This window comes from Sprattus sprattus (assembly GCF_963457725.1).
Source record: "Sprattus sprattus genome assembly, chromosome: 11".
Classification (NCBI taxonomy): domain Eukaryota; kingdom Metazoa; phylum Chordata; class Actinopteri; order Clupeiformes; family Clupeidae; genus Sprattus; species Sprattus sprattus.
Genome location: NC_137909.1, coordinates 14,217,091 through 14,289,179, shown reverse-complemented (window position 1 = coordinate 14,289,179; position 72,089 = coordinate 14,217,091). Strand labels below are relative to the sequence as shown.

General features: G+C 43.2%; 4 protein-coding genes across 4 annotated transcripts in view; all 4 read left to right on the top strand.

Annotated features, from left to right (window-relative positions):
• The window catches only part of map1b (microtubule-associated protein 1B), a gene marked incomplete at both ends in the record, with an annotated part of 32,793 nt that extends 30,941 nt beyond the window's left edge, over positions 1-1,852 (top strand). Inside the window, 3 exons of the mRNA XM_080847307.1 lie at positions 1-865; positions 1,022-1,254; positions 1,697-1,852. The exon at positions 1-865 is cut by the window's left edge and continues 4,374 nt beyond it. Of these exons, the coding sequence (XP_080703433.1) occupies positions 1-865; positions 1,022-1,254; positions 1,697-1,852 (1,254 nt within the window). The remainder of the gene's footprint in view (positions 866-1,021; positions 1,255-1,696) is intronic.
• A 12,246-nt stretch (positions 1,853-14,098) lies between these two features.
• Positions 14,099-21,406, top strand: ptcd2 (pentatricopeptide repeat domain 2). The gene is made up of 10 exons (XM_080847337.1): positions 14,099-14,205; positions 14,440-14,532; positions 14,851-14,980; positions 15,150-15,267; positions 18,328-18,406; positions 18,577-18,668; positions 18,863-18,976; positions 19,104-19,178; positions 19,315-19,428; positions 20,611-21,406. The coding sequence occupies exons 1-10, from the start codon at positions 14,133-14,135 to the stop codon at positions 20,830-20,832; spliced, it is 1,110 nt and encodes a 369-aa protein (XP_080703463.1). The 5' UTR covers positions 14,099-14,132; the 3' UTR covers positions 20,833-21,406.
• Positions 21,407-27,821: 6,415 nt separating this feature from the next.
• Positions 27,822-51,968, top strand: tnpo1 (transportin 1). The gene is made up of 25 exons (XM_080848059.1): positions 27,822-27,852; positions 27,985-28,112; positions 29,463-29,538; positions 30,861-31,010; positions 33,435-33,541; positions 41,545-41,678; positions 41,866-41,947; positions 42,398-42,520; positions 42,825-42,943; positions 43,657-43,717; positions 43,935-44,109; positions 44,353-44,505; positions 44,768-44,993; positions 45,243-45,414; positions 45,575-45,661; positions 45,823-45,930; positions 46,058-46,216; positions 46,565-46,652; positions 46,807-46,905; positions 47,148-47,243; positions 49,369-49,444; positions 50,601-50,700; positions 51,111-51,185; positions 51,347-51,486; positions 51,893-51,968. The coding sequence occupies exons 2-24, from the start codon at positions 28,008-28,010 to the stop codon at positions 51,452-51,454; spliced, it is 2,679 nt and encodes an 892-aa protein (XP_080704185.1). The 5' UTR covers positions 27,822-27,852; positions 27,985-28,007; the 3' UTR covers positions 51,455-51,486; positions 51,893-51,968.
• Positions 51,969-57,133: 5,165 nt separating this feature from the next.
• The window catches only part of fcho2 (FCH and mu domain containing endocytic adaptor 2), a 56,542-nt gene continuing 41,586 nt past the window's right edge, over positions 57,134-72,089 (top strand). The window contains exons 1-2 of the mRNA XM_080847412.1: positions 57,134-57,268; positions 68,161-68,252. Of these exons, the coding sequence (XP_080703538.1) occupies positions 57,236-57,268; positions 68,161-68,252 (125 nt within the window). The 5' untranslated portion in view covers positions 57,134-57,235. The remainder of the gene's footprint in view (positions 57,269-68,160; positions 68,253-72,089) is intronic.

The window sequence follows — 72,089 nt, the reverse complement described above, 5'->3', positions numbered from 1 at the left end:
TCCATATCTCCGGTCAGAACCAAACCCCCTTCACCATCTTACCTGCCTCTGTTCTCTAACTTGTCAGAGTCTCGGGAGTCACGCACCTCTCCAACTTCTGGTGCCTCAAACTTTGGTTCCAGAGATCCAGACTGCTTCAAGAAGAGCCCCTGTCCTCCATCCAGGACAGATGTCGATCTGTGTCTGGTGAAATCATGCGAGTACAAACACCCAAAGACAGAGCTGTCACCATCTTTCATTAACCCAAACCCACTTGAGTACTTCATGAATGAGGAGAACCCTCTGGAGGAGGAGGAGGAGAAGCCTTTGACTAAGTCCAGTGGTGGTCCCCCTCCACCTGGAGGGAAACACCATGGAAAACAGTGTGAGGAAACCCCTCCAACCTCGGTCAGTGAGTCCGCTCCCTCCCAGACAGATTCTGATGTCCCCCCCGGCACAGAGGAATGTCCTTCCATCACAGCAGATGCCAACATTGACTCAGAAGACGACTCAGAGACACTCCCATCTGACAGGACTCTCACATACCGCCATGTGGATCCACTGCCAGTGGCCGCCCGCGATGCGGCTCCATCCCCACCCCATCCTGACGTCTGCATGGCAGACCCAGATGCCTTGGCAACTGAGGAGAGTAACCAAGTCAAGGGCACAAAGAAAGAGGGAGAGGAGAAGCCCAAAAAGAAAAAAATTATGACAAAGAAGTCTGCATCACCAGCCCGCAAGAGTGGCCTTTCAAAGTCAAGTGCACTAAAGGAGACAAAAACCGCCTCTCCAAAAAAGACCCCCAGTGCTAAGGGGGGTGAGGGGAAAGATGCGAAAAATGCAACCAATACTTCTGCCTCACGAGGCGTAAAAAGTGCCACTTCAGGTATGTTCTGACATTTCTGCTGCCCACACTAAAACACTCAACATTGGCTCCAATCTATTACAGAATCTGCAATAAAACCATATAGTGTTCATCTCAGTCAGGTTTAATTTTCACATTTTCAGTGTAATGGATTGCATACCTATTTTTGTCTCACAGGAAGCAGTAAAACCTCCAGTGGATCAACAGTTCCCAACTGCCCCCCCATGTACATGGACCTGGTCTACATCCCAAACCATTGCAGTGCCAAGAATGTGGACTCTGAGTTCTTCAAGCGAGTGCGCTCCTCGTACTACGTCGTCAGCGGTAACGACCAGGCCGCCCAGGAGCCCAGCAGGGCAGTGCTGGACGGTCTACTGGAGGGGAAAGCACAGTGGGGAAATAACATGCAGGTCAGTCAACACCTAAAGGCTGTCTAGAGGAGATAAAACAAAAGTATGACTAAAGAAAGGAGTATTGTGATGAGCTGCTCAAATGATTAAGACATTAGTTTATCACTTAATGCTTCAGACCACAGGGAGTTTGACAGGAGATTTCTTGCTGTGTTAGAAGTGTTTTTGTAGCAACTGATTTCACACCCTGTGGCTTTCCCTCCCTTGAATTATGTAAGGTCCTTTGCTGTATCTACAAGGTGGCGTTTTCTGCAAGGTTGATAGCCTTACAAACCTTTCATCTTATGGTTCTAAGTTGAAACGCTTAGAAGTTCTACCTGAGAATACCTAAAAAAAGATAGAATAGAAAGTTCTATTTAGACAAAAGTACCACTCCCTTGCTGACTACTACCATCATCCTTGGTCCCTTTTTCCTTATTCATTCCTCCCTGCCTGCCCACAGGTCACCCTGATACCAACACATGACTCTGAGGTGATGAGGGAGTGGTACCAGGACACTCACGAGAAGCAGCAGAACCTGAACATCATGGTCCTGGCCAGCAGCAGCACTGTTGTGATGCAAGATGAGTCTTTCCCTGCATGCAAAATTGAGCTGTGAGCTGTGAGGCCAGGGATGCTTTCTGCTGGCCTGGTGTCGTCATAACCCCGCAGCTGGGTTTAACTGTCATAGAAACACAGAACAACAAAGTCTAATTGAGAGCCCCCCCCCCCCCCCCCCCAAAAAAAAGTGTGAAGCCAGAAAATATTCCACAACTTATCTGATTTAACTGATTGGTCACCGTTTGAAAATGGAATTATAAAACAGAAGGTGTGATGATTTAAAAATACATGTAAAGTAAACATAATGAGGAGGATGCAGGATGAATCTTGGTGAAATAGTTTCTGTGAGGATCTATAAAATGAGAGTGTTTTGTCTGTTGAGGAAGTTTGAGATAAATTGAAAATGCAAGGTGTGAGGAGTTAGCATCTCTTCAGTACATGGTAGCCCCATTGAACAACTTAAACTGCAGGGCAGTTGTACCAAAATACTAGAAATGTGTGATACCCATACAGAAAATGTAGAAACACTAGTCTTTCAATGACATTGCAGTGAATGTGGATTAAACTGGACTGGTACATTGTACTTGGAATGTTTTTAAATGTAGGTGTGAAAAAGGAACAAGGCTGTGAGGGAATCCAGTTTCGTCTGTAACGTAGCTTATGATAACTCAGAAACGCCTGAAGAAAAATCCATCACAAGTCAAAGAAAACTAATAAAACTGTGTTAGAACAGCTCATATCAAGCAACTGGTACAAAATCTTCACTACATTATTAATGAAATCTACGCACCAAAGGATGATGGATATTTTGTTCAAAATGCCTTAGAACGTGAATTGAATGTACACCATGATTGATGCACTTACTTTGAGAACAGATGTCAAGTATGTATAGAGATAGCAGTTGAACGTAATTCTAAAACAATTCCCCATTAGAAGAGATAACGCAATGAGCCAGTAGCATCTAGGCGAATCAAAGTGTTTATCCAGTGCGATGAGGAATGTGTCAGTTGTCATCTGAGGCGGTCAGTTCCTTATATGATGTAGAGTGCTTTTTGCTTGCAAAGGGCCTTTGTTGAGGTAACACTGTGAGAGGCAAAAAATACCCAATAGCATCAGAGTTAAAGCTCTTAAAGTTACGTACAGTAAAATGTTTTATTTGTTTTTTTATTCATAAGAATGGTAATGATAATGAGCTTCCTCAAGTTTAACTGATGTCATGCAAGCAATGCATAGCTATGTCTGTCGCAGGCGGAGAGAGAAAAACAATTTGGCTTACTGTCTGAGTTTATAGTTATTTTTTTCAGTTTTCCTGGTGTGCTCTCCTAAGTGGATATCATTTTCCATTTTATGTTTGTTTTTTGTCTGTATATCTGTGCTATTTCTAGAGTATGTTGATATTTGCACTACATGTTTTTTGCACTTTGGTTCACTTGATTTTTTTGTATTAGTTTGTTTCTTCCAAGTCAGTGTTATCCCTGTGGTTATTTATGATATGTTATTTATTTATGAGTGATTGTGAAGACACTCAGATCTTGAAAATCTTGACTGCCATGACAAATGTTCACCTAGACTTGAGGTAGTTGTTTGTTTTTAGGAGTCATATCTGAAAGTAGAACACGCCAGCTGCATCCAAGCAGAAAATGGTCACTTTAGGATTGATACCCTTTGTTTTAACTTTGGTTTGTTTGAAACTCTCAAGTATACTGTATATGTATCCCTGCTTGACTCTTCAACTGCTCCGTTTTCCTGAGTTGACGAATCAAACGTAACCAGAGCCTGTCAGAAAGTGGTACATCTATGCTTGAAAACTGAGCAAGTTTCCTGTCATTTGGACATTTTGTTTTCTAGAACAACACTGTTATATAATTATAGATAGTTCTGTGGCCATATGAATGGTTGGAAGACATGTGCACATGTAATGTAATATACTGAACATTTCTCTCTTTCGCGAGAGAGGTGGGAGTTCTGGAAGCCCTGAACTGCCAACACAACATTATCGCAAGTCCGTCATTAAGTGATTAAGTATGCTGTGCAAGGCATGTCCTCTGGGCTCCTGCCATATTCTAAGGGCGGAGAGGTATCCCTTTCCCGTTCAGTGGCCGCCATTTTTAAGATCTTGGACCTGTGTCACTGGTCTAAGCAAAACTGGTACCAGGTAGACAGAAACATGCAGTGCATTTTAAGCATTATGAGTGATCGCCATGATCTCAAAATGGCGACTCTGGTCTCCAGCACTTTGAATGCCTGGTTTTCTCCATACCTACTTTAAACAGAGTGTAGATAAACGTGAGAGAGAATGTTTCATGAGTAAGAGGCAAACTTCACACTTCATTTCTGTTTGATCTACATGACCCGGACCATTACCAAACACTAAAGACAAGAGAACACATCTCCTGGACAGACAAACCGTTCAGCACTCATAAACCAGTCGCTGACATGGCCTCAAGCATTTATATGATATTGCCTTTAAGCATTTCATAGAGATCTCTGGAGGAGCTGAGTTTTAAAGTTCAATACAATACTTACAGAGAACAAATACTGGATGTCAGGACTGAACGCAGTCAGTAGTTGTAAATAGTTGCAGTAGAAGTCTTTTAACCAAGCAAGGAAAAGCAAGAACATTTGAAGCATTTAGAAACCAGATGAACACTCAGCTTTTAACTTTTCTCTCAGCTTCTCTCTATATCCATCATTTCTTCTTTCCCTCTCTTTCTGTCGTGCCCCCTCTTTCCTCTCTATCTTCCTCTTTTGAGTGATTGTAAGAGTTGTTTGCAGCTGTGTAGGGTATATATGTCTTGTGAGCCTGCGTCTACCCTAGCCCTTTCCAAACTCATATCTAATGTAGAGGATAGTCTCATGATAAAGTATTAACTAGTGCTTTTCTGACATTTGTGTGCAATATCTCATTTTCCCAACTCTGGGGCATTTGATGTAAAGGGAAATACTATGAAACGCCAGGGGAAACGACACAATAATAAAAACTGTTGTGAAAAATCCATGTCATGTCCTGTTGAAGTCTTTTCTTCTTTTTATTGTGAGTAGGAATAAACAGCTTGAGAGACAAAACCACCTTCACGCTTACATCATACTCACAATTGAATGTAATTTAACATTTTCATTCCTGTTCATTCCTTTTTTTTTTTTTTTTATATTCTTTTTCCTTTTTGTTGAAATGTAAACCTTCGCTCCAGCCTGAGATCCTGAGCACTCTGAAAAAGCTTACCCTCTATCTTGACTAGTCTTCCAGTCCCTGCCACAGAAAGACATCCCCTATTGGCGGAGTGCTGTGCTGAGGGGTCTCCCATCTTTTGTAAGGTTATCCGACCCCCCCAAAGGAACTCTGGATCTCATGCTTTCACAGTGACCACTGAATCCATTTTAAGATGAGTCTGAAAGATAACTAAATGTGTTAATCTTAAAAGGGTCTGAAAACTTTCCGAATGCACTGTATGTAGAACATATATATGCTTTATATGCATATGTACATACAAGGACACAGAATAGGGAGTAACTGTGGTGTACAGAATATGAAAAGCTACAAAGCAGTAGATTTAGAGAGATAGAGAGAGAGAAAGAATAAGAGCTATAAGAATAATCTCCACAGTGTCCCTGCCGGTTGGCTATAAAAGACAACGAGGCTCCTGGGATGCAGCTTCTCCACCACCAGGGCTGGTGATGAGAGCTGTGGCCCTGAAGGGTTCACCGAGGATGGGTACGATTTATGCTAGGAGACAGCGTCTGGAACCTGGGGCAAGGCCGAACCAGTGAACATTTATTACATTGATTTTCACACACACACACAGTCTCCATGCACACACTTACACACACATACACACACACACACACACACACACACACACACTCACACACACACACAGACAGTCATACAAGTCATACGAATAGAACCTGCACATAGATGTAGACACATTCACACACAAGCCCACACTTTTTCTCTCTCCCCCCCTCTAACACATACACAAAAATATTTATACAAATACATACATGCACATTAACACATGCAGATATACTGTTAGAGCATCCATGCACAAACACCCAGACAAATAAATCACCCTCACATTCTGAACAAGTTTACAAACACTAATGCATGTATTATGCAATTATGAATTGTACACGGAAATACAACTTTTACATGGTAATATTAAATGTAGACAGAAATGTGTGTTTTTCCAAAGGACATGGCCAATAGACATGTGCCAGGCTGTGACTAAACTGTGTATTTATCTATGCGTCTGACTGATGCCCACCCATGCCATCTCTGCACAGTGCCAGCCAGTCGCCCGTGCCAACAAGGACATTAACTAACAGTGACGGGTCCTCCACAGGCATTTTCCTGGCCCAGACCAAAGGGTGGCAGAAAATCCAAGTGGAAAAACTCCATGTGGCCAATGATACCCGCTGTCACAAATTTAAAAAAGAAGCCTAAGTCAAAATGTGTATTTTAAAGAGAGAAAGAAAGAGAGCGAGAGAGAGCAAGAAAGAGACTGATAAAGAAAAAAAATTGAGAGCAGTGGAAGCTTGCAGAGTACCAGTATAATGTGAAATCAAGGCTGTACTTAAAGTGTTACTTCTTTGTACACTCACTCGCGGACACACACACACAAACACACACACAGGTGTGCTTATTCTTTCACATGTGAAATTCTGTTCTAGGGCATATCTCTGTTCGACAACCATACTCTGTTATCCATGCATCACTAATGTTTATGACTGCCTATGTGCCTGCAGTTGGTGGTTCAGATGATTCATCTGTGAGGGTGTGACTCTGTAGTTAAATGGCTTTTTAATTGTCAAGAAACAATTATAATGTTCTCATGTGGTTGTGTTCCTCTGTTCCTGTGCCAGAGCTCTTCAGGGACTGAATTGAAGTTGTTTGCATTTAAAACCTTCACATCTTCACTTCTAGCTTCGGACTTTTGCCTTGTGGGGACGGTACATAAGGTGACGTGGTGATGACATTATTTCCATAATCAAATTCTGAGTTTCTTTGCCGAGAAGAATGCCTGAAATGTTTGTTAGTGGGTGGAGGTTGTAAGGTATGCCTGCTATGACACGTCTCTGTTCACTCTCCCTGGCATTAATAGTGACTCAACTGGGTTCTCAAGACAAGCAATAAGTGACGGCAGCGAGTGGGACCCCATTACCGCTAATGGGATTGGGGATGACATGAGAGCGTCTTCTCACTGCTGATGACATGAGTTGATGAGTGAGGGGGTCGCACAGGAGGCCATCAATATCAGGAGCCAGAGAGGGTTAGTACTGACTCTGGCAGATTATATCCCACCTGTGATTGGATTAGCTCAGCTCGGCACAGCGCTGGCTATGGGGAGAATGCAAAGCGACCCTTTGCAGTGATTAAAACTGGGGCTTTGTGTAAATCAACCGTTTTATGGAGCCCTGCCAGCTAAAGAGGTTTACCGCTCTCTGCCAGTTTGATTGGACCAAAAAAAGCCTAGCAGGCCTACTGTATATGATCCGAAGATACACACGATTATTCGGTATTCAAGAGAAGTATTCAAGTAAATGCATTGCAGATAAAGGAAAAACACTAAAAATGGCTGTATGACGCATTTTAGCATCTTTGCCGTGTTTTTTTAATGTCAGTATCATATACAGGGCGAGAACATGTGACTCCTTGCTTCAGCTCACCTCATAGGTGCAATATTAGTAGTTGTCAGTCAAAATGAAAAACTTCTTTCCTTCCAGGACCCAGACAGCAGCTCACTCAGGGCCAAATCAGGTCCAGACCTGGTCTACATCAGGTCCAAATCTGGTCTGTATCAGGTCCTCGCCCTGTTTCTGGTCTTGTCTTGGTTTGTGACAAAACCAGAAGTCCACACCCAGAATATGGCTCCAGGTTTGATTCATATCGTCTGTGTAATTTTAACCTGCTCAGATGTTGGCCGAAAAGCCCATGTCACTGCATGATGGATGTGTCTCATTTCAAAGCTGCCTCATGAGCAAATTGGTATTGAACATAAATAATTTTGATGAGTAAGCAAATACAAGAAAAGCAAGATGGGCACCATAGAAGAAAAATCTGTTCAGCAGATCTATTTAATCCCTGGAGGAGAGCTAAGAACATTTTGTGTGAAAACTGAAAAAAGGGAGAAATGCAGGTGGAATGTGTCTGAAGATAATTGTTTCGCTTTATAGATTGTCAGAATTCACCAGTCGATGTTTGTCAGTGTTTAATTTCCTGCTGCCGCAGAGGGGTAAGTCAAATACAGATTTCATCGTTTTTTTCAGCATCAGTTCTGGGACACAACCATTGTTGTGCTATCGCTTGCTGCAATTCTGACTGCCACTCAGTCACACACAGATATACACATATAGGCCTACTGAGATGCACAGACACACCTAAGACCTCATCAATAATGTGGCATAAAGGGAACTGTCCCCTGATTGGTCAAGAAGAAATCTCAACAGCATGGGGTGAGACGAGTTGCTATAGCAACACTGAGCAAAGTCACCCTCCTCTGGCACACACCTTTTACCCTCCTCTGAGTCTCACAGAATACTGAGTCATTCATGACATCATTTTTGGTTCCACAGGTGATGGATGTTCCCTAGATCCGTATTGTGACATCGCTGCCTATGCTGTGATTAAGGCTTTGGAAAAAAGCAGGTTTATTATATCATCACAAAATATTGCTGAAGATTAATTAAGCAATAAGGTTCGAGAGGCAGTACGGTATCGTCAATAATGTACTTGTTCGAGGGAGTTGTTAGGCCCGACGCGCAGCGGAGGGCCGGCAAACCCTCGAACAAGTACATTATTGACGATACCGTACTGACTCGAGTACCTTATTGCTTTTATAACACGGTTGCCAGCGACTTTATAAATATTAAGTACAATTAAAGTAAACAGTAAGCTGCCTTTCAGCACAAAAAAAGTTGTAGACACCAAACTTGTGTATCGCATTTCAGTAGCCAAGAGAAAATAGTCCCCCTTTGTGTGGCTGTTGCTATGCAACAGACAAATAGCATTGTGAAATTCACGTCTGTTAGACCTAGCACAAAAGCTACGTGTGTTTCAATGGGTTTTTGGTCTAAGCGCTAAAAGTCATCTACAAATAATATTCGAGACTTTCAGTAAAGACTTTCAATACTCTGCAACATTCGCGTGGCACAGAAACAACTAACCGAGTCAATTTAGACATATAAAAAGTCGTGTAGATAGCTTAATTCACATGAAACATTCCCCACTACATTAGCCACAACACGCCGCCATCTTGGATAGATATTTCCTTTTGAGTGCGCACTGATATGGAACGCTCAGGTAGAGGAAAACAGGTCGTACAGTTACTATACCGTTGAATATAGCACACCCCGGAACTAACTCTCAGAATGGTGGATTCCATCTACCCGTGTTATAATTCCATCTACCCGTGTTATAATGAAGATTAATTCTAGAACAGAATAACATCAGTATGGCAATTAAAATTCTGCTCTCTCAAAGTGGCAGAGGCACAAGCAGGCTGAAAGAGATTTATGACTGCCACACCCTCCAGTCTCTGGTCATGTTCATTATTCTACAGGCTTGTTTTAAACTAAAGCCACTTGGATAAACTGCCTGTGACAATAGACCTTTGTTCTGGGGTCAAATTTATATTTAATGTTTAAAACTCTCTGAAAAGAAATATGTATGATCCATAACCTAAAGCGAGAGGCAATGTTTCAGAGTCTTCTTTTTTTTAGACAGTTTCTATAAAATGCCCAAAACCTTCCCCACAGTCCTCCTGAAATTCATTCCATAAATCTGAGGTTAGTAGCCCACTGTATAATTATGTAGAGGACGGGTTTGCATTTCCTTCCTCTGCTTGCTATTGCAGACAGAATCAGAATGAGAGAAATGGGAGTACCAACCATGGCAACAGTATTCCAATGCAATCCCTGTATGCAATCCCTGGATTCATGCTAGAATTCAATTTAAATCCCTCATTCTCGCCTACAGGACAGCCACTGGATCAGTACCAGCCTATTTAAATGCTATTATTCAGCGCTATTCCCCCTCCCGACCACTTCTCTCCTCTGATGAGCATCTGTTGTCTTTCCCTTCCCTCAGCAGCAATAGATCACAGTCAAGACTCTTTTCGTTCGTGGTACCTCGTGGTGGAATAACCTACTAGTGCTGTCCAGTGACAGTCTTGGTAAATTTTAAATGGTTTTATGGTAATATGTAATATGTTGTAGAAATATGTTATATGTTGTGTTTTCTAAAGTTTTATAAGTCGCCCGTGGACAAAAGCGTCTGCTAAATACCTTAATCATAACCATAACCAATCAATTGAACCACTCTCGAACATATACTTTTTTCTGGCACTGTCTCAATATTGCATGTGCATCCACTGTCAAAAACAGATGTGAGATACTGTGTAAAGGCTTTATATATTGCAGATGGAGAGATATTCAAAAATGAAGATGGAATGAGCGGGATATGGCCAAGAGAATAGGTTTCAACACCGGTAACTACTCTACTCTTTCTCTTCATGTTGACAGTGTGCCCGCCCGGTGGCCCATGATCTGACAGAAATGTGGCCCTCATATGACATCATCGGACATTATTAGGGGAGCCTGCAGTGAGAAGATGAACAGGTCTGATGGGGAAGTCTCTATTTACAGCTGCTCTCCAAAGGATCATTGAAGGGTGAGGTTTCCAGAACGCAAACTTGCTTATTTTCACGTCTGACTTGTTTTTCTTGGCCTTACTGCATACGTGACTTGTGTTTTAAGAAGGCAGAAGGCAATGAAGACATTACTTTCCTGTTGTGTGCATACTCAGCAGTTTTGTAATTCAGAATTCATGTCTGGTGGGACAATTACTCCCCCAGGCTTCTATACCCTCTTAACCAATCACTGTTCATATCTTCTCATCAGAGACCCAATCAGGCCATGGTATCAGGCACCAAAACAGCCACCCACTGGGACAAGTTTACATGGGTCTCCTGAATAATCCTGAATAGTCATCTTTTCCACTCTTCTTTTTTTTTTTAAACATACCCATTTCCTGTCTTGTAAAGTCTCGTCTCACATTGCACATGCCGAACAAAATCTGCAAGCCATGGGGGACATTGATCCTTGCAGGGAGGCTATCGTGTTTTGCGTCCGCAGTGGAAAGTAAAGGAAGGCAGCGCTGCAGTTTACCCGAGGAGCCGTCCTCAGTCCTGGCCACAGGATCAATCTCTGAACCCCTGTTGCCATAAATAACCTTCCTGGCTCTCAGCGTATAAGTCCAAGGAGAGCTTTTTACATAATACAAAGGGAATGTGAATGTTTTTCATGCAAAGTAAGGACAGGGTGGTGTAGGCAGGAAAAGATCTTACAGAGATCATTCTATGAGTGTTTTCTAACTGCAGAAAAGGCCTTGTTTATGTGGAGCATGACAGAACAAAGGGATGCAATCATGGTGAGCATTTACAGTAAATAGACTGTCAGGCCATTATTCAAGATAACATGACATTGCGCTTTGGAGGATGTACACTGGCAGTGTTTTCTGTGAGCATCATTTTCAAACAATTTCAGTTCAATAGAGCTTAGATACTCTCTGGAAATGAGAGTCATTTGGTTCAATGAAACTAGTTATGCCTAATGGAGGGTCGGAGGGAGGGTGAGGGTACTACTAGCAGAATTTAATGGACTACTTAACAGAAAAGCATTTTGTTAAAAGCCTTGTTTTAATTCAGTGATTCGTTCTAAGGTCATGGGGCTCCCCTAAATTATTGCTGCTCAATATCTCTTTCCAGCATGTTAAGTTGATTATTATGCATCTTATTTGTATCCGCTTCAGTATGTTATGCCTAGGGTTAGTTATGTTATGAACAGGTGGTCCATTAGGATGGTGTGTCACCATTCAGATAAATTGTAACATTTTGGGCATTTCTTCACTGTGAAATATTATCCGATGGCCACATTTACACCTAGTATAAACATGTGGATTTCTTCAGAAATAAAATTAAATCAGCAAATGGATATACATTTGGAATCCTTGTAACCATTTTCTCTTTTTATTTCAGATAAGGAGGCTGTCTCCTTCCCACTCCTCATAAATTACACACATGTAGAGACAGCCTCTCTCTCTGTCTCTGTCTCTGTCTCTCTCTCTCTTTCTCTCTCTCTCTCTCTCTCCCTTTGCATCTCTCAGATCTAATCCATTAGAGATTCCCTTTCAAGCTACAACTGAGGGGAGGAAATAAAACCAGGCAATTAGCGAGCAGCACATTGATTATCCCCTCCTGAGTGGTTTGGACAGAACTAAAATGGTTGTAAGGACAGGGAAAACATGGCTGTGCATGTCACCACGGGACAGATGGGAGAATTTGGTCAGAACAATTTTGGTTTTGAAGATAGAGGGAGAAAGAGAGAGAGATAGAGAGAGAAGTTAGACTTATAAACTCGCCACATTGCCAGAGGAGTGAGACAAGGGGCACTAGTGTAGGTCTTTCTAATCAGTTTCTCATTTTGCTGATTTGGAAGCAAATCTCTAATCCCGTGCTGGTGTCGCTTTGCCAAGACACCCCACACCGTCTGGGTTGTATTAGACTAAATACAAATCAGAGATGTGCAAAAGACGAGAGAGATGCCTGGCAAGGGGGCACTGTTCAGGTCATTGCAGCTCAGCACAGCTCACAGAGCACAGACAAACCACAAACTCTTTCAGAGGGCAAATCAATGAGATGTCCCTAATGTTTAAAAAGCGAGACAGAGAGAGGGGTGCGGGGCGGTGGGGGTGGGGGGGGACGTGTTTAAAAAAATTGAGTGTCTGCCTGGCCCAGCTGTCATTAGATCGCGGGGCAGTCTTTATTTGGAGAAGAATTTGTTCCCACACAGTTCAAAAAGTCAATAACAGGAAACATCATCACCGTAACACGAACAAACACAAACCTCGCACCACACCATACAACCATGGAGATAAGGAAACCGCATGGCAAAACATTGCAGACAGCACCAGTGGCAATAAAAAAACACGTCTTATATCTGTACATTATGATTCAGGCCTACTTGTTGCACATTCGTTAAAGTTCTAGGCTGTGAACTAAAGGGTTACCCTGAGAGTTTTGTTGTGTAAGTCTCTAATTATACAATAAGCTCAAAAAAGGTTAGGAGAGTTGGTCAGAGTTTTATTTCATCCAAGTCTAAGGGAAGTTTGGGTACAATACTACCCTCTGCTGTTCATAGAAGGAATCAGCGCAGTTCTCTGTCCAAATTCTCGGAATGCGTAAAGTTGCAAGGCACTCTACTGTACTCTTACATAAAATTGTGTCATACTCATATGTTAATAAATTGTATGTATACGCCATTACTGCGCAAGTACGCAAGTTTTGCATGAACTGTGGGGATACGTAACTTGCTGTTAAAGGCACCCAGTGCAACTTTATGTAAACATTCAATGAAAAATAAACATTCAATTTCTAGTCTTTTTTACACGTAGTAAGTTTCAATAACTCCATACCATTACATATCGTCATTCAAGGAGCAAAGATAAGACGTCATTGTGTGGTGAGAACTGATAGAAAATCGTAAACAACAACAATCGCCGGTGGGGAGAGGCCATTTTTCCATTGACTGGAATCCTGCTGTATTTATTGTAGGTTACAAAAAATAAAGAAGATGGCAGCGATTGTTGTTGTTATCGATTTTCTATCAGTTCTCACCACACAACGACGTCTCATCTTTGCTCCTTGAATGTCGATATGGAATGGTATGGAGTTATTGAAACTTACTACGTTTAAAAAAGACTAGAAATTGAATGTTTATTTTTAAGCCTCGAAAGTTGCACTGGGTGCCTTTAATTTGGTTGACGTTAGACATCTTAGGTTAAATGAATGGCACAGTACAATACTGCGACACTGAAAGAAGTTCCTGTCGGCATAATTAAGAGCCCTGACATTCGAAAAGATACAAATATGCTTTCTCAATTCGTTGGTATCTAATTTCTATGTAGGCTAACGATACAGGGGGGCATTTGAAATTAAGCCCGGAACTATCTAACCATAGCTAACTTGCCACCACCGGTCATTACTAGAAGCTGACATGTTGGGAAAAACCAAACCGTTGTGATACGTGGGGGGAGGCAATGAGAATACACATCAGAATGTTCGCGGCATGTAGCTTTTTGTTAATTTAATGACATGATTATGTTTTAAAAACAAATGGCGACATTCACTGTTACACTGGCTTGAAACAACACACAGAGAAAATTATAAGGAATGTATTATGATAATGTTTCACAAGTTTTACCCCTATGTTGTCATGTTATAGCATGTCCTACGGACCTCAACATGGCGCTGCGGGGACTGGACATTTGTGTACGATTCCTAATGCGTGATACTCTAAGGAAAGGAATACTACACAGTTCGCCTGGGACGGGGTGTTTGGGTTGTCAAGTTGGAGGTGAGTGCTGGATATGATCTGTAATATATGCTCGTTATGTTGCTGTAAGGGCAGTGTAACGTGTGCGACAGTCATTGTCAAGCCCAATGTCATGTCATGGACAGAGACCAGTCCAAAATCTAGAAATACGCTAACAATATAGCGTTAAGCCTCAGAGTTCTAGTAACCTGTATAGTATATGTGACTTTTAAGTGTGCCAAATCCTAACTTGGTTTTCTTCTGGTTTGTTTTTAGCAAAGCGACATCTCTTGTCTGACGATGTTGTGAAGCTGCAAAATTTTCAGCAGCGGAAACTTGCAGTGGCACACCAGGTGTCAGGAGCAAAAGGTATGCTTGACACGGCCATAGTCACTTTGCGTAGCGTGGTATGTGTGTTAACTTGCACTATGACATTCAAGTGCAAGTTCAAAGTACTTCATTGTCATTGTCATAAAAACAGACAAACGAGGCAGCATCAGACAGCTAAAACAAATGAAGGTGCTGTGCACACTAACTGCCACTGCTAAATAATAATAAATAACAATTAATAAATAGATAAATAAATATTGCTGAGTAAAAAAAAAAAGCAATAGATTATGAGTCAAACTAACACTTCCTGGAAAAAGGAAGAACACATCCTTAATAAAAGTTCTGTTTATGTTTTAGAGGTCTACTTTGAAAATGTAATTCAGAAACTTAAGAAGAATGAGTTGATTCCTGCGGATGAGCTGAAGCTGCTGCTGCATTTATGTCAGTCAGCAGATGACATGGTCACAGCCAAAAGTGCTATCTATAGGTAGGTGCTGGGGAAAGTAACACAAGTACAACATGATCAGGTTTCCATGTTGTCCAGACGTAGTTCTGTACAGTTGTAGTAATTGGAGTAATTGTGTGTGTGTGTGTGTGTGTGTGTGTGTGTGTGTGTGTGTGTGTGTGTGTGCATGTGTGTTTCTGTGTGCGTACAGGTATCATGAGGAGAACAGACATGTGTCATTTGGGGACTTTAAATTTGGTCCCCTGTTCATGAGGCTATGTTATGAACTTGGCTTGGAGGACATGGCAGCAACTACTGTGACTGACAAGGTAAGGCAAAAAGAATGGACACACACACACACATTTTATGTACTTTATTTGATTCCACATTACAAGTTAATATCATTTTTTTAGGAACCAAATGTGATGAATTATCCAACAACTATTTGACCAACAAACATCTTGTTATGGGAATGCATCATTAAGGGTACAGGAAACATCTCCTTTTCTAGATGAACATGCTCCCTATAACAGTTGATATTGAGCAGTACTTAGCTAGCTGTCTGGCCCTTCTTTTACTTAGTCCACTGATATTAAGTCCACTGACCACCAGCCTATGCACATGGCCTAGACTGCCAAAGACAAGAACAATGAGGACACATTTATAGCCACAGCTTTCAATGGCAGATGTTAGAGGATGGTATTTCAATTTTTTTGTACAATAGGATTCCTCCATGAACAGGTCAAAGGCACAGGCTACTTCAAAGAGTCTGACTATTTTTTCCTCTTGTGATATGCAAATGATGTCTGGTGTGTTGGGAATTCCTGAAAAGCAGTTTGTGGATGAGTTAAACCAGTGGGACTTGACAGAGGTATGTTTGTATAGTTGTTCCTGAGGAGCACAGGGGATCTGGGCAGCGATGAGGTCCACCAGTCTGTCATGTCTGGTAATATACAGTCCTTTGTAGGAAGGGCAACTGTTCATGATGTGGGCTACTGACTCCAGTTGTTGTGGTGGGTCATGTAGCATGCATAAGGGGGAATGAATAGATGGAAACCAGAGGGAAAGATTGTATTTTGTGGGGAGAACCTGTAGGCGTGCCTTCACACAGAAGATGAGTATCTCATCACTGATGGTGGCATTATTGTAAATGGCATGTGATGTGGAGTGATCTGCACAGGTGAGTTTGGCTAATTTTCCTTGAAGTTTAAGGCTGGACCAGTACTCCATATTGTGGCCCCTTTGGATGGTAAGAAGGGTTTGCCTGGATGTTGATGGTAACAGGAGATGGGTGATGTTATTGTTTTGCAGCCTGGCTTGCACTGTGATTGATGAGTCATCCACCACTGCATCGGTGACCTCTACTGGTTGGTGGTTGGAGGTCCATTTTAGCTCGGTGCCTGTCCTCCAGCACAAATCATTCAGGTCACGCCAGTCTGATGACACACCAAATCCCTGTGCCTGGGTATCCAGCTTGCCACTGCTCTATCTTCTGAAACCCAGGAAGTTATCCTCACCACTGCCTGCACAAGCCGCTTTGCGTTTCTTAAAGTCCAGCAGTAATGATGCTCTTGCCAGGTGTCTTACACTGTTGTCATCACAGTTTAGCATATTGACTAGATGTGACTGCCTTGCTGCTGTGTACTCCCACATACAGTTTGGAATGCCAAGCCCACCGTCCTGTTTCTTCTGGAAAATAAAACATCGTGTAGAATGTGTATTGAGGCCCAGCCATTTCCTTACAACTTGCACAGTTTTATTGTCCATTGTGCGCAGATCTTTTTGTGGGATATGAACAGTCGCGAAGAGATGTTGTATTTGGCGAAGGCTATATCTCTGATTGCTTGGACTTTCAGAGTTGCTGGGAGAGGTGAAGTGTCAATCAGGTCCAGTCTGCTAATAAACTTCTGAACCAGATTGGTCACTTGTTCGCTCCAATCTCCCGCGATGTTGAATTTATGCCCTAAGTACGTGTAGCTTTCTTGTCTGGCATACACTCTGAGTGGCTGGCCTGAGATGGTGAGGGCAGGGGGTTGGTCAGTCTTGGCTCTATACCAGCGGTTGCCTCCGCTCCTCCTCTCCCAAAATACTGCACATTTACTCTGTTTTACTTGTAGGCCAGACCAGGAGAGGAAGCTGTCGGTGCAAGCCATCATGTTCTTTATGACTCCCTCATCACGGGAGGCAATGACCACATCGTCAGCATAGCCCTGGACTGGGTTTGGTGACAACACTTGGGGTGGGGCATGTGTGCACAACCATTTCAGCCACTGGTTGATGGCAATGATAAAGTTGACTGCACTCCATGGGCAACCAGTTTTAATTCCCACTTTCAGTTTTACAGGCGGGGTGAGGTGTTTACCACAGATCACTTGCAGATAGGAATTACTGTAAACATCTTTTACTATGTCACAGTAGATCTTTGGCAGGTGTATGTCCTCCAGTGAATTCAACATGACTTCATGAGGCAGTGTACCAAATGCGTCCCTAAAGTCCAAGAATACCACATATAATTTGGCAGAGTCATGTTTGAAGTCATCAATCGCCGTCTTTAAAGAAAAAACATGTTCATTCATGCCTTGACGTTCAATATAGGCCTTTTGCTTACTTGATAAAGTTCCTGAGTCAACAAGCCATGGTAATATTCTGGACAGGAGGCACTTCATGAAGACTTTGTACACAGTTGGTAATAATGAGATGTCCCTCCATGTAGAGGGGTCATTGGGTACATTGTCTTTCTTTGGTACAAAAAGAATGGACACACACACACACACACACACAGAAACACAGGCATCAGAAACAGCATTATTTTAAAGCAGCATAACAGAAGAATGCTAATCGCTAATGAGATGCTAGTGGCTAAAACTAGCGAAACCTATTAAAATGCACTTACTTTGACACTATGACAAACTAGTTAGTCAACAACTGCCCTAACACAGTCAAAAATGAAGCAAGTGCAACACAAGACAAAGCAAGACGGCAAATAAGCTACTTACTAGTTTCGACAGACAGTAGAAACTGGGTGGCTTCAGGCAAACCTACATAACGCAGTAATATGCCTACGGACCCTTGTATGGCAATGGCACGGAAGCGATTCTGCATATTAAAAGTCATTTTAGCGCCCCAATTTCTTTTAAGCTGTTTTTTTCAGGTAAAACTGCTCATCCCAACCCTAACCCTGAAGTACAAATACTGCATAATGCCACTTTAATATCCTGCGCTCACTGTTGTTTCTTGGCCAACAGAGGGAGCTGTTGATTTATGTTAGCTTAAAAACATTTCCTTTAATTTCCTCTTTAGTTCTGACTGACAGCTAAGCTGTATGATCATTCGTATAACAATAAACAACTGGGGAAAATATCTCCCTCACCTTCTGTCTTTTCCTTTAGTCACTCAAAGGATTCTTCTCAGATTCGACGTCATTCAACATTGCCATAGACATGCTGTTTATGAAAGAATACTATGACAGTAAGGACGTCATTCTGGTTTTTCTTCACTACACTTACTTCTGCGTTATGCTATTTATAACAAAACCACAACATGGACTGCGTACTGGAATCCCCCCCCCCCCTCCAACCAGAAATCCAGTTGTCTCGTGAAGGTACCCATGTTTAAGAGAGCCTCTCTTATTTCTGTAGGTGCCTTAACAGTAATGGCAGAGATGAGAAACCAGGGTGTGACCTTCAGTAAAGACACCTACACCTTAGCCTGTGCCACCTGCTACAAGCTGGTAAGCAACCTGGGAATAAATCAACCTGTCAAAAAGAGCTGTAAGCATCATAGTACCTTTCTATCTTAATAATAAAAGTTTCTGATGCCACAAGTGCCACAGGTTAAAGGCCCACTGAAGTTCTATCCAACTTGACTTATCACCTTGACCTCTTGTTTATTATCCTGGTTTGACTTCCTGTTTACTGTTTACAGAATACTCCAAAGTCCTATCAAGTCTGCCTGATCCTGCTGGAGGAGGGGCAGCTCAAAGGTCACATGATCCCCAGACACGCCTACTGCTTTGCCTCCGCTCTTGCTGTCAAACAGGTGAGTGTATTTCTCCAACCCAGACATGCCAAGGGTCCCATCACCTTCCAGTGAGCACTTGTCTTTGTACATTGGTGATAATTCTTGTGTGTGATATCAGCTATTCCATCTCATTTTCTTATTTCAGAAAGACACAGGGAAGGCAAAGACATTTTACTCTCAGATCTTGAACCCGGAGAGCAGACTATGCATGAATCTAAATGTGAGTATTTGGAGTGTGTTTTGGTGTGCCAGTGTGCAATGAATGTGGATGGGTGTGTATGTTTGTAGATGCATAATGTTTGCTTTACAATTATGATTGTGACCTTAACCATGTGTTCTTTCTGTTTCTGTGGCAGGTGTGGATCCTGGCTATGGAAGGCTCATTAAAAGATGCCATTGGCACCCTTAATACATCCATCCTCCCCAACAGCCCCGTCTTCGTCAGAAGACCTGAATTCAGTCATGAAGTGGTAAGAGCATAGGATATCCTGAAATTAAGCCCATTACTGCATTTTATATCCTTAAGGGTTGCCAAACTACACTTCTTTCCTCTTTAAGTTTATATATACTATGCAGACAGTAGGACAACCAGAGAGCCCCTTTCCTCTAGATGTATTGAGTGGGTTGCAAAAGAATTCCACACTCCTGAAAGCCTCATCACCATGCACAATTATTGTGAACATTTATGCACTAGTATATTTCTAAAGGTAATTTATTTTATTTGTCTGCTAACATTAAAAATAAATAAGTAAAAAAGTGAAATATACTGAAGTGCCACTTATTTGCCACTAAAAGTAAGGGATAATGTATTGTCCGGAGGTCATTAGCCAAAAATAAATCCCGACGGGGTGAACAACACCCCGACGCGCAGCGGAGGATGTTGTTTTGTCCTGAAGGGATTTATTTAAAGTAACACAATGCAACAATCATACTTCAGGATTAGGGTTAGGATAAGCAGTTTAACCTTAAAATAACAGCTTGAAAAAAATTGGGGCGCTACAATGACTTTTAATATGGAGAATCGCCTCCATGCCATTGCCATACCAGGGTCCATAGGCATATAACTTGTGTTGCACTTGCTTGATGTTTGACTGTGTAAGGACAGTTGTTGAGTAACTAGTTTGTCATAATGACAGTCAGTGCATTTCAAGAGATTTCGTAAGTTTTAGCTGCTAGCATATCGTTAGCGAATAGCTATTGATCCATTGTGTTGCCTTAAAGTGGTATATCCCTCTGGATATAAAAATGACTGTCTAAGGGTCATCAGCCAGGATGTGAAATAACAGAGGAAACAAAGACTAAGGACACAACATTTTATTAAAATGCTTAAGTGAGGAAAAAACTGCAAGAAAGTGTTTTGTTGTCCAATTGAGCACTATTGCAGGAGGAAAGTTGCATCACACCACCCAGATACTTTGAAGTATGCCTGTCCACCAAACCAGACCTCTAATGAAATACATTTACATTGCTCTATAATTACTTTCACTTAAGTAAAGGATCTGAATACTTCTTATATATAAGACATCCAATTAATATATTTGAATGTGCGTCATTACTATCTGACATATTTCTCAATGCTACCTCTTTTCCTCTTTCCTGTAACTGCTTGGTGGTTGGTGTTGTGGCTGACCTGCTATTCCATGGTTGTCCAGCTGGAGGTGCTGCAGAACCAGAGTGAAGGTGGTCCGTGGGCCGGGCAGGTGGAGAAGGTGGTGTCACGGCTGCAGAATGCCGGGCAGGTGACACCGCAAGGTTTTGACGACATACTGTGCTACACCCCTAAGGGGAAAAGGAAACCGGTGGCCATATCGGAGAACAGAATGACTAGTCGCAGGATGCTGAGGCCATTGCGCTCTACACTGCTGTCTGAGTAACACGAACACGCACACACTTACGACTGAAGAGACCTGTGGTCTTGGAGAAGGACCAGCCAGAGACTATGCTCACTTGCTATTTGCCTTAAAGCAGAAGGTCTCCTTTGAGAAATTCCACTGTACTTTTGATGTGGGTCTGGTACGACATAGCAAATGGTAATGTTTTAGAGCCGGATCTCGTCCCACCCAGTTTGTCTTCCTAACAGGCTCATGTCCAGAACCAGAACACCGTGGACTTGTCGTCCACTAAGTCGTAAACTTAACCTACCTCTCCTGTCAATCAAACTGAACTCTGTGTCAGCAATACCTCCAGAGATGGAGATTTATCCACAAGTGTAAATTCAGCTTCAGATCTGTTTGACTGTTTCATTGAAGAGATGTGTTCTATGTAAAAGCTGCTGTATAGAGAACAAGTTATGGGCACTAAGTCAGAATAGTTGCATCCTTCTCCCGCACATCAAGTAGAAGGACACCTTTTGTGTATGAAGTTATTTGAGCAGGTAGAACTGAAACTGATGTTAAGGTTTGTTAATAAATGTATTAATTAATTTGTTATTAAAGAAGTTCTGCGTCATGCGTGATCATCTGGAGATGAATGACTGACTTGTCAGTCCTTGTCATGTACACTTGCATGTGTAAGCACTTTTGTAGCATTGTTGGGTCACTCCTATCTTATCTTTGAGTTAATGAACTGATTCACTGTTGGGAACAGGATCGATGACATGTGCAAGGTTCCAGCTCAGACAAGAGAAGCAGATAACCTTAATCAGTAAATGCATAAAGACAGAGGCTTCACCTTCAGCTTAAACATAAATGTTTCCCCTCTTAGCTGATAGCTGAACTGTTCCTCATCTACAGAGATTCTAGGAATCGTTCTTTAGTCCAGGGAGCCAGAAACAGGCCATGTTTGCTTGTTCTATACAGGAACACTTAAAAGGTTGCTAATCAGGGAAGGGTCACACTAACAAGGTGAGCTGTGGTAAGGAAAACCAGCTGCTTAGCACCAGCACCTTCCTCCTAAGGGCGAGGTGGTCTACTGTTCAGATATGGTGTTGTGTAGGGCTTACTGAGGGAAGAGATGAACAGTGTGCTTATGTGCTTGTGAGTATTTCAGTGATCCTCAGTCTGATGGCTGATGTAGACACAGAGTCTGCTTCAACTTCAGAGTGGGTGGTTGATGCTTTTATTAAGTATGGGATAACGTATATTCCGCCGGTAGGAAAATAAATCCCGATAGGATGGACAGGACCACGATGCGCAGCAGAGGACTATATGGACTATACGTTATCCCGCGTATTATGTAGTTACTGGTTAAAACAATTTAAGTGTTTTTTTTGCCTTTGCCGCTGTAGCAACACATTATTTGCTGACGTCAAGGTACACTGAATTTTCTGTTACGAAAAATGAACAGAGTTATTAGAAGCTGAAAACCAATCAAGCCCATCATACAGCAGTGGTCAATATTAATACATATCAGACCTCAGAATATTGGGCTGGACCATTCAATTCATTAGAACATTTTGCAACATTCTGAGGAGCCTTGAAATAACATAAAATACTTGTTCTGCTGGGCAAGTCATACTTTGACATATGACAGAGTAGTAATACTTTTGTGTACAGTGTAATACAGGGAGTAACATTCTTTATCAATGTGTAATTACATATGTGATACAATATGTGATGGTTCTGCTACTCTTGGTCTGTTATAGGGTACTGAATTGTATGGTACCTAATTGTATGGTAATTAGTATTAGGTTGAGTTAAAGCCATTAACTGTAGCAGATGAACAGTCACAGAAGGCCAATTGCATTCATTTTGTGTTCTGTTTACTCTAAAGAAGGGTATTTGTGCACAGCTGTGTGTTAAACAAAGAGCTGGCCCATAACCTCACTAAAGAGCAAAGGGCTTCTGGTTTTTCCCAAATTGAGAGGAAGCAGCCTCAAATTGTTTCTGTCAATTAATGGCTGAATTCCCCTAACCCAACACACACATGCACACACACACACACACACTCCTGCTACAGTAACCAGACAGGGAGAAGATTTGTAAGGAGATGTCAGAGTTGTGGTAACTGTCCTGGGGCAGCTTTATGGCTGATGTAGTCTCTTTATCTCTGGCCTGGACAGCCTGCCTGTAAATCTAGAGTCATGGATGTGTGTGTATCATGACCTCTCGCCAAATCTCCAATCTGCCCGCGGGAGCGGGTGACCTCTCTTAAGAGTTTATTACTCTCATAAAGCCAATGTTGCTTTAGAGCTCATTTGACCATGTGTGGCTACAAGAAGAGCACACCCACTGGGCGGTGTGAGGAGGCTTCATAGGGTCGCCCTTTTCTTCCAAAGGAGGTTAGATTCTCCTCCCAACTACTTCATGCATTTTAGTCAAATTAAGCGTTTTAGGTTTTCATCTTATCTCCTGCCTCTGCCCGCAATTTTTTTCTTTCATTTTGTATTCCTGTGACCACACATGTGTACCTTGATCCTGCAATCTATTGCCCATTGCTAATGGCAGCAGTCACTATAACAAGATATCAGACCTCTAAATGTGGGGTGGCCCATTCAAATCAATAGATTATTCTTTTTTTTTAACATTCTGAGGAGCCGTATAATAAAGCGTGACAAGTAATTGTACCGATAATGACCTTGCTAATAGCTGCCTTTCAAAGCAGAAATAGACCCCATCTTTAAGCCCTATTTTAACATAATTACCCTATGGTTATGGTTATTAGCCCCAGGCTGGATTAGTTCAGAGTGTGTGCTTGAGGAAAGCTGTGAGGCAGCCCCCAGGGATTGGGTGAGGTGTCTTGCCTGGCGTTGTACTGCACAGCATGCTGACCATTGACTGCATGTAGAGGTGCCCTTCTGTTTTTAGAAATGAAGCCAAAATCCCTTCACCGTGCTATCAAATTTGGAGTTTGCGCAGTAGAGATGAGAATCAAAATCAGGTAAGCCCAATGATTGAAAAAATAATTAGGTAGGCCGACTAATGTGGTAGAACTGTCCCCTTGTCTCTATCAAGGTGCAGCAGGTGGCATACTGTCTCTATGAAACTTGCAGCAATGCAGTAACAGTAAAGACTGTTCATGGATATCCACCAGTAAGTGTAATTTTACATATGCTTTTAACTTTTAAGTAAGATTAGCAATGGAGGAAGTAAAAACAAGCACAGCTGTTGGTATGAAGAAGCAAGGAGCCTGGACAAAAATGGGACAACTCATTAAAAGGAAAGTGACCTGGGTGGACATGTGGAAGTCTGAGCCCCACTGAGTTGGGTTCCGTATTTAGGCAGTGTATGAGGCAGTGTACTTACCCAGCTAACCTCCACACGTGGGGCAGAACAGAGTCACCAACATGCCCACTGTACTCCGGATGTGGAACACTCAAGCTCATAATGAGCAGTTGCTCAAAAGTCCTGGCAGACTGGAGGTACCGCTGGTACCATGATCAGGTTCTGAAGGTCATTGTTCAAACCATCAGTGAAGGACTTGAGATGAACAGGCACCCCGGCTGCTCCAAGCTCATAAATTTGGTCAGAGCTGAGGAACAGACAACACCTGTTACTGGAAAAGCTGCAGGAATCCTGGTCACAGGGCCCTGGCATGCAGTCGAAGTTACCCCAGCACATTACCCCCACCACCCTACATCCTGACGTGGTCCTATGGTCAGACTCAACCAAGCTGGTCGTCAAAATGTAGCCGACAGTACTGTGGGAGGTAAACCTGGACAAGGCCTATGGCCAAACTGGCCAAGTATGAAGATTTATCAGCCAGTGCAGAGAAGTGTCTGCTGATAGAGGATGGATGAAGTTGAAGAACAGACATTTTCGAGACCACGAGCGTGGCAGAAAGAGCCTTCACATGGCCAGCTGGACACAAGCAGGGGTCTGTCTCCTTACGATGTAATAAAATAACTAATTTCTGGGGGGAAATTGAATAGTGTACAGTTATCAGCATAGAGAAAACTCTTTGAATTAGATTAGACAATATATCAAAGTTTTAGGTTTCTCAGCATTGGTAACACCCCAGATAACAAACATATTTTGGGACCAGCAGTGGATTTTGGGCTGCACCACAATGGTGGTGTGCTACTTCTGATCTGCTCTGGGACCACCATCATGCAATGTAAGTTTAACTGGGCGTGGTGGATGATAACATAAAACAACATCCAAATCCTGAAATTTCTAAATCGTATCCGTGGCATAGTCTATTTAAAATATCAGCCCTGAACAGAAGTTGTTCATGGTACTAGTGTGGCAATGGTAATTTAAAAACTTATGTTACACACTGGTAACATACAAATGTTAAGGGTTGGGGAAGATAAATGATGAAGTATAAATAAATAAAGAAAAAATACATCAAGTAGTAAGTGGCAAAACTGTGGGCTGTGTGTCTTTAACTCACCAGTGGACAGCACGGAACCCGATAAGCCCGCCACCTCGGCCCAAAGTGGCCCACTGGGCTTTTGGTCTGTTTGCATCTGGCCATCCTAAAGGAACCCCTATCCCACCTACAGAACCAGCGAAACTTCGGTTGCGTGTGTATCTCGTTTCCGCTGCGGAGGAGCTGAGGGATGGAGTCTTGGAATGTTCATGAGCTTTGATCTGTCAGCCGCGAGGGATCAGCCGACTGCGGAGCAGAAGGCAGCTGCTGCATTCCACGCGCTCCAGACGAACCATTCGGTTAAGTCTAGTCTGTAGCTGAGTTTCCATCAAACTCATTCGCATATTTTAAGCGCATCATGAAAATTCTGCTAGGAAATGAGTCTGTGCGCGTTCCCATCCTCTGTGTTATGCGAATTAAAAAGAGACACTCTCCTAATTAAGGGAAGCGTTGTGGACAGTTATGCGATCAAAACGTAACGTTTTGTAGCTTTAAGGTAAACATATAATACCATTGCTCATTAATGCGAAAAATCAGCCTTAGTTACATTATATGGCTACCCTATGCGAATCCGGCATTAATTCACCTCCCAGCGCATGGAACTCGGTTCGGTATTCGGTTTATGCGAATTCCAAGCGTTTTAAGTCAGGATTTCTTATACGAATGGTTAAAATGCACATTAAAATGTCACCTAACAGAGTTTTTTTTTATTGGACTTGTGAACTTGATCGCAGAGCTTTGAAAGACAATATGATAAACACGTGCTGGCGCCAATGCAATTGCCTGACATAGGTTGAAAGTGATATCCAACACATTTTCTTCATCTCAGAACATCAGCTTCCACTTTCTCAAGTATGTTATAAGTTACCACAGCTGTTCTTTTAAGTGAAAAATATACACAGACTGATATGAACTAAATAAGTTCCTTATAGAGACCTCACCCTCCAGACACTCCATCATGAGAAGAATCATGTGGCTTGCTGTTACATGTCCCAAGGGTCATTGTGGTGCCTTTTGACGTCAGCAAGAAAACGTCCTTATTATGTCAAAAAGGTGTGCTGAGAGCATAATTTTTTTTATTCCCCCCCTCCACCACACACACACACACACTTTTGTTTCAAGTCCAGAGAATCACTCCTGAAATATTCACTGGAGTTAACACCATGCTACCATGTTTAGACTGGTGAGAATTACCCCCCTGATGACAGGCATGACTGTAATGAACTCTTCACATTCACTTTTGTTTTAGAGAACTTCTGCCTCAGAAGGTTCCATCCAAACACTTACATGAAGGGCTGTGTTATTTGTATGTCTCAAGCCACATGGATATAGGCAGTAATTGGATTGTTAGTGTCCTAACAGGAAAAAGGATGGCGTCAAATGTTTTAAATATGAAAACAACAAACTACACTAATTGAAACACTGAACAATATTTGGATTTGGTGACCTCTTGTATAGCTTTGTTAATATATAATGTGTAAGTGTGTTACACATGTAAGGGTAAAGTGTGAAAAGTCAAGTCAATTGTGCTATTATTATTTGCTGTCAATATTGATATTTGTATTATGTATTAATTTGGTGTTTTTCCATATGATTTTTTTTAAGACGAGTTGGATACAAGCATCTGCTAAATGCTTTAGCATTAACCTATACTTTATCCTTCTTGAGTGTTCTTGAGTGGAAGGAGCCTACTAGGATTAATTAGAAGCCATCAAGGATTCTTTGAGCACTCAGAGAAAATGGAATGATTTGAGTGCATTCATCAGTCTCTAGCCTTTGGGATGGACACCATATCTAATGTGTGCATCTCTCTTTCCTGTGCGCACATGATCTGCAGCTTCTTCCCTCTCTTCTGTAACAGCATTGTGGTGGTGTAATTTCAAGGGCTTGAATGGTAAAATCTGAGGAGCAAATTGGCCAGTAAGTGGGTAACTCAGACAAATATTACTGTACTGTAACTGGTTTTGCTATTTAATTAAGTGGAGAGACACAGAGAGAGAGAGAGAGAGAGCGAGAGAGAGAGATAGAGAGATAGAGAGAGAGAAAACAATGACATAGCTTATGGACTGACTGACTGACTTTTATTTTTCTTATTTTTATTTATTTCTATGAGATGTTTTGTAATTCTCACAACCTGTTTGTGAAGTGACCTTGGGTGTCATGAAAGGCGCTTTAAATAAAATGTATTATTATTATCTAAAGGTGTAGTTTATAGTTTACAGACAAAGATGGCAATCCGGACACTGTGTCACTAAGGCACAAAAGCCAATTCAGGCTACTGGCTGTCACACACACTCACGCATGTTTTCTGAAACATGTGTTATTGCGCGTGTTAGCCGATAAGGCCATTGCGTGTGTCCTGCCTGTTGTGTGTTTTTGATGAAAGTCTTTGACCAAGGTCCAGATCCCAAACGTGGTTGAGATGGTATAAAAAAACATCTATTATGATTGCATTTCAGTTGTACCACTACGTTTTGACAGGAATAGGGCGTGCATTAGGACCCGGACGCGCTGCTGTGTGGATGTGACCAAATGCGCCATGACTCCCTATGAGAAGCTCTTATTGCAAAACGGAATGTTCCTGTCAGGCCCATGTCTGTGAATTTCAGACTTTAACATTTTAGAAGGAAAACCCTTTACAGGTAAGTTTAGCAGTGTAATTCAAGAGACATCTTGCAGTTCTTGCACGTTTGCTGTTCGTCTGTTTTCTTAAAAGCGGGACATACGTGTGGGCTTAAATCGGGAACGTGTCTGACTGTCTGTTGCCACTGCAGCAACCAACAGAGAGCTAGTTAAGATGGAGTGCGATTGGAAGCCAGACGAGCAAGGACTTCAACAGATTCTACAGCTTCTGAAAGAGTCCCAGTCTCCGGATACCACAACGCAAAGATCCGTCCAACAAGTATCCTTGGTGCCCAAGGCAGGATTGTGCCTGCTGTTTGTACACAATAGGAAAGGTACTGAACGCAGCGTTGGCTAGCCTGTGGGCAGCTGATCGAGCTGTCTATCCACTCTCAAACGGAGGGGGTATTTTTTTTTAATTTTTTTAGTCATTTATTCCATATTTTTCCCTTTCTCACATGCCAGTATTATTGACTTGGTTGCCTGTGTATTTCTGAGCAAGATGACATAGCTGTCCCTGTCGACTAAGAAGGAATGTGTGTTGTACCGATAGCATATCAGTGGCAGTGAAAATCCAGCTTGCTTGATATGCAAGTTAACTAGCGTTCCAGCTTTCGCTGTTTATGAACAACCAATGATGACACATGCGATTACCTTACCCTTTCGAAAAGTAATGCTTCGGATTCTGATCACGGTGGTGCCTGTTTAGGCCTAAATTGCTGTTGACTGCTGGATAACCCTTTGCATGACGAGTTGCATGATTTATTTGCCAGAGACTGGTGTACTGAACTATTCTTCAGAGCCCATAACAAAGAAATGATAAGCGACGAATTTCTGCTGGACTAGTTACTTGGGCTAATTGACGTTATTTATTGAAATGGCATTCCTTATGTGTCACTTACGAGGTAAGCTACATTCTTTCCTCCCATAGTCTGCACAATATAACGATGAACATATAGCCTAATTCACTTCACCTTGACATCATGATCTATTGTTATAGCTTAAGTCTGTCAATTTTTGCGGCTGTAATATGTCTTCCACAGTCAGCAAACATGCAACTAGGTTTCATACCCCTTTACTTTCTAAACGTTACATTTAGACTGTAATGGGATTGATGCCGTTTTGAAGAACATTTTCCAACATGATGCCACCATTCCACCGATCAGTGAGGTCACCATTGCTTGTTTTGTGGGAGCATGACTAGTTGTCATTGATTGCTCATAGATACCACAATACCGTGAAACAATAACATCTTGTTTCAAATCGACGAAAGACATAGTGCATAGTCTGAAACACGGCATGTGTAGGTTCTACGTCTTTTGTTTGCCGGAGATTATCATAAGCCTTTGTTTATCATTTTAATCCACTGATGCGCCACGACTGATATTACACAGACGACAGTAATGAGTGTGTCACTGACGTAAACCTGTCACCCTCGCCGATGACAGTGATATCACTCGGTTGCCTCTAACGATAGCTCTCTAGATACATGGCTCATACTACCTGTCACATAAAAGAAATGTGCTACTGTACACTTACCACCAACACTCCATGCTTCCAATTACTTAGTCTGCTCATTTGATGTTCGTATTATTGTCGTGTATAATCTGTCCTTGACAACACCCCACAGAAACTGGAGCAACTCAACCAGTATCCAGACTTCAATAACTACCTGATATTTGTCCTTACAAAATTAAAATCAGAAGGTAAGACCAGTTGCTCTCCAAACTCTTTTGCCTGATTTACATCCGTTCGATAACATCAGTTTCACCCAAATCCCTTTGCATTATTAGGGTGAAATATAGCATGCATGTTATATGCTGGGTGCTTGGTTGGTCTTTGCGTTGGCAGCACCCTATCTGTGATGAGTAGAGATGATATTTGCTTGTTTCTTCTCATGAAGAGGACTAACAGAAAGCAGCTGGTAGCTATTCTGTGTTTAGAGAACACATCCTTGGATGTCAGTTTTCACAGGCCCTAGTACTGTACATTCACTTGGCGCCATGTACAGAGGATAAATCACCGAAAGAATATGGGTCACGCTAATTTTAAATCCCTGATAGGCGGGTTGTCAAACTCTAGCCAGGCACACAGACGGTCTAGCAGACTTCTTCCGTGCTGCTGAAATGACAAGCAGCTAAATGGCTGCTGGTGTTCAATAGCGCCTCCCAAGTGTGCTGCTCATATTAGTTTCTTGATAATGCCCGTTTCTGATGTTAATGTGGAGGGCTACTGTACAGAGGGCAGTGTCTCCGCCCAAGTCAGCGGCTCATATTGAGTTATTTTTTTTTTGTTTCTTTTAGGGGCTTTTAAAGGTTTATTTAGGTAGGACAGAGTGGCAGGAAATGAGTGAGAGAGAGGAGTGAAACACCAGGTCAGATTCGAATCTGGTTCCCCGTGTGTATTTGGACCTGTATATGGTTGGGATGCTACCGCTTGCTCCACAGCTCCCCCATGTTGGTTTATGTTCACGGTGATGATGCGGATAATGTCTGTGATGCTCATGTGTGCAGAGTTGCTGTACTGTGGGAACAACTGATGAGAACAGGAACTTGGGACAGGAAAAAAACAGTATCAGTCACACCATGGCCTTTGCCCTCTGAGATACAGCTCAGGAGTTGTCTGACAGTGTGGGTGTGTGTGTGTGTATGTTTGTGTGTGAGGTCTTTGTCTGCAGGAGCAGAGTGTTCTCTGTTCACACACACGTGTGTTTGAGTGTCAGTATTCAAGGTATAGTAGGTCTGAAGAGTAGATCCATAAACAGATAGTAGAACTGATGTGTAACATTGTAGAAGACTGCACTGTGCCGATTTACCAACACACCAGACTACGGCTTCACCGTGCCGATTTACTTACACACCAGACTACGACTGCACAGTGCCGCTTTAGTAAACACACCGGACTACGACTGCACTGTGCTGATTCAGTAAACACACCAGACTACGACTGTCCTGTGTCGGTTTGAATGAGCCATTATTAAACATGCTTTTGTCTGCTACTCTCTCCCTTTTTTATTCCCTCCATCCAGACGAGCCCACTCGTTCTCTGAGTGGACTCATCCTAAAGAACAATGTCAAAGCCCACTACCAGAACTTCCCCAACGGCGTATCGGACTTCATCAAGAACGAGTGCCTGGAGAACATTGGTGACACCTCGCCCCTCATTCGGGCCACTGTGGGTGAGTACTGGCCTTATGTGTCCAGTTTTCAAAGCTGGAGAACCTTCACAGGGTGAATTCCCACCTCCAAAAAAGCATAGCTTAGCCCATATCTACCCCATGACCCCTTCCAGAGACCAAACAATTCAACCAAAGACCAGCTCCATTTCATATTGAGTCCTTATTTCTCTAACTATACTAATGTACCTGAGTAATAAATAGTGTTATGAACTTAGATAAACACACATTATTACATAGTAATAAACCCTAACCCTAGCCCCATGTGTGTAGTAAATTATACTATGAACTACTCAGAGAGACATATATTATTAGATGTTACTAAATGAAAGCCTAAGCCTAATCTTAGCCCCATGCACAACTCGTAGCGATTTGTACAAATAAGTCCACTGCACTTACAAATGAATTATGAAGTCTGGCTGCCAGATCTTATTGACCAGTGAGGCAAAGGCTGGTTTCAGAAATGGTTAAAATGCTGCTTTAGGTTTGGTGTCATTGATTTGGATTGATGATTGGCACACTGTTTTAACCAAAGGGTAGAGGTGAGTGAAATCAGAGGACAAAGTAGTACAACTAGAACAAAAACAAAACACAGTTGTACTTACCCAGATCAGGACCAGATGCATTATCTATGGTATCTATTTGTATAACATATATGGTTTTAAGAGCAGCGGTCGGACATCAGGCAAACAAGGTTTCCAGTTTAAGGGTCGGGCTCAGTTCAGGACTAAATGCATTTTGAATAAAGAGGCGACAAACTGAATCTAATTAAGCACATTAGGAAGTTTAGGCCTGTTTTTTTGGGGGTCTTAACGGGTCTGGTGAATGTGGTGTAGGCTTTAAAGCCTTCTTGATGCTCGCTAGCAGAGATGATCTGTGGTCATGTGGCTGTTACCTTAGGAAGCCTCAGGGTTTTGACAATTACTTCTCTCTGGCCTTGGGATCCTCTCTAAAGCTCTCAGCGCCAGCTTATCACACTATCAGGGCGGTCCTCTGCCGACGAGACAAGATCGACAGAAGGCAATCAGTAAAATCAATATGGCAAACATTACCCCCACTCTGTGACTGAGGAGGGGAAGCTAGCAGTGACAATTACACTGGCTCACAACCCCATATAGTTGGTAAACACAGACAGCAGGTCAACAGTCAAACCCCTTAAAGAAAACACATTCAGCCCAAGGCTCTGTACTGTCGGACTGTTTAGTGGCATGGTGTTTTGTGGTATGGTGTTTTGTAGCGGTGATATTGCCATGACACAATTATTAATTCACCTGGTAGTCCTTTGGTCATTTGGCATTGTCTATTATGTATGGTTGCCATCTTGCCATCATTCTCTGTTGCCATGGAGATTAATATTGATATTTCCAATGTAACACAAAGAGGAAGTTCTGTTCCGTTAAATTAGACATATCTGAGTGATATGGGCAGTTTGAGTTTCAGATGCTTGCCTCTGATTTTTTTACATTTATTTCATAGTGATATCTACAAAATCCTCCAGCAATTGTATTATTAATACTTTAACATTGGCTGCCATAGCTGAAAAGTAAAGAGGGAACTACCCTCCATCTGAATGCAGCTCAGTTGCTCTCTTGATGTGTTAGTTTGTACGATGCACGGATGACAGGATTGTCATCTGAGAGCTTTGACTGTGCCCCAAAAACTACATTATGATCTGAGAGCGTTGACTGCATCAAAAACTGCATTATGATCTTAGAGCTTTGACTGTGAACGGACTACATTATGATCTTAGAGCTTTGACTGCGGACTACATTATGATCTTAGAGCTTTGACTGTGAACGGACTACATTATGATCTTACAGCTTTGACTGCGGACTACATTATGATCTTAGAGCTTTGACTACATGAAAAACTGCATTATGATCTGAGAGCTTTGATTGTGCACGGACTACAATATGATCTGAGAGCTTTGACTGTGCGGACTACATTATGATCTGAGAGCTTTGATTGTGCACGGACTACATTATGATCTTAGAGCTTTGATTGTGCACGGACTACATTATGATCTTAGAGCTTTGATTGTGCACGGACTACATTATGATCTTAGAGCTTTGACTGTGCGGACTACATTATGATCTTAGTGCTTTGACTGTGCGGACTACATTATGATCTTAGTGCTTTGACTGTGCGGACTACATTATGATCTGAGAGCTTTGATTGTGCACAGACTACATTAGAGCTGAGCACATGCTTTCTTTTGTGAGCATTCTCACACATCCAGAGGAAGCTAGAGAAACACACGTTTAACACTAATCTCATACTTACAGAACATGGTCTCTCTCTCTCTCTTTCTCTCTCTCTCTCTCTCTTTGTTTCTGTCTCTCTCCCTTTTTCACTCTCCCTTCTGTGCTTTCTCTCGTTTTTCTGGATCTCTCTCCCTCTCTCTTTCTTGTTTTCTTTCTCCTCTAGGTATTCTGATCACCACTATTGCTTCAAAGGGTGAGCTGCAGAACTGGCCTGAGCTCCTTCCCAAACTGTGTCTCCTCCTGGATTCAGAGGACTATAACACATGTGAGGTAAGACACACACACACACACACACACACACACACACACACATACACACACACATGGGGTTGGGTGTGATGTTGCATGTCACTACACTGTTTCTGTTCTAACAGACAATATCAGTATCAATATCCTCTCAGATATAAGTGTCCCACTAAGCTTTATGTGGTTTTGGAAAGGGTTTGAGGTGACACCATAGTGCAGTTTTACCAGAGGCTCCTGATTGGGTGGAACCGTGTGAATGGATGGAATGCTAAAGTGAAACATAGTAAGTTAAGTAGTTCAGAGGCAGCCATGTAGTAGTACAGAGGCATTTAGTAGTCCAGAGGTCGCTGTTTGGTAGTTCAGAGGCATTTAGTAGTTCAGAGGCATTTAGCAGTTCAGAGGCATTTAGCAGTTCCGAGGTAGCTGTTTAGTATGATTCTCCCCTGTTCAGTGTATAGCTTTTAGCGGTCTTCCATTAGCTTTACACATCACCGCTATTAAGAGTCTTCAAATGGAGTTCCTTTTGTTTCTTGAAAACTCATACCCTCACCCTGTCATCTCTCTGTCTCTCTCCCTCTCTCTCTCTCTCTCTCTCTCTCTCTCTCTCTTTTATTGGCAAGACCATCATTCAATGCCAAAGCATTAGTCTTTTGTGTAGATTTGGATATATTTTCCCTGCCTGTTTGTATTTAGAGGTACACATCAGCACAAGGGAATCCTCAGTGGTTGTGCCTTTGGTTTGTTTTAGAAATGTCACAGTGTTGTGTGAGAGAGAGAGTGATGCGGTGGACCTGATGGGGCTGTTTACTAAACTCAACTGTGTCCTGTCAACTAGTGGCCGTTTAGGAGGGCTCCCCCTCACCCTCATTCTCTGTCTCTCTTTGTGTGAGTGTGTGCGTGAGTGTGTCTCAGGCACACACATGTCCAGGCGTGGTCTCATTACACTGAGTTATGTCCACTGGCCTTGTGCACAGTGTGGAGCGTAAATTAAACCTTCAGGGTGTGTGTGTGTGTGTGTGTGTGTGTGTAAGGACATCTATATGCTAGATGATCACTGTGTCACTTCAAGGTTTCCCTGTCTATTTGAAGGTCTCCATCAGTTAATGATATTTGCTGATGATTTATTTGACTCTTGGTCAAAGCTCATGACACCGGGCAGCACCTCCACGCTTCTGTTGTGCCACTTCACCAGTAAATAACCTAAACAAACAAACATTAACCCTTGTACCTCCTTTTGGAAGAAATGGGAGATGGTATATAATTTACATTTGCAAAGTTTTAACGGAAGCCTCATAGAAGGGTGTAAGAAGATTGTGAAGGTCTGTTACCTGTGCTGTGATTTATGCATAGTCCTGTACATTCCACTCCGCTATCATGTCACCGCTGCATTGTGGGTAAACACTCCCTTGAAACAGGCTCCTAAAATAGCGTGGGCCTTCCCATGGTGCTTTGCAGTGTTGGATGGTTCCCAGCAGTAAATAAAGCTGTGTGTGTGTGTGTGTGTGTGTGTGTGTGTGTGTGTGTGTGTGTGTGTGTGTGTGTGTGTGTGTGTGTGTGTGTGTGTGTGTGTATAATGTGATTGATGGAACTGTACTGTGGGGATGAAATATTTTCTGTGTGGGGGGAACAGTGCAGATGTTGGCGTTAATCAAAAAGTACTCTAGGAGATGGGCATGATGACACACACCCAAAATACATAGTATACACACTCGTACACATGTGTACACACATAACACTTGCACACTCACTGAAGCAAACAATGAACTCTGAAGTCACTGGTTACATATCGATATAGCAGCATACATATCGATAACACACAGACACACACACACACACACACACACACACACACTGCAGGGGGGAGGATTTGGGTCATCTAGAGGAACCTCAGAGTTGTGATTGCAGGAATGTTGAGCAAAGGTTTATCCAACTCCTCAACTCTCAGAGGCTCTCCCTCAAGAACACGCACATGCACACACACACACACACACACACACACACACACACTCTCTCTCCCCCCCCTGTCTGTGTCATGCTTGCCTGTTTGAAACACTAAGTCTGACCTTCAGAATGTAATTTAATTATATGGATTTGAAGTCCAGTGGCAGTACTAGAGAAGATGGCCATAACATGACTCACTATTCATTTTGGTTCGGCCATCTAGTCTGGCACGCACTCACACACACACACATTCACTCTCTATTTTCCTCTTAATGTTCTAATGGATCTTCTGTGTAGCCATGGGTTGAGAAACACAAACGTTTCTCATGTGAGCTATGATTTGCTACTAAGAAGCTTGTTGGTTTGTGCCTCTTCAGAATCAGTTTACCTTAAGCAATTATCTAGCTTGAAAGCAGCGGCGCATTGAGTCAGCCTTGGGCACTGATCCAGCAGCGTTTGCCCAGTAGGTCAGGACCTGCTTACTGTTGCTGTGCTTGAGTGCTTGTCCGGTAGCGCATATGGTTTGGCTAACACCCCTTAAGTATCGTTTAATGTCTCATACCTTTTAAAATGTTATACATAAATAAAGTGAGCGCTTGGTATGTAGTTGAATGAAAATGTTTCCCATTTAAAAAGAGGACTTAATTTGGGTTTTTAATTCAAAGCTTTTCACCATTCTGTTACCAGCTGCATCTTTCCAAGAGCTTAGCTGTTCTAGAAAGCTCAAGCTCTCACGTCTTACCAAGGACCATAACATTTGACTTCTACCTTTCTGGAACATTCCTGTCCAGCAACATATGCTTTCTCTTGTTAAAGGGGCTGTGTCTGTACATGCATGTGTTAAGTGTGTGTGCGTGCGTGTGTGTGTATATGTGTGTGTGTGTGTGTGTGTGTGTGTGTGTGTGTGTGTGTACACACACGTGTTTGGCATTCCAATTCTGTGGATGTCATTCATATAGTGGAGTGGCTTCTTGGCAACCACCCAAGCAATTTAGTTGCATGATCTTTACATATTATTTCTCTCTGATGTTTTACAAGCGTTTGTGAAGCTGAAAACTGCACCAGTTGGATGGGAGTTTCACTGGGTTTAGACTAAGTTTAATGGAAATTAGTATTAGAATTAGTCGTGTAGACAAACTTTTTCGAAACGATTTTTTTGTATTACTTTCTTAAGTTCTTCTTTGGTTACCAGTTCTCTTACTGTTTGTATATACAGCCGCGGAAAAAATTAAGAGACCACTTCAAAATGATCAGTTTCTCTGGTTTTACTATTTATTGGTATGTGTTAAAGTAAAATGTACATTTTTGTTTTATTCTATAACCTACTGGCAACATTCCTACCAAATTTCAAATAAAAGTATTGTCATTTAGATCATTTATTTGCAGAAAAATGACAATTGGTCAAAATAGCAAAAAAGATGCAGTGTCTTCAGATCTCGAATAATGCAAAGAAAACAAGCTCATATTCATTTTTAAACTACACAATACTAATGCTTTAACTTAGGAAGAGTTTAGAAATCAATATTTGGTGGAATAACCTTGATTTAAAATCATAACTTTCATGTGTCTTGGCATGCTCTCCACCAGTCTTTCACATTGCCGTTGGGTGACTTTATGCTACTCCTGGCGCAAGAATTCAAGCAGCTCGGCTTCTTTTCATGGCTTGTGACCATCCATCTTCCTCTTGATTACATTTCAGAGTTTTTTTATGGGATTCAGGTCTCGAAATTGGGCTGGCCATGACAGGGTCCTGATCTGGTGGTACTCCATCCACACCTTTACTGGCCTGGCTGTGTGGCATGGAGCATTGCCCTGCTGGAAAAAACACTTCTCAGAGTTGGGGAACATTGTCAGAGCAAAAGGAAGCAAGTTTTTCTTCCGGGACAACGTTGTACTTTGCCTGGCTGAGGTTTGTAAAAGACCATAAGGATTGAACCAAAGCGGACTGGAGGTTCTTCTAAGTTCGTCTTCTCTGATGAGTCCAAATTCACAGTAGGTGCAAGACTCTGTGGCTTGTAGGCCTCTCCAGGTCTCCGTCTAACCATCAGATGACCATGTGTTGGGCAAAGCTGAAAATTGGACTCTAAATGACAATATTTTTATTTGAAATTTGGTAGGAATGTTGCCACTAGGTTATAGAATAAAACAAAAATGTACATTTTACTTTAACCCATACCAATAAATAGTAAAACCAGAGAAACTGATAATTTTGAAGTGGTCTCTTAATTTTTTCCGCGGCTGTATATAAAAGCTGGGCATTCCGTGGCTGAGAGATAAGGTAGTCAGCCTTGCGCAGGTGCTTTTCCCCAAACAAGCTCTGTTATGTATGCCCTTGAGGAACTCGTCTACACAGGTGCTGTCTTCTACCAGCAGGCCTCAGCCTAACACTTAACACTTTCCACTGAAATAATCACTGAGTAGTATAAACATTTTGTGTGTTTTTTTTTGTTAAGGGTTTGCCTCTGCTTGAGAGCTGGGTCCCCACTTGCAATAAACGTTTCAACTTTTGCTGGGTGTGTTTGAGTTTAACTAAATTCAAGGAGGCGATTTTGGTCACACTTTCAAGCACTATTTGTGTGCGTTGTGTGTTAATTTATCAGTGATTATAATCCCATATACACCTAAAACATGCGTCCATGGTGATATCTCGATATGAATGACTATTCAAAGAACCGCTACGTTCATTAACCAATGAACACAGGTATTGGTTTATTTATTCTATCAATGCATGTTCATTCTGTCACTGGAGGATATAATGGTATGAGACAGACATGGCTGGCCATTGACAGAAAATTATGATTGCATGCGTGCACGGTTACTCGCTCAGACTCTCTCTCTCTCGAATTCAATTTCAAAAGAAGCGTTATTGGCATGACCATAACATTCTTCAGTATTGCCAAAGCATTTGGGTTGTGGGTGTACTCTGTTTTCACAAGATACAAGATCATAAGGGAAAGTGGAAAAAAATAAAATAAAATAAATGATCATCAAGAAAGCAGGATATTAACATGGCAATATATATACACATGATATATATAAACGTATTGAACGTATGAAAGTATGTACATTTATCGGCTGTCCCTCTATTTATGGCAGGAAGTCACGTATTATGCGGCATTCCTCATTTTCTCCACTCTAATGAGGTATAAAAGCCTCTCACTGCTCGCTAGCAGAAGCTCAGCCAGTCTTTTTAAAATCGTTTCTCCTAACATCCTCATATTTTGTGCTTTGTATCAGGAAGTGCAGCTCAGTCTCTACTGGTCATTGGTCGCAGTGGGGGAACAGCATGTTTCCTACCCCCCTCTATGGCCAGGCTGTGTGGCTGTTTGAGCAAAGTACCTGACTGCCATAAAGGGAAATCAACTCAATTACTGATTCGGATTGCAATTTGTACTGAATTTGTAAGGGATAATGTATAGAACGCAGGTCCTTATCGGAAAATAAGTCCCGACAGGGTGAACCGGACACCGACGCGAAGCGGAGGTGTCTTGCTTCGCCCTGAAGGGACTTATTTTCCGATAAGGACCTGCGTTCTATACATTATCCCGCTTATTATACGGTTACTTGCCACAACAAAACAAAAAAACAAATACACTTAACACAGTGTGTCTTTTTACAATGTATTTGTTACTATACGTAGTGTTAAAAAGCAGAGAAATAGTTCGCCAAAGACGTTGAACATTCTTTAGAACACAGCTGCTCAACCGTCTGCTGAAACTCCATTGATAAGTTAGTGTGTGGAATACTTGGGGAATGATACGAAAGACCTATATCAGAGGCACAAAACCCGTTGCCATTGACAGCACAGCGGTCATTATATGCAGGTCATTATATGAAAATAAGTACCTGCGAACATTGGGGATGGCCCATTCAAATCAACGGGGCTTTTTGGAACGTTCTGAAGAGCCGTATGATAAGTCATTTTATGGCATAGAAAGCCCTGCATGCTCTTTGTCTCTTTTTTTATTTCTCAAGCACACACACACAATTTCACGCATATATCTCCGCCCGCGTGTCAAATGTCTTCGGGGTTGTCCATAGATTAGAATAGAAAGTGTGTGTGTGTGTGTAAGTGTGTGTGGTTGTGTGTGTGTGTGTGTGTGTGTGTGTGTGTGTGTGTGTGTGTGTGTGTGTGTGTGTGTGTTTGTGGGGGGGGTATGCATACCCATGCATCCTTGTGTTAAATTGCATCGACCTGTGAGTGGCCCCTGGGTTGGTACATCCTTCCCGCTGGCCGTGTGGCCCCGTCCGTGCTCTATAAAAAGCCCAGGAGCAGCTGCAGGCCTGCACATTTACAGTGCATACACACACACACACACACACACACACACACACACACACACACACACACACACACACACACACACACACACACACACACACAGGCCTGCACATTTACACAGCATACACACACACTCTAACACACACACACACACACACACACACACAGGCCTGCACATTTACACAGCATACACACACACTCTAACACACACACACACACACACACACAGGCCTACACATTTACAGAGCGCCCCTGATGGTTTTATTTAGGCGCACCGCTGCAACACTTTTATGGCAGCAAGGGTCGGTGGCAGGCCTTGACACGAGTGTGTGTGTGTGTGTGTTTATGTGGCCAGAGGTTACCATGCATTATGCCAGTGATTGGGAAGGGGGGGGGGGTTTGAACATGGCAGAGGTTTGCCCCCCTCCCTGGAGGTGCTGCTCCCTTGTGGTTATGGTGAAGTCAAGGGATGATCATATCCTGAGGCTCATTGAGTGTAGCTGGGTGTGGACACTGTTAGTATTTCTGGAGTCTAATGGCCATGAAGAATTGGTGGTATTAATGATTTGGTGTTCCAGTTGCTCAACTGATAAACCACCAGTGTCCTGGGTGTGATTACCAAGGGAACACACACAGTGGTGGAAAACCCCTTTAGGGGTATGTTGTTTTCGATAAAGGCACCTGCTGTGTTGCAAGTAGTTCATTAATTAAATGTGAATTAATTGCTCACAAACTTCCCTCATCTTCTCTCTCTCACTCACACCACATCCGTCAGATGCCTGCTTCTCTGAAATGTGCCGTCTTGGTCTTGCTGCACTAACACAGACTGACAGGCAGAGCTGGGAGGGGAGATATCTGACTGACTGTCTGTCTGGTTAATGAACTTTGCATCGTCATGTTGTCTGGGCCCATTTCCTGACTCGGGATTGTGATTGTCTGGATCTGTCTGGCTCTTCTCACTCTGTGAAGTCATTCCAGAGTCAGATGAGCTGACTGCCCCCACGGGCCATGATGACTCTTCTTGTAAGCACCATTACAGCCAGGAAGGCAAATAGGATTAAGGCCCAGCTGTTATAGAGACATTTTAAGGAATACTGTAATCATTTTACTGGTTTGATGGGTGGTGTATTAGGAGGTGACATCAGGGTTTGTATTGGAGCCCCTTGTTTTGATTACATTATTTTCACGAAAGGTTTTCTTTGCTTTCAGGGTCTGTTTAGGGTCTTATGTTCTACTGTGGGTCCTAATGGGAATGCCTGTCTTATTTGAACAGTCTAGTGTAAAGAGCATCTTTCCATGGGTTAAATTAAATTGACTTTGAATTTGACACATTTAAAAAGTGTCAATAATAGTGTCAACCCAGCATGGGTTTTGGCAAGACAGTGGTCTCAACAGATGATATGTTTATGTTTTTCAATATATATTCATGCGATCCAGATACTTGAATAAAAACTTGAGTCCTTGAGCTCATGTGCTGGTCATGGTCTGTGATGTGATTTGATTCGCCGAGAACAGTTGCTAGTGGCCAGTTCCATCTGTTGCTATGAGACAAAACAACAGGGCAGAACATTTATGAGCAAGGCCGAACCAGATAGATGATAGAAATAGGACACATACAGCATGAACATTCTACTAAAATTGTTAGCTGGAATGTTTTTATTATGTGTTATTAAATCTGTGTTTCGTTGTGGATACCCCATCTGGGCCCAAGGCTGTGGAGTATTTGATTACTGTAGAGAGTGATGTGCAATTGGTTTGGCTGACATGCAGTAGGTAACATGTAGTGCTCTCCTTTCTCCTGCAGGGGGCGTTTGGAGCACTGCAGAAGATCTGTGAGGACTCCGCTGAAGTCCTGGACAGCGACATGTTGGACCGGCCCCTCAACGTCATGATCCCTAAGTTCCTCCAGTTCTTCAAACACAGCAGCCCCAAGATAAGGTACTCCGACACCCCCCTATGCCTGTCCTTTCTTTGCATGTTTAACTCATAGTCTTAGGACGTTTTCTATAGTTGCTTAGTCTGTGTCTTTTAGAAATGTTTATAATGTTTCATCTTTCTCCCTCTCTCTCTCTCTCTCTATCTATCTCTCTTTCTGTTTATGTTTTTCCGTCTCTCTCTGTCTCAGGTCTCATGCCATCGCCTGTGTTAACCAGTTCATCATCAGCCGTACCCAGGCTCTGATGCTCAGTATAGACCCGTTCATTGAGGTAAACTAACACCCTGAGCCAAGCCCCCACTATGCCAGCTGGGGGCATCTGTCATCCTCTGTGCCTATCCCTCACTCTGCCATCGGGGGCAGTCTAGGGCCTGCTAGTTCCACTGGCACATACAGTACATGCAGTAGAGTGGCTATTCTGCCTGATGGAATGAGATACAGGTAGAGATGTAGCTGTTGATATCAAGCATATGCTTTATACTTACTGTCTGTGCGGTCAAACAGACTAGTCTTAATGCAGGTTATGTTTTCTTGTTATTTGGCCTGTTTGTATTTGTGTATTTCATAGATAAATCATAGATTGAAAAAAAGTGTGGAAAAGTTGAAAGTTCAAAGGTGAATGTTGACTGTACTCTTTACAGAGAGACAGACAGAGAAGCACACACATGCACACACCCACATACACACAGACACCTCTGTGTTTTCCCCCTCTCTCTTGTAGAATCTGTTTGCCCTGGCGACGGATGAGGAGCCAGAAGTGAGGAAGAACGTGTGCAGGGCTCTGGTCATGCTGCTGGAGGTGCGCATGGACAGATTGATCCCTCACATGCACAGCATCATTGAGGTAAGACACACCGCACACACACACACACACACACACACACACACACACACACACCACACTTGCACATATACAGTATACATACTCAAACAGTACAGTTATGCACACCACACACGCACGCCAGACGCACGCACACACTTACACACCACACACACATGCACACATATACCTAGGCTGTAGTCCTCAACACCTCCTTAGCTACACCCGACATCAAGAGGCTTATTCCAAAATGGCTGCCCAGTATGTCACCTCCCCTCCCCCAGCACAGTAGCATGCCTCTAAATGCTATTCTCTTCCTGTGTTTTAGTACATGCTGCTGCGAACACAGGACCAGGATGAGAATGTGGCACTGGAGGCCTGTGAGTTCTGGCTCACACTCGCAGAGCAGCCCGTGTGTAAGGATGTGCTGTGTGGACACCTTTCGCAGTGAGTACACACACACACACACACACACACACACACACACACACACACACACACACACACACACACATACACACCCACACCTCAACATGTAGGTTGTCTGTTCTTCACGTTCACGTTCATATTTTTGTTCACATTTTAGTTTTTACTCCAGTGGCAGCCAATAGAATGAGTATGAAGTATGAGCGGCATGACTTTTCTCAACGGTTTCTGGCTAATTTGACCATTAGCCAGAAACAGTTGAGAAAAGTCGTGCCGTTCATAATGCATACTCAACTTGAGTCTGCTAGGGGAGTACTTTTTGCTCCCTCGCGAATACAAAACAACGTTTTTTTCTTGAATATCTCGAAAAGTAAAGTTTTTTTTTTTTAAAGAGATTAGAAACCTTCATAGTGCATATATAAACATACGTATTCCGGTCATTTTGAGACCAAATTCAAGTGTCTATGACCTTCAGAAGCTGAGATACAGATGCGCTGGACGCGCCCAAAAAGGGCGTGGCAAAATCTCGATGTTCGCTCGGGTTACAGTAAATGACAGCACCCTAGTTGTGCTCCTCATGGTCAAATTAGCCAGAAACCGTTGAAGAAAGTATTGGCGCCTATACTTCATACTTCATACTCAACCTGTAGGCTGCTACTGGAGTATTTGCTGTTTAACCGTAAGACTGTTGTCTGTTTTGCCGTGGTGAATCTCATGCTGTATCGTTCCTGCAGGCTGACTCCAGTGCTGGTGAATGGGATGAGATACTCAGAGATTGACATCATTCTCCTGAAGGTACGCTCGTCTCGCTCACCCTTTCTTTCTTTCTTACTTTCTTTCTTTCTTTTACTCACTCACTCACACACACACACACACACACACACACACACACACACACACACACACACACACACACACACACACATTCTTTCACCCTCTCTCTTTTCTGTCCATAGCTTGGTCCATGTGACACAGAGGTGTGTGTGTGTGTGTGTTTGTGTGCTGTTGCCAGGGTGATGTGGAGGAGGAGGAGGATGAGGCCATCCCTGATAACGAGCAGGACATCCGGCCAAGATTCCACCGCTCACGCACCGTAGCTCAACAACACGAGGGCGACGGCATCGAAGATGAAGAGGATGATGATGACGACCTGGATGACGACGACACCATCTCTGACTGGAACCTAAGTAGGTGCACACACACACACACACACACACACACACACACACACACACACACACACACACACACACGTTAGGCTAGACTCAGACTAGACCATCACTCACTGCAACTTGAGTGTACACACACATATACACATAGATTACATGATTGAGTGTACACAAGTCAAACACACTCCCTGACTGGAATCTCTCACCCCCTCCTTTCCTCCCCTCATCCGTCCCCTTCCCCGATTCCCTGTCGTCCTGCAGGGAAGTGTTCTGCAGCTGCGTTAGACGTTCTAGCAAACGTGTTCCGTGATGAACTGCTGCTACCCATTCTCCCTCTGCTGAAGGAGCTGCTGTTCCACCAGGAGTGGGTCGTCAAGGAGTCCGGCGTCCTGGTGCTGGGAGCCATCGCAGAAGGTAACACACACACACAAACACACACACATACACGCTTGCACATACACAAACACACTTAGCTGCTGTTCCCTCATGAATGGAATGTCAAGGAGTCTGGCATACTCATGTTGGGGGCCATTTCACACACACATTCACACTCACACACATTTTGCTGTCTAGGTTGTATGCCGGTTATGATCCCCTTTCTACCAGAGTTGATCCCCCACCTGATTCTTTCTCTCTCACACACACACACATTCACACCGTTTTCTCTCCTGTCTAGGGTGTATGCAGGGTATGATTGCCTACCTCCCTGAGTTGATCCCCCACCTGGTTCAGTGTCTGTCGGATAAGAAGGCGCTGGTCCGCTCCATCGCCTGCTGGACGCTGAGTCGCTACGCCCACTGGGTGGTGAGCCAGCCGCCTGACCAATACCTCAAGCCCCTCATGACCGAGCTGCTCAAGCGCATCCTGGACAGCAACAAGAGGGTGCAGGAAGCAGCCTGCAGGTGTGTGTGTGTGTTTGTGTGTTCAAATGCATGTTGGATGACAACAAGAGGGTGCAAGTGGTCACGATGAGAGGGAATGAGTGTGTGTTTGTGTGTGTGTTGTAATGTGTTTTAAGAACAAATATGAACAGTGTGATACATTGTAGGAATCACGTTAGTCAAGTCCTGAAAAGTCTCTCTCTCTCCCTCTATTTCTTCCTCTATCCCTCTCTCTCTCTCCCTCTCTATCTCTCTCTCTTTCTCTCTCAGTGCATTTGCAACCCTGGAGGAGGAGGCGTGCACAGAGTTAGTGCCGTACCTGGCCTACATCCTGGACACGCTGGTGTTCGCATTTAGCAAATACCAGCACAAGAATCTGCTCATCCTCTACGACGCAATAGGAACACTTGCAGACTCTGTGGGACATCACCTCAACAAACCGGTATGCACCCGCGTACACACATACACACACACACACACTCTCTCTCACACACACACATACACACATACACACACACACACTCTCTCTCACACACAAATAAAACAGAAGAACTTCCTTATCTTGGTTTGGTTTGGATTTTGGTTTGTGTGCACATTTGTAGGAATACATCCAGATGTTGATGCCGCCACTGATTCAGAAATGGAACCAACTGAAGGATGAGGACAAAGACCTCTTCCCACTGCTTGAGGTATGTGTAGACACACACACACACACACACACACACACACACCCCACAACACCTTCTTGGAAGTCAGTTACACACACGTCTGTGAAATGGTTTCTGTCTTACTATACTTGATTTTCCTTGTCTGTTTGTCTGACTCTTTCAACCCCCAACCCCCCCCTCAGTGTCTCTCATCCGTGGCCACTGCCCTTCAGAGTGGCTTCCTACCCTACTGTGAGCCTGTGTATCAGCGCTGTGTTAACCTGGTGCAGAAGACCCTCGCTCAGGCCATGGTGAGTACACACACACACACACACACACACACACACACACACACACACACACACACACACACACACAAATGGCCACACACCTGCACACACTCTTCTTCTCAAAGCCTGGCCACTCTGTTCCCTCCAGTTGCATCAATCCCAGCCGGATATGTACGAGGCCCCTGATAAGGACTTCATGATCGTGGCCCTGGATCTTCTCAGTGGATTGGCTGAGGGATTGGGCGGCAACATCGAACAGCTGGTCGCCCGTAGCAACATCCTCACCCTCATGTACCAGTGTATGCAGGTAACCATAGAGAGTGTCCAACTATATGACTGTCTGACTACTTACACCTACTGTAGCCTTGAATATGGTTTTGTTTCAACGTAGGCATGGCGGTAGACACAAACCATAGTTTGGCTCCAGTGACCTAATTTTGACTGTGCTCATTGTTTCGGTTTTAGGTTGCATGTATTTAGAGAATAGTTTACTCTGTCTTAGTGTCTGCTTACGCACGTATAAGGGACTGAATATAGGCTTTGACATCTATCTGTAGCTATCTTGTCCTACAGTAACTATATGTCATGAGGTGAGTCAAATTTCTGTGTGTTTCAACATGGCAGACTCAAGCTTAGACTGTTCTAATGATTTTAGGACAAAATGCCCGAGGTTCGGCAGAGTTCTTTTGCCCTGCTGGGAGACCTCACTAAAGCCTGCTTCCAGCACGTCAAATCTTGCATCGGTATGTCATCATTCACTCTCTGCATTTCCCTCACGCACACATTTAGAGACAGGGAACACACACATTCAGAACAGACTACTACATACTTGACCTCCACACTTACACATCAACAAGATTGATGAAAATAATGTTTTGTGTTGTGTTTGTATTTCAGCGGATTTCATGCCCATATTGGGGACAAACCTGAACCCAGAACTGATCTCTGTGTGCAACAATGCAACCTGGGCTATCGGGGAGATATCCATTCAGATGGGTGAGGAGGCCTCTATTGTTTTTTGTCAGATTTTTGGCAATATTGCCCCTGTAAAAAAAACTGTGTCCTTTAGGTTGGCAGAGCTTTGCTAATACACACTCCCTGATGCCTCTCTCTTACCTTCACATTTGCACACTCACACACACACACACACACACACACACACACACACACACACACACACACACACACACACACACACACACCAAGGCTAATGAGTTTCTCTCCTCTTGTGCCTCCAGGTGCAGACATGCAGCCATACGTTGCTGTGGTATTGCACCAGCTGATAGAGATCATTAATAGACCCAACACCCCAAAGACCCTACTGGAGAACACAGGTACCACTGGGGGGCGCTAGTCAAGCTGTCCCCTCAGCAGAGTGGAGGTGTCCCCAAACCCCCCTCCCCTTCCCCCTCCCACAGCCCACCCCCCCCTCCTTCCCAAACTCTGCCTTGCTCATTCAGCTCATACACATCCCCGGGCCTGGCTCTCACAGGGCTCGCTAAGGCTAACCGCTAAGCTACAACAAAGCGGCTGACTCTGATAGGGGTCTGGCTCGGTCTAGCATCAGAACCTGCATCCGTTTCAGAATTAGCTGCTAACTGTTTAGAGGCCTGAAACCTCAAGCCAGTCTCTGTTGGCCTTTTAGAGTGTGCTAGTAAATAACAACCCAGTAAAGGGAAATTGAAATAAATTATATTAATATAGAACAAAATGAGGTCAACAAGTAAAATACAAAGGAAAAAAAAACATTAGAAGGAGTTTTGTTTTATTTCCTCTTGTGCAACTGAAGGGAACCCTTTGAGAGCCACTGCTCGGCGGTGACAAGAGTGGACAGATGTTTTACACCAACTGTCAGACCTGTAGCCATATGAGTGACATGTCCAGCATCAGACAGCTAGGCCCTTAGCCAGAGACCTTTTAAACCTCTTTTAGTATCACTGTGTTAATGGGACTAACTGATATAACATTCATGACTCCTTATTGACTAAACATGTAGATCATGCATCATAAATAGTCTTTTTGCTGTTTGAGGCAAATTGCTAATGAATTCAATCCTAAACATTTCTTGTGGTGTTGGAACAAATGTATAGCACCTATCTAGAAGACAGTCACACTGTTACACTCCACTTTTATTGCTGTGCCACCATTCCAGTAGTTGTACTGCGCAGTCCAGCCAAAATGGCCACCTGATTTGAATTCCCTAAGACATAAGGGTGGAGTGTAACCCCTCTAACTAACCCCCAGTGAAACAAGGACATTTGTAGATGTGTTCCTGTTTGTCAGTTTATTTTTTTGTTTTTTAGTTACTGTTTTTTAAATGTGAATGCATATATGCCAATAGATGTTGAATGTTGTTTAGTTAAGGAAGGCAAATGTTTGATGCAGGATATCTGATCTGATATCTTAAGCTCAATTGACCTCTGTTCAACATTTGATAACAGGGTTATTTTTTATTTGGTAGAAATGGCCATACTTGGTATCATGTAATATTGCTTATATAACTTACATGTTTTTTTTGGGCTATGCAACTTTCAATGCATTTTGGAGCTCATCCTCTACCAATTGGGTAGAGAAACAGGTGCTATGCCATCACTAAAACTGTGAGGCTGTTCAGGAGCACAAGCTCCGCCTATCATTTCTGTTGCCATGGATCAGCCTATCCTGCACTGAACTCTGTTCTCTGAAGAGCCTATCATCTGCTTTCTGCATGTCTCATTGGACTGTTCATAAATGCCTGTTCTTTAATGAGAATGTTGCATAGTTCTGTGTCTCTTAAACTTAGGTCTCCCTCTTCCTCTGTTCTGCATAAGAACCTGATGGAATCTAGTCCTCTCCATTTAGTTGGCTTAGAGTAATCTGTTCTTTATGTTCCATTTGTTTTTCAAAAAGGATACAAAAATATGTCTGTACATTTGCACTTTTTATTGAAAGATTAACCTTTTAAAGCGTTTAAGGGAGGTAACCTTAGAAAGCTGAGGACATGCAGAGCAAGACACAGACCTAATTAGTGGCTGCTAGCTTTATGAAACCTATATATCAGACTTCTCCACTGCAAGCATACGCTTTTGGGATTACTACACTGTATACACTTTATATAACCAGCCAAATTTGTCTGTATGAAATACTATTTGTTTTACATCATATTCTTCATTCTCTTCATGATGTGGCTTTCTGGTCACGTGAAGGTACTTTCTAAGACTTCTCCCTTAAACGATGTGTTTGTATGTTAGAGTTTCATATTTGACATTGTGCCCGTCTAGTCTGGGGCTGTGAGAACACTAGGCAAATCTTGTGTTTATTATCATACACAGATTCTGTTGATTTCTGTTTCTGAGTTGTTTGTTTGTTTGTTTGTTTGTTTGTTTGTTTGTTTTTCTTTATGTTTTCTCCTCCTCCCCTTCATTCGCTCATGTCTTGGTTGGCGTTTGGTGGTGTATAACCGTGATTGCGTTACCTTAGCAATAACAATTGGTCGTCTTGGTTACGTTTGTCCTCAAGAGGTGGCACCCATGCTACAGCAGTTTATAAGACCCTGGTGTGTATTATTCAATCTTTTTTTCCCTTCATTTTCTCCTTTCTCTGTCCCCCTGTCCCTCACTCTCTCTCTTTTCTCTCTCTCTGTCATCACTCTGTTTCTTCCCCTATTTCTTTTCTCCTGTCTTTCTGCTCTTTTCTGTTTCGTATGAATCAGTCTGTAATCATTGCTTATCATGTGACTAATCACGTACCTTTTTAGGTCCTGTTCTTGTTGTTCTTGTTGTTTCATTGCCTCAGTAGCACCTCCATGTATCCAGTATTGATTTATTTGAGTTTTTAAGTTCTGTTGTCGTTGTTTATTGTCGCTACCTAACCACTAATTGAATGCATGGGATAAGATTTGCCACATGCTTGCTGGTTCAAAAGACAGATAAAATGCTGAAAAAAAAGCATTTATAACTCCTCCACCCCTTTTTCTGGACCAATGGTTCCACAGATGCATGACTGTCCCATAAGGCACCCTCCCTCCAAAATCCCCCATCCTCACCCCACCACCTGACTACCTACGTTCTGCAGTTAAATGAAATTGGTTTGCCATAAGGTACTATAAAGACCTGCTGAAGCAACAGGCAATAGGAAAAAGTCAAAGTTTAAGAAGAAATTTGAACTCTAGGTCAACTTAAGTGTAAGATTCTTGGCAGGTTTAGGGATTCGGTTGCATAATTGATCGCAGTCAATGCATTCTGCATGCGTGTGGGAATGTAGCTCACAGGTCAATCATTGTCTCCCCTCAAGGAGTAAATGTGTCAAAATAACCCGGACAGGGAACAAATGAGTCAAGTGATTATTCTCATGCTTAAAACAGCTGAAATCTTAATTACACATATGAACTAGAGATTAAAGAACACTTTGTTTGACAAGTTTTTTAACTTTTTAGATCTACGGAGAAAAGCGGTTAGAAAGAGAGATCATTTACATTGTGCATGCCTGTGAAAGTGCAATGGAGTGGTGGAATCTGTGAATGTTTAACCGTGGTGATAGCGCACTGTTTAAATTATCCATTTATTTTAAAGAGTAAAAGGGACCTGTGGTTTAAATGGGGCGAAGGTGCTCTGAGGTGTTAGCCATAATCATGCTGTGGAGGTGTGGCCAGTAACTGAGAGAGAGGCCTGCTATTGGCCAGCAGTAAAAGAATCGGCTATTCCTATTGGCAGGTGCACTTCTTTGCGGAATATAAGAGACAATGAGGAGAAGGACTCCGCCTTCCGAGGGATCTGCACCATGATCACCGTCAATCCGGGGGGCGTGGTGCAGGTGAGGTGGCGCCACAGACGTTGCCGCGGTGACGTTTGTGACATCACTAATGATTGACACTGACTGACATCAGCACTGGCTGGCTATTGATGTTTGTGTTTGTGTTTATGTTTGTGTGTGTGTGTGTGAGATCTGTTGGGGGGGGGGGGGTGCTCAAACAGGAGAGGGCACACCAGCACAAAGTGAGGCAGTATGAGAAGCAGACAGAATAAAAAAGTTTGTGTTGTCCTGTGTAGTTTACAAATGAACATAGCCCCCAGTCACAGTAAGCCTATACCTAGGCATTGCATTGACTTATTTTGCACCTGTTGTTGATTTCCCCGGATTTGTGGCTTTGAGTTGTTTCTGACATTTTTGACTGCCCATGGAATGAGTTGTTTGTGTTTGTATGGTCCCATCTTCCCCTCCAGGACTTTATATTTTTCTGTGATGCGGTGGCCTCCTGGGTCAACCCAAAGGAAGACCTGAGAGACATGTTCTACAAGGTAACCCCTACTTGTTGACCCCCACAGCATGAAGCAGACATATGTGCAATTAATCGGGGAGGTTGGATGGGTGTTGACAAGGACAGGTGGAAGTGGATCATGAGCTGTTTTTCTTCTGTTGAAGGATACATTACTGTGTGTGTGTGTGTGTGTGCCCTCAGATTCTCCACGGCTTTAAGAACCAGGTTGGTGAGGAGAACTGGAGACGGTTCTCGGACCAGTTCCCTCTTCCCTTGAAGGAACGCCTTGCTGCATTCTACGGAGTGTAACTGTTCCCGTAGCAACAGGCAGCTCTTAGGAGGTGAGTGTTATCGTTTCTGTGACAAGGAGCCCATGAAAGGAATGAGTCCAGGCATTTCTGCTCAGCCATCCCCATGGAAACAAGCCTGTTTGGGGGGATTAGTGGTGGTGTTTCCATAGCAGCCTGTTTTAGGAGTGGGCTAGGATAATACTCTGTTGGAAGTTTCACAGGTGCACTCTGTGATGCAGTTCAACATTAACCCTTTAATCTATTGTTTTCCTCTCACTTTCCCTCTCTCCATTTATTTGTTCATTCTTTTCCCTTTTTACCCTCTCACGCCCTTCTCTTTCTCTCACTCTCTTTTCCTGTATCTTGCTGTCTTTCTTCATCCCCCCTCCTCCTCTTGCTGTCTTTATCTGTGCCTCTCTCGTTCTCTCTCACTCTCTCTTCACTCTCTTCTCTGTAGGTCATTCTCTATGGGCGTTAAACAGGGAACCTCTTATACCCAGGGAATATGTTGCCCTTTACTGGGGGAAGGGTGGTGTGGCTGGGGAGGGGGGAGGGATTGGGCCCCCCCGGACCCCTCCGGATGGGGTGGGAGGGAGGAGGTGGTCGGCCGTGGCGGCAGGAATCACCAAAATCCAAACGGGAGCTCGGCCAACTTCACTGAGGGAGGAAAAACTTCACCATTTCACCATGGCAAGACCAGACGACGCGAAACAACACACGCAAACAGATGTCCATCAGCCTTTCGTCTCTCTCATCTGAAAACTCAGCAGCACTCTTCTGTGCTGATGGGGGGGGGGGGGGGGGGGTGGGACAAAAAAAACAAGGGAAAGGGAAAAAACAGAGGGACAGAGAGGGAGAGAAAATCTGAAGCCATCACTTGACGGCGTTGTTTTTGGTGAAATATGTTGGGTTTAAGTTTATAGTAAAGGAAGTGCCTACTGTACTTAAGTACTATAAGTTTAGTGCTAAATAGGGGATCCAAAATCCAACAGCTTCTTGTCTTCTAGAACGTACCATTACGGAAGGGATGGGGGGACTTATGGCTAACTTAGGCATACCATAAGGTAATAAGCATGGAAGGGGTAGTTTAAACTCAAATGCATGAAGATGACCTTATAGTGCAGACTGTCCTTTGAGTGTACGCCCACAAAGTATAGTTGCAACTGTACACAGTGCTCAACAGTAGACGGTAAATAAGTACTCTTAAATAAGTACACGCTGGAAGCATCTCCCAGCCTCTTTCTCTGCCTCTGCATATAGTAATCAGAAGAGACGGCTTTGAAAGATATCTCCATCTATTCATATCTTACGATAGTGGAAATGTTTGCTTACAAATGAGGTATTAGAGATTCTGTGTTATCTTTAGGACAACCGAACCATTTTTCATGACATACATCTGTGCAACAAACCTTTTCTGTTTTGCATAATTTTCTATTTTTTTGTGTTTGGAAGTGACTTGTCTTAATTGATGAATTTAAAACAGCATGCCCAAATGGAAGCATTGAGGCTATACAGCAGTGAAGTACAGTGCTTTACGTGTGTGTTTGTGTGTTTGTTTGTGTGTGTGTGTGTGTGTGTGTGTGCTATGTGTGTTTGTGTGTGTGTGTGTGTTTGTATGCGTGCTAGTCTGAGATGTCTACATAGCCCTAAAACCTGAAATACCTACTGGTGTATGCTTCCAGTTTCTTTGGCGTCTGGTTAGTTTACGGTCTTGGTGCTCTCACTAAAGAATGTGGTAGTTGTCACTCTTCAGAGACACCATTAGTAAGGCTTTGCAGGTCATCCTGGTGTGATTGTGGGCCCTAATTTCATTGACAGGCAACTTACTTGGCCCGTTGCTTTGCTTATTGCCCGTCATTGAAATTAGGGCCCTATGTGTGTGAGGTAACTAAAGTGTATCCGTAGTCTACCACTCAGTGTGAGTGTGTCCTTAAGTGTGTGTATAACTGTGAGGTGTTGTCTGCCACTGACAGTGTGTGTGTGTGTGTGTGTGTGTGTGTCTTTGTGTTTGCTTGATTGTGCGTGGGTATCTGTGAAGTTTATCATGTGTGTGTGTGCGTGTGTGCGCGCGCGTGCGTGTGTGTGTTTCTGGAGTATAGAGTAGGCCATACAGTGCGTCACTGAATCCTTTCCTCTGTGGGTCTTTTCTGTGAGTTGTACTCAGCTCCTTCTCAAACTGTCCGTAGTTGTTGCTAACTCTGTCTGATGAGCAATCGTGTTGACTTCTCACATTAGTGTACTTGTATCTATCAGTATGTTTGTTTTGCTTTTGTGAATGGTATGGTCTCATGGGTGCTTGGTTTGTTTGTTTTTGTGAGGAGGTTTTGATTGACTGTTGACAGCAGGCTACTCCCAGATTGGTTCTTGCATGTTGGTGGCCCTATGATCACCCACACTAGGTGAGTGGTCCCAAAACAACAACAAAAGAGAAAAATGAGACATATGTTAGTTCCTCTCTTACTCGCTGGCTTGGGGCACTGTGCTTGATTGCATATATTTCCTGAAAACCCAAGTTCAGTGGTGGGACTCCCACCTCAGTGCTTAGCAGACGAGGCTGTTCCATTTTTGTACTGTGAATCGCAGGACACAAGCTTAGTGATCTGGTACACATTTTGTTTGTTTCTGTCTGTTTATTTATGAGAAAGCACAGTCACCTGGATGAATCCCATGCATAGTGATAAGGGTAGGGATCTTCATAGGCCAACCAATCAGATTGCTCTGCTGGACAGAGTGATGCATCTCACAGTATTGTTATCTGTACCTAAGGCACATAATCATATCAGTCACTAAGAACAATCATAGACACACAGTACCGTAACCTCTTACTGTTGTATGAACTTTTCAATAACGAGTTGTCTTCAGACTCTTGTTATCTTTGGGCCTTGACGTCCATAGACTTTCAGAATCAGGCTAAGGTGTTCTTAAAACAGATGATGACATTTGCCACTACATCGTACCTTCAAAGCATAGTGTACCAGTGATTATGAAACATTTCTGACATTTATTCAGTTATTACAATATACATTAGTTGTAATTGGTCACTTTTGTCATATGTTAATTTAAAAATGATGTATTCTTTATAACCAATAATCATAGTTTGCCCTTTTGTAATTCATCTCACTATGCATATAAGAAGTGTATCAGAACAACACTGGAAAAAAGAATTCCATGTAATTCTGAAAAAGGAGAGCATGGAGAGCATCATGGGATATCATCAGGTGCTTGTTCTTGTGAATGTTTAATTGTTGTCGTTGTTTTGGATTGTGTGATTCCCCTCCTGTGTGCAAAGTGAATGTGTCAGAAATGGTCTTTGACATATTCCAGCAGTTCTGTCATGCTTGGAAACCAGAGGCACAGTCCAATTCAATGTTATGCTATTTAAGTCTCATGCAATTCAAAGCAACAAAAATAATTAGAAAAAACAAACACTGCTCTATAAGAAATAAATACTGTATCAAGTTTCATGTTGCTGTCTTATAGGCTGCTGCTAAGTGTTTGTTGTAGTTTTTTTTTTTACTTGAATTTGTTGTCATAGAAACCTCAGGAGGTCTGTGTTTTACTGTTTTTCATTTTATTTCTTTTTATTTTTTGTAATGTATGTGTGAGGCTGTGTGAGTTTGTGTGAGTCTGTGTGTGTGTGTGTGTGTGTGTGTGTGTGTGTGTGTGTGTGTGCCTGTGTATTATCTGAGTCTCCTTGTGCTGGTGATGTTTCACATATTGCCCAAGATGGCCGCTCCTGGGTGGGCCACACTAACCCCTCACAGGAAGGCTGAGTTTAACATACCAGTCCAACTTCAACTTCCCTTAAGCTAAGCAAGTTTACTAATGACAGCCAGACAGATCTGCCAGAAAGACCTGTTACCTCTCTAAAATCACCCACACTTAAAAGCTCATTAAGGGAAATACAATCATTGTTTTAATCAATATTTAAAAAAAGAAAGTTTCCTTTACACAGAGGAATATGGGTTAGCTGTCATATTAGTAGGGATGTAGTTGTGATTTACAAATTAAGGTGAATTATGTATACGAAGTGCAGTATTTACTGTTAGGATGCCTTGAAATGTGAAACCCAGTGTTGATGAGGGAGAATATTGCATATAATAAAGTAGCCAATATGAGGTGGCCAAGTAAATAAAATACACAAATTCTCAGTTTAAGTGGATTGTAAAAGCTTTATGAGATGTTTTCCTACTCTGATGATACTGCGTGGACTACTGTTGAAATTAGAATGTCTCTCTTGTGCAAGGAAATTTGGCTCCTTGGCTCCTGACTATTTAAGCCATGTAAACTTGAGTTGTGTCTTCTTGTTCAGCCCTTCACCCTTTTGCTAACATAAACAGCGACATGGCTGTACTTCTTTTCTGAAGCTGCTGAATTTTAAGAAGAAATAAAGAAATTTGGGGCCACCAAATATTTTGGATCATGCAAAGACTCTATATTGTACTGTAGTAATTTTGTAATGACATTTGTATGATGTAGTGATGGTTGTGAATGCTTGGCTCTGTACAATGTTAAATAAATTGTTTACATAAACAGTCCTTGAGCAGGGGTCAGTGTTATTATGTTAGTAATAAAATGTATTCCTTGCCATCCATATGATATGTAAATGCAGTTCGCCAATGAATGCCCTTCATTCATAACACTATACGTTTAATGGCTGAAGAGACTTCTTTTTCTGACTCACATGTAGTTGGGCCTAGAGAAATTATACTGTAGGCTAAGTACTTCGGATGGCTGGATTCCAAGTAACAACACGTTTCATGACCTAGGCGCGTACTGTAGCTATCAACAATGCCACAGCATCGAAGGCTGTATTACCAACTGGTCAACTGCTAACAATTGTGTGTAGCCTACCTAATGCAAAGTACATTAACACTGTCCAAATAGTGATCATATTCTTTCTGTAACTTTTAAAATTGCGAAGATCCATCTGTCCAAAGGAGAGAGTGGCCGAAACTGCAATAGCAAGCACGACAACCATCATGAGGTTTTGAAACACAAGTGCCAGGTAAGTTTAAGCATATCTGTGGGACTAATAGCCATTCAAAGAAGCTATAGCAGGCATAATTAGCGGCACTGCAGCCTAGGCTACATTGTTTATTCAGGGTAGCGTAATTATAACACTCAAATGGCCCTAAATCATGCCAGCTCATTCATGGTGCAGTTTCATTAACCCGCCATCCTTTACACTTTTGAACAGAATCGTGGATCAGAAAAGAATGAGATTACAATGAGGCTGCGGTAATGGACTGCGATTTCTTTCAGCACCCCCGGCCTCTACTGTCATATGCGCACTTGACCTCCTGATCAAAAGCACATGTCATGGCCATTTGTAGCCTACTAAAACATTAACATTGTAGGTGTAGGACATTTTTTAGGATAAGCTAAATAAGTGAGTAGTAATTGCTCAAGACTATTCTGTTATGTAGCAATGGACTATTGCATCAATAGGGAGCCGGCTGTTGCGTCAAAACACATCCGAATCATGAGCTAAATTCGACTTTACATGGCATTTCACGGGTATTGTACTCGCCACTAGTGGCGCAGTTTGGCCTATGATGGTAAGCTAGTGAAATTTGTTGGAGGAGTGGAGAAACGCGAGTGAACTCAGGCAGTGTGCTAAAGGAGGTGGAGTCAGGGGTTGAGAGGGAGGAAAAAAAGACGAGAAGGAAGAGGAAAAGAGAGAAAGCAGACACAACAGAAACTGAGGGAGACGGAGCTGCGTCAGTCATATTTATTTACGATCATATAGGCCCAATATTGCCAGAAGTGCCACGGCCAAGGAGGGGAAGACACCAAAATGATAGCGCCTTATTTCCTGGAAAATTTCTGGGTATGTTGTTTTCCTTTTTCTATTTGCGTTAGCCGGGGAATGAAAGCCAGTTGCTCAGTTCATGCACGTAGTATTTCGTAAGTAACATTGACAACAGTCTTTAAGATCTGCGCGTGTATTTGCGCAGTGTGAAACTGTAGTCACAAATACATACGGTTGTCTTCTAAGCACAATGTGGACAACTGGCCCGTGCCCCCGCTACTTTTCTCGGCAAATACCGTTTTACTATCCCGGGGATTGGGCCTCGGTGAACTCCATCTAACTTGAGCAGCCAACTGGAATCCACCTCTGCGAACGCCAATTGGCTGTCTTGGACTGTCTTGGAATGTTTATGGAGTCATCCTGGAACACCATTGGGCCTTTCAATGTGTCAGTCAATATGTCGACCTTCTCGTTTTCTTCCGTAATTAAGTTCGAATGAGAGACCATGGTTTTTACAAGTTTGTGATGATTTATGAGGAGAAATGCTGACACAGCTGAATGTCAATAATACATATTTATTACAACTGCAGTTACGTTATTTGCATTCATAAGTCACTACTCGTTGTACACGTTGTCCTACTCTCTTTCCCGGCTAAATCCAGACGTGGCTAACTTGAGCTACATTGGAAGCAGTGTAGCTTGTAAGCTGTTTTATACAGATGTTGTTAGGTCTTATTGTAGCTGGACTTACCTGCGGCCTGGAAGTAGCATCAGTCTTTCTGCGGGGTTCTAACTATACTTTCCAGTAATTGTCACGTTTGTTATGTTAAATATTTTTTTCCCTGTCAGGTAGAAAGACGTTGCCCCGCTTGTCAGTCAGCATAAGGCTTTTTTTAAGGCTTGAGGTTTTTTTTCTCACAACTGTAGGCTAGCGCATACATTACAGACGCGTTACAGGCTAAATGGAAATAATGCATAATGTAGACTATTTTTAGACGATCGGACGTCAATTGTGTAGCGTGCTATTAATGGTGGCCTTTGCCTACACAAAAGCTACCCTGCTCGTCAGTGAAGACCTGCTACACACCCATTTTCCTTGAGCTAGGCAATACTGAGGTCTGTTGTGTTTTCCTATTTAGTAGTAGGCCTATTTTGTCATTATGTTGACAGCTATTACTATGTGGAGCTCAATGTTTATAAGACGTTTATTGAATTAAGCCACACAGAGGGAAATGTCACCATTTACTGTAGACCAATGCCTCGTCACGGCCGACGGATAGGGTGAAATGAGCTAAGCATATTTCACACTACGTGAGAGCACGGACCGGACAGACGAGCTGATTGAGACTAGGATATGCTGGTTACCTACATTCCACAGTTGATATCTTTTGTGTAAAGGAAGTAGGATGCTCTGTTGTGTTTCACAATACGCCTACAGTTAACCGCACTTAGCTTGACCGAAACGTTTTTTTATTTTCAGGCTATTAAATGGCAAACTCTGTGCATTCCAAAAATGTAAAATAGATTATAATGTGTTGTGATGGATTATGAAGTTGGCTAACCAGTGGTCTTCTGTGGTCTGCATGCTAAACTTTCTGCCTTTAGGCCTATTCATCTTAAGCATACAGTGATCTTTCTTGATATGTCTTAAACACAACACACTAAATAGTGAACTTGGGTGTACTGAACCTAAAGTAACCTCAAGGTCAATCACTACAAAGACATATTGGTTGTGCAATGTTTGCTATAAATGGTTCACTTTGGGCAAACTGGATTGATATCCCTGGTGCAAGATTCTGTGGTGTCTCGTTGCATTTTTTTACTTTCTGTGAGGTAGTCATTTGCATAACCAACCATGGTGTAATAATTAAACTTCACAGGCAAACTATGAGCACCAACAGAGGTAAGGGAGGCGCAGACAAGGAACATGACCAAGAGTTGGTGATTAGAAACTAGATGTTGTAGGATCCCCAGAGTATTCCAGGTGGTTAAAAAGAGAGAGAGAGAGAGAGAGAGAGAGAGAGAGAGAGAGAGAGATGGAAGGATGGAGAGAGAGAAAGGGTCTGCGGGGTGTAGGCTAAGTGAAATGTTTAGAGGTCTGCCCCTTCAATCGGCTTTTTGTGCTTAGGGCCTTCACACCCACCACGACGATCAGCTGTGTGTTTGAGATGCAGAGCAGGTACACACAGTCTTGCATGCAACCACACAAACTCCCTCTCTTATACACACACATTCAGACAGTCATACAAATACACACACACACACACACACACACACACACACACACACACACACACACACACTTATTCACACACTCTTGTACACGTTTAGGCAGACACTGTCTCTCTCCCTCTCTTTCTACATCTCTCTGATGCACCAGAGACCATGTAGAAGGTGGGATTTGTGTGGCTTTTGTGTAACAAATGGTTGATGATGGATTCTTTTGGAAGCTGTGGGAGGGTTTAAGGTGAAAGCTCTTTAAGAGTCTTCCTCATATCAGTGAAGGCTGGCCTGTCTACTTTGTATGATCTGCAAAGAGTGAGTTGGGAAAAAGACCAAACTGACCTGGGGAAGTGGTTTAATGTGTGTGGGCGAGTCTAGATGGAGTAAGATCATGTGTACATGTGTTACAGTGCACGTACATGTAGCCTACATTTTGCATGCAGTGTCTGTGTCTCAAGTTCAATGTTGGCCGTGTGGCTTTATAGCTTGTGTGTGTGTTTGTGTGTGTGTGTGTGTGTGTGTGTGTGTGTGTGTGTGTGTGTGTAGAATTATAGGAAAAATATGATTTTGCACTGCTTTTGCCACATACTGAAGCTTCTGGATATATGATGCTTAAGCGTAACCTACATTAGATTGTGAACCTGCAGCCTCTGGATATATCATATGATGCTTAAGCTTGTGTAACCTGGACTACTGTGTCATGACATCATAGAATGGCCCCCTGAGAAACTGTGTCTTTACTACTGAGTCGGGTCTTTTCATTTGTTTGTATTGGGCCCTATATCACTCAACACACTCACACTAAATAAGTAGTTTGTTTTTGTTTGGGCTGATATCACGTGCGTGTATTAGCCTAGGTCATTAGATGTTTGGCACACCTGACACAGAACCTACTTCCGTCATGGATACTGGAGCCCAAGGCCTGCTGGGATAAAAAAAAAGAAATCTGAGCAAAAATCAAAATCAGTCATTGTTATTTGACACCAATCCTGGCCACCCAATCTCTTCCAGCTTTCTGTGAGTGTGTTTTGAATCCCTCGGCCTCCAGGCACAGGGAGACAGGTTTGGGCTCTGCAGAGCAAGTTGGGATGCACTCAACTGGAAGCGTTGGAGGTGTCTCTGTGGTATGATATTACAACCTCTTATGAGTATCACCAGACCCAGACAGAGACAGAGCAGATAGCAGCTTTCGGCTCCTTTTGCTGTGACCATTGTTAAATTATAGACTGATAAATAGTTGAATGCACTCTTGTTGTGGTCGTAGCACAACAATGTGTTTGTGGACCACAGCCCTTGCCCTTCCGCACCCAGGCCAGATAGTGAGATAGACAGTTCCTCTCAAAGGGTAGCAGCTGACTGGTCTTTGTCAGAGCCTGGGTCTGCTAACATGGCATGTCGTTTGGGCCTGTTTACATGGTGTGTTTCCTGGGTCCATTTGCACAGCATGCTTCCCTTGGAGGGCTAGTGCTGCTTTGACATACACCAGCGGGTGTGTGGGTTTTTAAGGTCCTGCTAAAGCATTCTAGCGTGAATGGTCACTGTTCTTGGTTTAAGGGTTTCACTTCCGCTCAGCTGTGCTAATTCTGTTCAGTTTCAGAACAGGGATGTTTGCTACTCTGTAGTGTTAAACAGCAGCATCAGGACACGCACACACAGATATGTCTAGTCTGGCTGGGTGACATCTGTGAGTGTTTGGGGTATCATCAAGTTCAGACACTGTTCAGAGTCTCATCCACCCCTTCCTGATATTAAATCTTCCGGCTTTGTTCGATAGCCAGGTTAATGACCTATTCCTAGGCTCGATGTGGAAATTGCTTGGTTTGCATTTCTCATACGCTTCTTGGAGCAGTTCCATGATCACATGACTTGCAGCAGATGTTCTGATGTCATAAAGCAGACTGTCTCCCCCCCTCACCCTCTCGGTATTTGTTTTACAGTCATGTAGGGTGTAGGCTTGATCAGTTGTCTGTTCGAGTTTTGACCTCAGTCGTCATCAAGCTTTATCAAATGCTTACTAAACACTGGCTTAGTACTGGACCTGCCTCTGATATGATCTCTGTCTCTTTCTTTTTACTCTTTAAACGCCTGCAATCTAAATCTGCACCCAGCAGCAGTGCCCTTAAAGAGACAGAACTCTGTTGCTGTGATCTCTTTTCAGGAAGCTGTGGTGATTCATTTAAATGTCACCATTACATGGTGTCCTCCAATGCTTGCCGTGATGCGGAGGAGGGGTTGGCAGGGGGTGGGGGGACCCAGCAGGTAGTGTCAGTCTGTGCTACGGGCTGCAATCTGGCAGTTTTCCGCCGTCGCTCTGCACCGTCTGTTGGCCAGATGTCTCGAGGTCATCTTGAAGAACAGCAGTAGAGGGGACAGACAAAGAGCCGCAAACAGAGTTCAAAGGTCAACAACGAGGCAGTGGGTCAGCGGTGAACTGATTTGATTTTTTTGGTTATTTAAATTTTACATTTGTTTCTAGTGACGTTTTTTCTTTCTTTCTTTGAATCTCCTAATCTTGGCATTCCTGATCATTTGAAGGCAGAGGATCTTCAGATGAATATCAGATGGTGTTTATACCTGCTGTGTTAGGTTGACCCATGTGTTTACTTCCATGTGCATGCATTAATCAAATAAGCATTTGTGTGTTATGATGAATTTGTTGCAGTTTAAATGTGTTATTATTGGGTAGACAATTGTGTGACAAGGTATAATTTGAAAATGGATTTCAAGGCATCTCAATGCATCCTTCAGATTGTAAATTCACATCTTCCAAAACTGTTCTTGTAGTTTAGGCCATTACTGTAGTTCAGATTTTAATCTGCTTCTAAATTAAGGTATGCTTTGCAAACCAGCCAACAGAATCACCTCTCTTCTGCCACAGAGCTGATGATGTTGCCCCTTTATATTTGTCTTCAGTCAGATGTTACTGTTTGGAGTGTTGGTGCTGCTGGTTTGGTACAGTCTGGATAGGTTATAGGCCAGTGTTTGTATGTGTGTGTGTATGTTTGTGTGTCTGTTGGTGAGGGTATGTAGAGTATAGGCTGTGTGTGTGTGTGTGTGTGTGTGTGTGTGTGTGTGTGTGTGTGTGTGTGTGTGTGTGTGTGTGTTTGTATGTGTGTGTGTATGTTTGTGTGTCTGTTGGTGAGGGTATGTAGAGTATAGGTGTGTGTGTGTGTGTGTGTGTGTGTGTGTGTGTGTGTGTGTGTGTGTGAGAGTGTATGTATGTTGGTGTGGGTATGTAGGCTGTGTGCCGAAGTCTATGTGTGTGTCTCTTTCTCTCTCTCTCTGTCTGTCTGTGTCTGTGTTTTTGTTTTTTTTGTGCGTGTGAAGTGACTGCAAAATTAACTGGTATTTGGTGTCCCTGATTCTCAGTAGTTTATGAATTATAATAAAGTTGATGAATATTAACGTCTACTTTGATTCATTTAGCTGATGCATTTATCCAAAGACGCTCCCAGTACAGTAGGTTTAGGCCACATTGTTGTGTGTGTGTGTGTGTTTGTGTTTGTGTTTGTGTTTGTGTGTGTGTGTGTGTGTGTGTGTGTGTGTGTGTGTGTGTGTGTGTGTGTGTGTGTGTGTGTGTGTGTGTGTGTGTGTGTGTGTGTGTGTGTGTGTGTGTGTGTGTGTGTGTGTGTGTGTGTGTGTGTGTTCATTTATTTTCATAAGTGTGTGTGCCTCCTGAGTGTTGAACCCATGGCATAGTGTTGTTAGCACCTGGCTCTCCCAGCAGAGGTAGAGGAGCAGTAGAGATAGAAGAGGAATGTCTGTGATTTTTCCTTGCTAGAAAACCACCTCAGGGGTTAAATACTTTAGCCCAGCATGATAATCTAAAGCTGCCTGTTTTGTTTGTTTTGTTCCCAGCTAGTGTTTAGTGTATTTTTTATGCTAGGGAAACTGTTAACACACCACCCAGAGGCACTTCCTTCTTCCAGAGGTAAGGTGTGACATGACCTTTTGAGTCAGCTTTCTGGAACTGCACGTTCCTGCAAGCAGAGTTTTGTGAAGCAATTGCAGGATGGGTGTTATGGAAGACTTTCCCTGAAGAAGACAGCAGACATGTGCCTCCTCATAGGGCCTAGTGAATCACACACAGAGGATATAAATGACTGAGTAATGGCTAAATGAGGGAGGTTGGTTGGTGTGTAGCCTCAATGTCCGTTACCCTTCACTTACCTTTACGCATAGATTGGTAGTTTAAACTGAAGTGTGTTTTTCAGTTGTTTACTTACACTTTAAATATGCTGCTGTCTAGACAAGGGAAGATGGAAGAAGGGGGCAGAGATTCAGACTCGACCAGGAAATGAGATGGCTTGCATTAAAAATGTTCATGCCCTGGCTACATTTTTGATGAAACCATCTAAGCAAGCGAGAGGAAAACTCATGTCTGTCTGTCTTGCTGTCTTCTGCTGAAAATAGTTATGTAATGCTGGGGAAGTCGTGTCTCTGCACCTGCTGACCTAAAGTCTGATGGATACCCAAACCACACACTCACACCCCCCAGATATATACATTTACGCAAACAAACACACACACACACAGACAAATAGCACAGAAGCTCTGAGTGAGTCAGTGTGAGGCTGTTGATTGAACAGACAGAAGCTTTGAGAGAAAGGAGAGAGAGAGAGAAAGAGAGAGAGTGGCAGGATAGAACCAAATGGAGGGGAAGAAAGGAGAGAGTGAGATGGAGATGGATAGGCAGCGGGTGAGACAGAGAAAGTGAGGTCACTGCCTGTGCAGCTGCACGCCTAACTGGGATATTCTCTGTCTGTGGCTCAAAGCATTAAAAAACACACCACATCTCTCTCTCTCCCTCTCTCTGTCTCTCTCTCACACACACACACACACAAAGAAATGTTTAATTGTTTGTTGGCTCTGTGTCATTTCTCATGATGTGTGTGTTCAAGTTTAAGTGGAGCTTCTGTTTGTTAGTCTAAAATGAGAAGCAGGATGGGAGATGCCCAGTTTCAAGACCTGACATGATCTCTAATACTCATCACACACACACACACACACACACACACACACACACACACACACACACACACACACACACACACACACACACAAACACACAATTATGTATCTGTAGAACCACATACACATATGACAGCCATTGTCCTCAAGTGACATTTCACCTTTGACCTGATCACCTCTGGTCAGAGATCATTAGTGCTTGAATAGGACAGTGTTTGGTACAGTAATGAGTTCCCTTTAGGGGATATCTAGTGTATGATACATCAGCACAAGGGATATATTTTAAAGACAAGACAAGACAAGGTTACATTTTGTAATGTGAATAAAATATACACTGTGTCTGTGTCTGTGTCTGTGTCTGTGTCTGTGTCTGTGTCTGTGCCTGTGCCTGTGCCTGTGTCTGTATCTGTGTGTGGTTCAGCAAGTTTTCCAACCATGGCAAGTATTAATGAAGGCAGTTACAGAAAGTAATTCCCTTCAGCATACTCTCCCTCCTTGTCTTTTTCAACTACATGCGCACACACACACACATCCATAGACACACTCACAGTGTCCATTGCGCTTTGTTTGTGGTGTGTTATCAGTCAAACACAAGCATGTTTAATCATCTACATCACTCCCTATCACTGCTTCTGAGAGGCAGGAGCTTGAGAACAATGACCTCTCTGTGGCCTGCAGGCCTGGGGGATTCAGGGCTGTGAATGCTAAATATGACTGGCTCTACTCATTCATTCATCATTAGTGGTTTTCATATCCCTTTGACAAACTGGATTGTGTAACAGTGAGCTACCACACACACACACACACACACACACAAAGACACACACACACACAAAGACACGCGCGCACACACTTGGTGGTGTTTCATACAGCTGTGTTCAAACAGCGGGTCTGGTTGCACTGACCTGCAATTGGCTTAGGGGAGGGTGACTTCCTGGGCTGTAGCCAATCGGTGGGTGGCATGGCACACATTGTCCAGGGATGGAATGGGAGGAACGCCCAGTCCTGCTTCCGCCATTTGTTTTTATTTTGCTTTTGTGTTATAATATCGCTGCCTTCCACAGCCCTCTAAAGCCATGGGAAGAAAACAGATTGCTGACCTCTCCTGTATGATCACACACACACATACACACACATGCAAACACATGCACAAACACACTCTCTCACTTTTGCTCTCTCTCTCCGCTTTCCACAAGCAATACACAATGTGTGTCATTCAAATACAAGCAGGTCTTCTGATATTTGCAATGTACATTATCAGAGACCACCAGTCCCAGAAAAAAACTCAAATACACACACACACACAGGGGCCTGTACGTAGAGATAGGGATTGCATATTATGTGCACTGAATACAAATTCATTTTCAAACATATCTGACATGTTAAATAATTAATTATCCATATAGCCAACCGTGCAAGCCGGAACTACTAGTAATATACACACACACACACACACACACACACACACACAACAATCAGCCAGTGCTCCCGATACATGAAAACTCCCTCCCTCCTGTCAGTGTGCAGGCCTTTACCAGGAGGACCCTCTCTTAACGCTGGGTAAATATGGCGACGCTGGTCTTCAGCTTTTCTGTCTTGTTTGCTCAGCAAACAGGTCCAGGCCATGTCCTGAGTTTCCCTCTAGGAAGCACCCTCTGTGTGCGCTCTCTGTCTCTCCCTCCCTTTTGCTCTTTCGCTCACGCTTTTTTTCTCTCCCTCTCTCTCTTTCTTTCTCTCTCTCTCTCTCTCTGTCCTGTGTTAGTGTATGTCAGAGAGGCTCAGCAACAAACACCTGCAGAGAGATGGAAAGAGCTGACTGGTGTTTCTAGCAGGAAGTGACCTCAGCAAATGTACAGGAAGTGATTCGGAGTTTGTGAATGTTTGTTCATTTAGAAGTGAATGTGCTTTGTTTGCGACATGGACTTCCTTTGCCTTTACACACACTTTTTACTTTGATATTATAAGACATTGTGCATGTGCATCTGTGCGCGTGAGAGAGAGAGAGACTGAGAGAGTATATACAACTGTCAGTTGAACATACAGGTGGGCAAGAGTTGGAATATGATGGCGCTCACGGCCTCACGGTGCTGCCTTAATGTTTATGTGTATGTGGTCTTAATGTATATGTGAGTATGTGTTTGTGTGGGAGGGGTTTCATAAGAACCCACTGGTAGACGAGGTGTCTGGTGGTACTGTATGTATGCTCTCAGGCATGTTGATGTACAGTATGTGAGATTCCTGACACTAAGGAAAACATGCCTTTAAGCACCTTAACATATGTAGGGAGGAAGTTGAGGTGATATTTCAACGTGTGTGTGTTTGTGCGTGTGTATGTGTTTGTGTGTGTGTGTCTGTGTGTGTGTCTGTGTGTGTGCGTGCCAAGACTGATGTCACTCTTATGGAGGCCTGTCTTTGTTGTGTGTGATTTATATTCGTCTCTCTGCCAGCACAGCCATCTGGGAACCATTAATATCACTCCAACATTAGGCATGAAGGGGCGCGGGAGCACTGAAGGGTGTTAAATGATAGTGTCAGACTGAGCTACAGGACAGCTCCACATACACATACACACTCACGCACGCGCACATACACACACACACACACACCTACACACACACACACACCTACACACACTCACTCACGCACGCACACACACACACGCACACATGCACACACACATGCACATGCACACACACACACACATGCACACACACACACACACACACACACACACACGGCCTTACTACAGAGCCATCAGACTCCCCTGTTGGTTCACCTGCATGTCCAGACGTTTGAGTGGTGTTGCTCCCCGTCATCAATCATTCAGACGTTTGCATTATTTAGGAGTAGCAGAGAGGGGACGTCTCCGTTTCCCCTGCTGTCATGGCAACAGCTGGCCATGGAGGGATACACTTGGTCAGTCAGTTGCTCGACTCCAACAAAGTCGTTCACCTTGAACAACTGTTTCAAACCAACGCTGCTTTATCCAGAGGGAGTCAGTGGATAGAGGAAACGAGGGATTGAAGGGGAGAGGAATCTGTGAGAAAAGAGGGATAAAGGTTGTCTTCAGGCTGTCAGTTAGTCGCTCGACTCCAACGAAGGCGTTTTCTGGTGGTCTCAAACCAACAACCTATCCCGTGGAGAGAAGAAAAGGGGGGTAGAGGAAAAGAGGAAGAGAGGGATCCAATATAAAGGAGAGAGAGAGAGAGAGATTAGAAGGGAGGAATGATGTCTCGGATGAATATGGTGGACCAGCGTCTGCTCAGGGCCCAGATAGAGGCCATGCAGACCATGAGGACACTGGTGCTGGAGGCAGGCACTGGCACAGAGGTGAAGTTGTGAAGACCGTGTGTGTGTGTGTGTGTTGTGTGTGTGGGGTGTGTGGGGTGTGTGGTGTGTGTGTATAGTGTGTGTGTATTGTTTTAAACTTTCATTTCCACCCTATAGTGACATGTGTGTGTTTGCGTGGATGGGTGTGTGTGAGGGAACACATTGTGAAAGACATTGATGCCTGTATTGATTGCCGGAAAACTCTGTGATAATATTGTCTGTGTTTATCCGTGTTTGTTTTGGTGGTTGTGTACATTGTCCATGTGGTTGTAATGTGTGTGTGTGTGTGTGTGTGTGTGTGTGTGTGTGTGTGTGTGTGTGTGTGTGTGTGTGTGTGTGTGTGTGTGTGTGTGTGTGTGTGTGTGTGTGTGAAGGTGCGGGAGCACTTGTTTGCTTGTTAACTCTGTCTGAGCCTTTCTGATGTATTTTTGCTCTATTCCCTCCAGGGTGAAAAATACAATGGCTTCGACGTCCTGTATCACAACATGAAACATGGCCAGATCTCCAGCAAGGAGCTCACCGACTTCATCAGAGAACGGTAAACATGTCCTGCTCTTCCTGTTGCTTTAAAAAAAAAAACACACACACACACACACACACACACGCAAAAATGCCCACGCACACATTTACAAGCACAACACACAAACACACACACACACACACACGCAAAAATGCCCACGCACACATTTACAAGCACAACATACTCCACACACATTTACATATATATGCAAATATACATATGCAACACACACACACACACACACTCAAACTATTTCTCACACACAGACACACACACACACATACAAACAATTTCTCACTCTCTCTCTCACACACACACACACACACACACACACTCTCATAGAAATCATAAAAAATGCTGCCCTGAGGAAAATCTTAGGGTCCATTGAGGTTTTACTGCAGTGTTATTGTGCTCCATAATCACTATGGAAGCCTGAAAAGGAAGGTTTTATTATTTTTATTTTATGAACCATAGAGACTCCTTACCTAAACTGGTCACCTGTATTAGGAAGTCTGGACAACAACACTCGCTCCAATATCATGCTGCTGTATTGATGGTAGGCTCTTCCCTGAGTTTAAATGGTCATAGTACTCATAGAAACATAATGAGCGTTAGCATTTGCAATAGCACAATATTAAGATTAGTTGCTCCACTCCAAACACTCAGCATTCCTGTGTGCCCTCTGGTGGCTGATTGGTCCCTGGTCCCTCACAGCTGCAGCACAGGGCCAACCATGAGTGTTCCCTGGGTTTGTGCTGTTGCCATGACGGCTCCCATAACCCACTGCTGCAGGTCCAGTCAGGAATAGCTGGGCTCTGTTTTCATTTGTGTTTCTCATGGCTTGGCTGTGCTGAGCAGCAGGCAGCAGGAGGTCTGCTCTGTGGTCAACCTCTGGTGGGACACACTGCTTCTCAGGGATTAGTAAAAAAAAAAAAAAAAAACTAAGTGTGTGTGTGTTTGAGTGTGAGTATATGTGAATGTGTGTTTAATTGCAGAAGATTGATTGTGGTCTGATGTAAAATTGTGGTATTCTCACACACACACCACAGACACACACACAATGTAAATTATACAAGGGTAAGCAATACATTGCTATAAAAAACTATGTCCATATGCACTAACAAACACACTGACAACATGATAACACTTCTTTATTCATTCAGTAGAGGGCGCCAAGAGCACACAAAATAATCAAATGGTGAAGCTGAAGACTCGTCAGCACCCTTCTCTGTGAAACTATTTTTTCCTTTGTGTGTGTGTGTGTGTGTGTGTGGGTGGGTGTGGGTGTTTGTGTGTGTACTGACTCACTAGTGGTCAATTACTCTGAAGAGGTGCTTAATGCCGGCCATTTCTTCTCCTTCCCTGTTGTGGCTTTAAGTTCAATGCCATGGTGGTGAAGAGTGAACAGTTCTGTTCCTCAGATCAGCGTGCACTGTGTGAGGAGCTCTTTTCCTCAGAGTGCACTCTATGTTATTCCAGCAGAAAGACTTGTTAGCCAAACCCATTTGGGCCCATTTGTGGAGAACTCTTAATGGGTGTTTAGCACATTACAATCCCCAGTGATCGGATCTAGAGGAAATGGAGGGGAACCTTTTTTTCTCTTCTATTTTCTCTCCTTCCATCTTCAGCTCTTACTACCTGTTTGTCTGTTTATCCTGAGAAAACCCCACCCCACACCCTCCATGGTCGCCTATCTGTCAGGAGCAGATTGTCAGGGGAGGGTGTGTGTGTGTGTGTGTGTTAATAAAATGTACCTTTTCATAAATCGTATGGTTGTACCTCAGACTGACAGGTGCACTCCGATAAGCTTCCAGACTCTCCGGGGGTAGTTCTGCTCTATGCTCACGTGCCTAGATAGTTCACATACCTGCATTCTTTCTATCAGGGATATTTCCTTGAGATGAGCCATTATTTCTTCCTCTGTCTCGTCTGTCTGGAGGTGAATTTCATTCCTGACACTTTCTGCATTGTTCACCTGCGCTGACCCAACCTAGCGCTAGCTGTAGGCGGAAGCCCCTGAGGTGTAGAAACAGTAGTGATTGGCTGAACGTGGTGTGTTTGTATAGCCACAGTAATGGTGGCAATCTCATCGCTTTTCCATTAGTGCTAAAAATAAGTGTTTTATGCAGTGTGTAGAAGGATGAGAAAGAGTTTCAAACTGTGGGATTAAATGGAAATAGGGGGACTAAGAACGTGTGTGTGTGTGTGTGTGTGTGTGTGTGTGTGTGTGTGTGTGTGTGTGTGTGTGTGTGTGTGTGTGTGTAAGACAGAGACTAAAAATGAGGAAGTGTGTGTTTGTGTGTGTGTGTGTGTGTGTGTGTGTGTGTGTGTGTGTGAGGGAGAGTGAGGGTATACTCCCTTCTGCATTGCAAACATCTTTAAAATTCTTCTTTTTCAGGCAGGAGGGCAATGTCTGGTATGTGTACTGACTCACTAGTGGTCAATTACTCTGAAGAGGTGCTTAATGCCGGCCATTTCCTCTCCTTCCCTGTTGTGGCTTTAAGTTCAATGCCATGGTGGTGAAGAGTGAACAGTTCTGTTCCTCAGATCAGCGTGCACTGTGTGAGGAGCTCTTTTCCTCAGAGTGCACTCTATGTTATTCCAGCAGAAAGACTTGTTAGCCAAACCCATTTGGGCCCATTTGTGGAGAACTCTTAATGGGTGTTTAGCACATTACAATCCCCAGTGATGGGTTCTAGAGGAAATGGAGGGGAACCTTTTTTTTCTGTTTTTTTTTTGCTCTCTCTCCGTCTTAAGCTCTCACAACCTGATTGTCTGTTTATCCTGAGAAAACCCCACCCCACACCCTCCATGGTCGCCTATCTGTCAGGAGCAGATTGTCTGGGGTGTGTGTGTGTGTGTGTGTGTGTTTGTGTGTGTGTGTGCGTCAGTCCGTCTGTCCGTGTCACTTCATCAGAATCACTGTGTATGTGTGCCCTCTAGTGGCCAGAGTGTGAATTGCGCCCATCCCCTTTGTGAGTAAACGAGCCTGACTGAGCATGAGCAGCTTGTGAGGAGGAGTTCAGCACACCACTCTGGCCACATGTGCCCCAGAACCACATGGTCAGGCATGAAAAGGACCTAAAGCTCGTATCATAACCTGAGATTACATTTGACACACATTGCTCCCTGTACGAATGTGTGAGGTGCGATGCTTTGTTTGAGAGTGAGTAAGAGTGTAAGGTGTGTGTGTTTGTGTGTAGACTTGTGAATGTGACGGTATTAGTGTGTGTGCCTTTGTGTGTGAGAGTATTGTGTGTGTGTGTGTGTGTGTGTGTGCGTGTGTGTGAGATGTGATGCTGCGTGGATACAAGCGGATGTTTGTGGTCTCATACCGGTGCTCTGTGCCCTATGTTGGCTGTGGTTGTTTTAACCCAGTATGAACCCTGTGTGTGTGTGTGTTTGTGTGTGTGCTGTGAGACACTGAGCAAAACCGAACTGAATAATTCACACAGTCACTAAAACAATGTTCCTCCTTCTCCCGCTGTCAGGTTGAGGAAGAAGCCTTGGGAACTGACAAAGCTGAAAGTGTGTGTGTTTGTATCTGGAGTTGTGTTTACTGTATGTGTATGGTTGGTGTATATCTGTGTATAAATCTGTATGTGGAATTTCATACACGGGGTGCAGCTGTGTGTGTGTGTAAAAAAGGGAGTGTGTGTGTGTGTGTGTGTGTGTGTGTGTGTGTGTGTGTGTGTGAGACAGACAGACAGACAGACAGACAGACAGACAGACAGACAGACAGACAGACAGACAGACAGACAGACAGAGTGTATGTGCGAGAGACCTCTACGTGTGTGTGAGTGTGAGAGAGAGAGAGTGAGTGAGTGAGTATATGTGTGAGAGACCTGCTTGTGT

Coding starts and splice junctions, on each gene's coding strand:
- ptcd2 (XM_080847337.1), top strand. CDS start 14,133: ATGCGTGATACTCTAAGGAAAGGAATACTACACAGTTCGCCTGGGACG. Junction 14,981..15,149: donor GCCAAAAGTGCTATCTATAG/GTAGGTGCTGGG, acceptor GTGTGCGTACAG/GTATCATGAGGAGAACAGAC. Junction 18,669..18,862: donor GTGCCACCTGCTACAAGCTG/GTAAGCAACCTG, acceptor TACTGTTTACAG/AATACTCCAAAGTCCTATCA.
- tnpo1 (XM_080848059.1), top strand. CDS start 28,008: ATGGAGTGCGATTGGAAGCCAGACGAGCAAGGACTTCAACAGATTCTA. Junction 45,662..45,822: donor ACCTCTTCCCACTGCTTGAG/GTATGTGTAGAC, acceptor CCCCCCCCTCAG/TGTCTCTCATCCGTGGCCAC. Junction 46,217..46,564: donor TCATGTACCAGTGTATGCAG/GTAACCATAGAG, acceptor TAATGATTTTAG/GACAAAATGCCCGAGGTTCG.